General features: G+C 36.4%; 7 protein-coding genes across 8 annotated transcripts in view; 6 read left to right on the top strand and 1 right to left on the bottom strand.

Moving 5' to 3' along the window:
• Positions 1-4,079: 4,079 nt before the first annotated feature.
• On the bottom strand, positions 4,080-6,532 carry dynlt2b (dynein light chain Tctex-type 2B). Its single transcript, XM_052590327.1, has 5 exons — positions 6,367-6,532; positions 6,069-6,202; positions 4,904-4,973; positions 4,397-4,460; positions 4,080-4,320 (listed from the first exon to the last, which is right to left on the bottom strand). Exons 1-5 carry the CDS (start codon positions 6,414-6,416, stop codon positions 4,273-4,275), a joined length of 366 nt encoding a protein of 121 aa, XP_052446287.1. The 5' UTR covers positions 6,417-6,532; the 3' UTR covers positions 4,080-4,272.
• On the top strand, positions 6,079-12,654 carry LOC127987893 (uncharacterized). Its single transcript, XM_052590326.1, has 6 exons — positions 6,079-6,227; positions 7,161-7,421; positions 8,120-8,446; positions 8,645-8,812; positions 9,986-10,029; positions 10,122-12,654. Exons 2-6 carry the CDS (start codon positions 7,358-7,360, stop codon positions 10,341-10,343), a joined length of 825 nt encoding a protein of 274 aa, XP_052446286.1. The 5' UTR covers positions 6,079-6,227; positions 7,161-7,357; the 3' UTR covers positions 10,344-12,654.
• A 13,254-nt stretch (positions 12,655-25,908) lies between these two features.
• si:ch211-276k2.1 (uncharacterized protein LOC565147 homolog) lies at positions 25,909-27,473 on the top strand. Its single transcript, XM_052590328.1, has 2 exons — positions 25,909-26,526; positions 27,131-27,473. The coding sequence occupies exons 1-2, from the start codon at positions 26,384-26,386 to the stop codon at positions 27,471-27,473; spliced, it is 486 nt and encodes a 161-aa protein (XP_052446288.1). The 5' UTR covers positions 25,909-26,383.
• Positions 27,474-27,983: 510 nt separating this feature from the next.
• LOC127987889 (5-hydroxytryptamine receptor 3C) lies at positions 27,984-33,512 on the top strand. The gene is made up of 9 exons (XM_052590323.1): positions 27,984-28,121; positions 28,489-28,661; positions 29,118-29,162; positions 31,197-31,303; positions 31,427-31,596; positions 31,690-31,856; positions 32,122-32,332; positions 32,588-32,779; positions 32,878-33,512. The coding sequence occupies exons 1-9, from the start codon at positions 28,115-28,117 to the stop codon at positions 33,180-33,182; spliced, it is 1,377 nt and encodes a 458-aa protein (XP_052446283.1). The 5' UTR covers positions 27,984-28,114; the 3' UTR covers positions 33,183-33,512.
• Positions 33,513-36,366: 2,854 nt separating this feature from the next.
• LOC127986881 (5-hydroxytryptamine receptor 3C-like) lies at positions 36,367-41,111 on the top strand. The gene is made up of 9 exons (XM_052589139.1): positions 36,367-36,531; positions 36,983-37,027; positions 37,125-37,231; positions 37,437-37,606; positions 37,697-37,863; positions 37,962-38,176; positions 38,356-38,579; positions 38,837-39,043; positions 40,978-41,111. The coding sequence occupies exons 1-9, from the start codon at positions 36,367-36,369 to the stop codon at positions 41,109-41,111; spliced, it is 1,434 nt and encodes a 477-aa protein (XP_052445099.1).
• Positions 41,112-61,996: 20,885 nt separating this feature from the next.
• Positions 61,997-65,265, top strand: LOC127987021 (5-hydroxytryptamine receptor 3A-like). 2 transcript variants are annotated; one of them, XM_052589295.1, is made up of 4 exons: positions 61,997-62,684; positions 62,811-63,021; positions 64,312-64,494; positions 64,630-65,265. In XM_052589295.1, the coding sequence occupies exons 2-4, from the start codon at positions 62,937-62,939 to the stop codon at positions 64,956-64,958; spliced, it is 597 nt and encodes a 198-aa protein (XP_052445255.1). In that variant the 5' UTR covers positions 61,997-62,684; positions 62,811-62,936; the 3' UTR covers positions 64,959-65,265. The 2 variants fall into 2 exon arrangements, with proteins under 2 accessions (XP_052445255.1, XP_052445256.1); XM_052589296.1 differs by lacking the exon at positions 61,997-62,684 and having other exon boundaries at positions 62,755-63,021.
• A 1,300-nt stretch (positions 65,266-66,565) lies between these two features.
• LOC127987023 (5-hydroxytryptamine receptor 3A) overlaps positions 66,566-70,767 on the top strand; it is a 6,127-nt gene continuing 1,925 nt past the window's right edge. The window contains exons 1-6 of the mRNA XM_052589297.1: positions 66,566-66,847; positions 66,934-66,978; positions 67,066-67,175; positions 67,855-68,024; positions 69,427-69,587; positions 70,558-70,767. The exon at positions 70,558-70,767 is cut by the window's right edge and continues 1 nt beyond it. Of these exons, the coding sequence (XP_052445257.1) occupies positions 66,701-66,847; positions 66,934-66,978; positions 67,066-67,175; positions 67,855-68,024; positions 69,427-69,587; positions 70,558-70,767 (843 nt within the window). The 5' untranslated portion in view covers positions 66,566-66,700. The remainder of the gene's footprint in view (positions 66,848-66,933; positions 66,979-67,065; positions 67,176-67,854; positions 68,025-69,426; positions 69,588-70,557) is intronic.

Below are 70,767 nucleotides of genomic sequence, written 5' to 3' on the forward strand. Positions count from 1 at the left end.
AGCATGCTTCAGAAAACCTCCTCATCCCCAGCTCCACCTGTATTGATCTGCTACGGGGTGATTTCCTGTATTATACATGGGTTTATTTCATATATGTTAAATGTGCAGCAGCAGTATTTCTTACATGCTCACAGCAGCATGTTGTAGATGTATTGGCAGTAGCAAGTCTCATAACTTGATCTGCAGAAGTGGAGCAGATCTATTCCGCCCAGACAAAACATGTTAACACTGCCATGTGCATTACTATGCGAAACTCTCCAAGAGTTTTCAAGACAGAAATACACTTATTTTGGTCCTAGAATGAAAGAAGCCTGTGAAAATTTCGTTTTTCTCTCTAATACTTATTGGCCACAATTAATGGCACCCTTTTATTCAATACTTTTTGCAAACTCCGTTTGCCAATTATCAGCAGTGAGTCTGTCCTATAATTCCTCATGAGTTTGGAGAACACCTGACAAGAGATCAGAGACCATTCCTTTATCCAGAATCTCTCCAGACCCTTCAGATTCCCAACTCTATGTTGGTACTGTCTCCTCTTCAGTTTTATAAAGGGTTCAGGTCAGGGGACTGGGAGGGTCATGACAGAACCTTCATTTTGTGCGATGTGACCCAATTTGTTTAGTTGATTTTGATGGTCCATTTAGATCATTGTTCTTTTTAAAGATCCAGCCACGGCCCATTATAAGGCTTTCTGATCCCGAGACTCAACTATTTTCTGCAATTCTTCAGCTGTGATCCTTGGAGAGTTTTTGGCCACTAAAGCTATCCTCCTCACATTGCATGAAGACAATATAGATACAGCCAATAAACTGTTGGCAGATTTGTAACATTTCTTGTTGATTGGCACTCCTTAATTATTGTCCTAGTGATGGAAATGGAAATAGCTCTTTTGTTGACAATTTTGTTGTTGTAGTTGTTATTTTCTTGACTTCATATTTTATAAAGCTCAACAATCTGCCAATTGCAGGCTTTTTTCAGCTGCTATTGTTTTCATTTGATTTGCTTGTCAGTTCCACACAGCAGCATTCAAGCTTTTTTAAGCTTTAATTTTAAGGGAGCTTTAAATTGTAAGCTTTTCATGATTTTCATCCTCTGTCATGCTTATTCAGATCAGCACAGTTGGTTTTAAATGAATCAGGTTTGTTTTAGTTTCAGGGTTCAGTCATTTTTTGAACAATGATTAACTATTCTAGTTAACTATTCTCAGAATTAAATAATTATTTGCTGTGAAGCTGCATGACCTAAAATATGACATTTGGAATTAGACAACAATTTACATTTTCATTAGATAGAAGGCTAATTCATGCTAAAGGCTAATGACATATACTTTACACACCTGACATAAAGAAAATGTGGACCCAAAGCACAGTTTCCTTCTATATGGAAACATTTGCTGTTTTAATATGTTTTGTGAGTCAAAAGTGGCCCTGTTTATTTTCTTGAAGCACATTCCTGATCTTATTGTCAGTGATTTATGAATGCACATTATTGCCAAGAATGAAAATGTTTCCTTTGCAATCACAACCAGCCATAGACCATTTACATGATCCAGTTCAAGTTAGAGTATAAAAAAGAATGACTATTCAGCAATTGTCGGTTTACATGAAAAGTTAATACAGACAATATACCAGAAAAGCTTTATTTTGTGTTGAAATGTTTTATTTTAAATGTCTAATGTCCAATATTGTATGATTTTCTGCCTGTGAAACTGAACTCAAAGTACATACAGCTATCTCTTCTTGTGACAAGCTTTGTAAATAAAATACATTGCTCTGCCAACCACAGTTTGCTGATATCTACAGTAACACAAACAGCTTCCTTCTTTATGAAATGCATAAAAGTGGCCTTGGTGAAAGTCAGGATCTAAAGGGAAGATAGATGGATGATGACATGGTTTACTAAGAAGAGTCTGGACATATATATGGGTATTTTTATCCCTGAGAATTTTACTGAAGAGATGTTAAAAGCCACAAAGAAATATCCGGTACTCCTACATGAATAATAACTGTGCTTCAGAAGATTTATTCACAATCCTGGGTCCCTTTAATCTAAGCATGATCTCTGATCAAAGCTTTTGATGCAATTCTTTTTTTAAATGTACCGTTTCCCATCATAGATACAATCTTTATTTATGGAAGCTATGAGGAGCAAACAAATCACGGTCACCATGCTAAGATATCATAAATCATCTCAGCAAGAGAAATAATTTAGTTTTTCCACACACTAATAAATTGGTAGCCGTGATTTGTGTTAACTGAATGTATGACCCTCTCTTACTACTGTATCTTAATAGCTCTAGATTTCAAAAGTTAACAGCAAACTTATTTCTTTATTTTTATATATATATATTGGTTAGGCTCTCTTTCTTTTTCTTTTTTTGTCTGCTTCTCTTTTCTAATTTTAATTCTAGTTATGTTTTACTGGCTTTGACAGGCTAAAATAATTATACATTTTATAAAACTTTAATTTTATATAATTAAAATTATTTTATTTATGGATGTGTCTCTTTTTATTTTATTTCTAGTGATGGCTTACTGACTTTGACAATTACCTGCATCTTTAAAAAAATTACATAATAATAAAAGGCTCAACACTACCTAATTCTGGGTTACTGAATTCAAAAATATCAATGAAAACAATGTAGTTATTATTCTTTTTTTATTTTTTTATAAATGCACTTAATTAATGCACTTGTAAAAATAAAAATAAAAATCATCAAATCTCAAAGTTTTGGTTTTATGGACAAAAATAAGTTATAGGCAAATATGCAAAGGAAGCTGAAATCAGGATTTGTCATAATATGAATTTCTGCAAAATCATTAATTGATGTGAAAATGGGCTGAGATTTAACAACAAGTAGTAATTTGGCTCAGAGGGAGACAGAAATCATTTATGTGGCATTTTTTCTGTAGATTAAATGATAATACAAGGCTTCTTCACCCTAAAGCTAGTTCTCAAAAGCGAAAATGCTAAGCACAAATCACATATTGTGAGAAAGCTTGAGCAAAATCAGCGCCTCAACATGAATAAGAAGCAAGTACTGGCTTCCATCCAGTGTCCTCTCTTGGTGTTTCTGGTTAGTTTGTGAGAGTATGATCTGTTTTCATCTCTGGTTGATATCTGGCAGCAAAACAAAAGGCCAGTGACCGATGGGCAGGCAAAAGATCACAAGTCTCATCACACAATAAAACTCATCAACAGCGGCCGAAATTCAGAAATGACAGCACGATTTTAGAGAGCGCTGAGGAAAAGATGCTAATCCCCACTGAAAAGAGATGCCTGAAAGTGTAACCGCTGATTTCAATAATAATGAAACACAATAATTATCCTTATAGGTCATTTAGAAATCTTCAGCAGTTTGGTGAGTAAGTCAAATGTTTATAAAGTAGGGTGAAAGGTGATAAATTGGCTCTTGTGAGTCACACAATCAATCAGTAGGGGGCTCTCTTACACATTTAACCTTTATAATATAGATATTTTAATTAATGAGGAATGTCTATCCATGCAAGTGCATGCTAGAGCTATTATAATATGCTGTTAGATGATAATATGTGACCGTGGAGCACAAAAGCAGTCATAAGTAGCACAGGTATATTTGTAGCAATAGCCATTGTATGGGTCAAAATTGTCCGTTTTTATCTTATGCCAAAAATCATTAGGACATTAAGTAAAGATTGTGTTCCTTGAATATATTTAGTAAATTTCGTACCGTAAATATATCAAATCTTCTACGTAATATGCATTGTTAAGAGCTAAATTTGGACATATTTTTAAAAGCGATTTTCTCAGTATTTAAATTTTGTTTGCTCTCTCAGATTCCAGATTTTCCAATATTTAGATCTCGGCCAAATATCGTCCTGTCATCACAAACCACTCATCAATGGAAAGCGTATTTATTTAAGCTTGTTTATATTAAAATAGGCACATATGACTGGTTTTGTGGGTCATATATAATTGATATTAAATAATATGATTTAAAAAAATGTGACTAGAAAATATAAAACAATACCATGGTCAAAAGTGAAATTTTTTTATTTAAAATTCTTGACCAACTAATACAAAAAGATAGTGACAAAAAATGATTTTATATAAATATTTATTAAGGGGAAAATAACAACTTTGACAATATACTGCACTGTAGGAACAATCATACAGCGAGGTATTCAGACGATCAAACATGGATGCGAGCGATACTAAATAATTGTGATGGTGTTAAATATCACATCTGTGTATGTCTGGTCCTCAGCACATCTCCTGTGTGTGTGTGTGTCTTCAGTAATAATACACACCAAACACAGCGGCCACACAGAACAAGCTGTCCTGTTAGAAAGAGAGCATGAAACCACAAAGTAAACATTGAAAATCACATTCATGTAAAAAATAACTCCTGACTTACATTCATAAATATTTCTTGAGCATAGCTGTCTGTATCTGCATCCCAGAAGCAGCGCGCAGCCATCCTGCGAATAACATATTCAGCGATTATTTTATTACCCAAATACGTGAAAAACTAAATAATTCATATGTAATTCAGTTTAATATGTAATGTGCAATTAAAAACAGTGTCTAAAAGTGAGTCTTACATAACTAACCACACTTTTTTTTTTGCACTGCATCTGTTTTTGTGTGTGGTGGTGATGGCTCAATATTTTGACAAGTCAGATCTGCAAGTACAAACAGCGCTGGGTATCAGATGCCCTGCAATAGTGCTTTCACATCCCGAGTCAGACTGTATCTTACTAGATGTGGGTGTCGAGACCGATCAGTAAAAAACAACCCAGAGGTCACGTCTGAGGACATGTCTTGCACGTGAACATGGCTCTACAGCACGAGCGCTAGGGGTCTGTTTGAAACCGTCCTGATTACACAATTCATTGGTTTTCCTGAGAAGTATTGCGCTTACTTGACTCCTTCTCCACGCTGCTCTCCGACCACCACCTGCACGATGAGCTTGTATCGGTCAAAGCCCATGTCTGAAAATACAACAACCTGCTGTCACCCGAGCATCAAACAGAACCAAAACCATGGTTTTACAAGTGAGGATAGCAAAATTAAGTGAACGGTGACATATCATGCCCAAAAATTCTTCATACAGTGGACTACCAGTAAAAATTTTTTTTTTTTTAAATGGTACCAATAATTTTTCAGACACTTTAACCTTTTTTCTTTCTTTTTTTAATTGCTAATGCAACCTTTTTGCACCACAGACTGAGCAAAATTGAGCATCGCTTTGTAATTGGCTTATCCCATTTGGTATCTAATTGTGTGCTTATATTTAACATCTAACAGCTATTCCACCAAAATCATTTGTGAGACAGTCTAACAGAAGGATGGCCCAAACCAGTCAAATATCAACTGATTTGAGAAGAAAGGTCTTCAAATACTTCACTGGAGGGCATTTCAATAATATAGAAATTGTTTTTGTGCTTGGTGTGAACGGGCCTGAAGGGTGGCCAAACACAGTATTGGCAGTTGTCTAAATAGTTGTCTTAATCATTTTGGGATGATTGATGATGATTTCCATTGCATACCTTCATACATACGTATTACAGTTATCTGACATCATGACGATGAATTTGTTCTGACACAGTTTATCACCTATTTCTATGTGCCTTATGCCACTTTTTCTATTTCTTTTTTTTTTCTTTATTTGTATATGGTATAGGTTGTATTTTACTTGTTTTTAAACTGTATTTATCTGTATTATGTCTACTGCTAGTGTTTAGTGTTATCCGCATTCATCAAGGGTCTGAGAGTAACACAATCTTGATTCTCTGTATGTATGTGCTGTACATGTGAAAGAGCTGACAATAAAGCAGACTTCGACTGTAGCCCATAAACTTAATAATAATAATGTTGAATAATAATGAGAAATGTTGAAGGTGCCTGAATAAATTTTAGTTTGACTGTATACACTTGTAGTGTTTTTGTATGTATTTTCACTTATCAAGTATTCATAAAGTCTACACTATTTTCTTTTTTTACTAGACAGACAGACAGACAGACAGACAGACAGATAGATAGATAGATAGACAGACAGACAGACAGATCGATCGATCGCCTCTCACCTCGCAGCTTGTTTTTAATGGAGTCCGCTAAAGATGTGGTTAATGTGGGAACCTCGTCGGGATTGTACTGCACTCCATACAGCTGCTCCCTCAGGATCTCTCTGACGCACTCTCTCACCGCTCCTGCCTTGAACCTACAGCGGAAGATGAACGCACACGGTACTCACACGAAGTTCTCCTAAACACTTCTCCATAAACGCAGTTAAGAAGCACTAGTCCAGCCTTAAGCTTAGCTAGCTGCTATTTCAGCAGGCTAAGTTAATCGTTAAACGCTTGAACAAGGAGAAGGTCGTCTTACTTGTCTTTATAATTCGGTCTAATGAGGTACGTGTTGGCTCCCGCGTCCATGAGTGAAACGCTTCAAACGTTTAAAGCACGCAACGGTACTTTCGCTTTACTGCTGTACCGTGGTTGTCATAACAACTCGGTTTCATCCGGGGAACGGTCTGACGTCATGGCGTCATGAGCAACGGCTGCGTCCGCTTCAGATCACGAGGAGCGGATTTAAACCTCCTCAGCGCGTTCTCAAGAGCAGATGTAAATTAACACTTTGGTTATCACTTGAATCAGATGTAAAAACACGTTTATACAAAGTAGAAATAGCCTAAATAAATTAATATCGAGTCTGGAGGACATACATTATTTAAACATTAGGGAAATATAGGCCCATTTTATCTAAAGAGTTCAAGGTGATATCTTGGAGCGAGGGAATTTACCATAAATGTTGGGTTTGTGTAGTTTTTATTTTGTTTGAAGATGTGTTAAACGTTATAATTTCATGCCATGGGTTTCCACATGCACACGTCTGCTATAAAGCCACCCAAACACTTCCTCTTGTGGGATTGTGAAACTCGAGGTGGTCTGTCGGTGGTCTTGTGGTGAGATTGTGTGAGCATATGATGAGAGATTAAACGAGTTTTGACAAATATAATGTAGGATCCACAGTCAAATCACAAATATGCTTCAGATCACCTTTTATAAAACCGTTACAGTTTATTAGACTATAAAAATACATCTTTTTAGATTCTGTTATTTTATCATTTGCGTTTATTTATTTGGAATGGCTACTAATATCTACTTTTTGGTTTCTAGGGATATGAAAGTGAACAAATGGAGAAAAAAAACTGCTTCAAGTGTATTGAGGTTCAGTTCCTGTCTGTACCTCCCCCTGAAAGACGTAGGTTTTCTTCTAAACAGCATGTAAGTGCAAAGCATAAATCAGCAGAAACGGGAAGACGTTTGCATCTCCGGTGGCTGCCAGCGTTCACTCGCTCCGTTCCTTCTGCAGCATGAAGCGTGACCTCAAGAACAAACTCTTACTTTTCTCATTCATGTTGTACTCGATTCTGAAGGGTGAGTAAAAGAGGTCATGATTGTTTTGGGGTTTTGTCTTTACTCTCTGTTGAGTTTTCGTTCCTGGTTGTTGATTTGTACGGTATTTTCACTTCAACCTTACCAAATGTTTCTCACACTAAGGGACGAAATAACAAATCTGAACGCTTTTGTGCACTCAAGTTGGAGCAGAGGCTTAAAAATGAATGCATTTTATTGCATCGCATTTCAAATATGTCTTCATTTTGAACCATTAATCTGATGATTAATTATGACTTTACACTTGTGTTTTTAAGCTTTTTTAAAGTGCTCAAAACTCTTTTGAACCACTTTTATTGAAAGGATTTGTAATATTGTACAATTAAAGTACCAAGAAATTTCCTTTGACTCACGGAAAATGTGAGCGAGATCTGCAAAACAACAGCCCTTTCTTCCTTTGAAGACTTTGTACTTGTATCATACCATCAATGAGATGACAGCGAGATTTATTTAACGTTAAAAAGAAACATCATGACACAGACTGTTTGAGATTGCAGTGTTCATGATGTAAGGTGAATTTTTATGCTCTTTATAGACACAAAGGTTGAAATCTTGGCTACCAAAAAAAGCTGTCGATTCATTTGCCAAAAATTAAAAAGATGAGTTCATTGATGAACCTGCCATTTAACTGTCTCTTACAAGCTTTCTGGTGAAGTGACCAAGTGTTGTTTTTATTTCAGTGGAGTCAGCGCATGAAGTCAATGGTACATTGGAAGAAAACATCACTGTTAAATTCACTTTACAAGTCCCTGTTATCAACAAAATCAATGATAATCTTGCTCTGTACAAAGACGGGAAAAAGATAGTAAATTTGAAACATAACATCCCTTGTAAAGAAAAGTTTGCACTCCATCGTGTGGAAAACAGTACTGTTACACTACACATCACAAATCTCACGCTGGAAGATGAAGGAAAATATCATGTTGCAGTGTATTCTCATGGTGCTAACCCTCTTATTGAGAGCAATACCATTAATATTAAAGTCATATTAGGCTACACAACAACAGGTATGTTTTCTCATTAAACCTCAGTGTTATACGGAAAACATATATATATATAATATGTATTTATTTTGTGCTGTTGCTACTGTAATTGTTGGTTTTGCATTTTTACATGAGTAAAATGGATGTTTTGTTTATAGTAATATTAATGCAATTTAAAAAGCGTTGCGTACCATTTTAAAAACGAATTGATTTTTCTTTCAGAAACTACAACCACTGCTGTGTATGAAAATGTAGTGAATAGTTCACCAACACTGGAGCTATCAGAACAAAAAACTTTCTTAATTTTCTTCAGTGCAGCAGTCATAATATTTATAGGTCTTTTTGTCGGCATATTGTGCTGGCTTTTTAGGACCCATCCAAGAAAAGCAGGTAGGTAATGCTGTATTTTAGCATTGTTTTGAGTCAAATTTCTTATATTTTATTCTGTTATTATTATTATTATTTTTTAATTTTGTACATTAAACATATAATGTTTAAGGGGTATTGAATTATACAGTACGGTGTCATCTTGTATGCTAAATTCAGAACTTTTATCATTATACACCACTGTTCAAAAGTTTGGGATCACCGAGATGTTTTTAGAAAGTAATCAATACTTTTATTCAGAAAGGATGCATTCAGTTGATCATAATTGACAGTAAAGACATCAATAATGTTACACGAGATTTCTGTTCCAAATAATTTCTGCTCTTTTAAACCAATTTTAAAGCATAGTCTGGAAAATAAAAATTATAATAGTTGGCACAAAAATACGAAGCAGCAAAAACGAATAATTAAAATGTTTCACGAGCTGCATATTAGAGTCATTTCTGAATGATCATGCGACACTGGAGATTATAAATTCAGCTTTGGTCACAGGAATAAATTACATCTTAAAATATAGTCACAGAGAAAGCATTTATTTTTAATTGCAATAATATTTCACAACATTACTGTTTTTACTGTATTTTTTATCAAATAAATGCAGCCTTGATGAGCAAAAGAGACCTTTCAAAAACACTTAAAAATCTTATGAGCTCTAAACTTTTGAATGGTAGAATATAATTATGCTTTCAGAAAAGTAACAGGGTTGAATATCTACAAATTAATATTTACAAGCCTTGTGCTGAAAATCGTTCAAATATATGCTTTTTAGATATATTAAACGTTGACAAACGTCCACTTCTTTATTTCCAGTAGCTTTCAAAAACCACAGTAACAGGGTTGACATTTAACAGTCGTTCGATACTGTAAAACATAAGATAAAATGATTTTCGGAGTAGTTGATTGCTTTTAAAAGGTAAAATAAATATGGTATAAGACACATTTAATACACAGTATTTTAAAAAACACATTGTTACAAATAAAAATCTAATATAGGGGGGAAAATATAGTCAAAATGTCTGAAAATGAAAAAACAAAAATTAAAATAAGTTAATGTGCAGATCACTAAAATTGCAAGAAGTCCCCCACACATCTTCACGACAAAGATGAAAAGATTTTTTATTTTATTTTTTTATGAGTTTGATAAAGTATGCTGATTGTAACTGTACGGCTTCTCAGATGCAGAAAACCCACCGGTTCACAGCAACAGATCAACACAACCGGTATGTGATTGCCTCTTTATTACATTAATTAACCTTATTACAGTTCAGCTCTGTTTTCTTCATGTTTTGTATGTATCATCCTGGGCTGTTAGCAGGGGCAGTGTGGGACATCCGGTGCCGTGTTTGTCAGCTGTGTGGAGTATGGAGAGTTAGACTTTCAAAATAGACCTGAAAGAAATGACAAAGTAAAACCTGCCGAGGCGACATCAAAGGCCCAGGACGGAGTGGAATATGCTGCCATCATTTTCCCTCAGCAAAAACAGCCACCGAGTGGGCGGATGAGAAATAAACAGCAAGTACCTGCTATTAAGTGATAGTCATAAAACCATATCATGTATTGTCCACTAAAGTTAGTCTGTTTTAATATTTGCTCATGTAAACCTAATATATATATATATATATACTATTTGGGAGTTTTATAGAGAGTGTGTAGAAACCTTTTATGATTTTTGATAATAATCACATGATCACAATCTGCCACATACTGTAAATAATCTTCTCACTGTTAACGAGTTCATACTGATACTGTAAATGTGCCACTGAGTTTAACACTGAGTCATAGTGAGGTGCTAACCACAGAAGCCCCCATAATGCAACCCCGAGGCAATATATTTGTACAGTATTACACAACCCGTGCTCATTGGAAAAAACGTGTCTTGTCTGCAAAATTATAACACGTTGCTCTGTTTCACATTTTGCATTACTTTCCAATTGAAATGGTGGTGCTAAAAGGACATTCAGTTCAACCTAAAACAGATTAAGGTGAATTTGGCAATGATTTATTGAGTAGGTTATTCTATGTGTATCGCGGCAATCTGGTGGGTGGCTCTAAAAGGTTAAAGCTCTACAGCATTTGCAGTGCTGGGTAGATTGTTAACTGATTATAAATTGCATGAAAACATTTTTTTGTTATAACTATAGTGACATAATCCATTACGTTACACGTTTTCCGTAATAAAGGGCCAGATTTACTAAACTGGGCAAATTTGCATGAGAGCGTAATCCCATAAAAGCGAAGATTGGAGTGGAAAGTTCTGCAGGTGATTTATGGGCAATGCATGTATTAAAGTACACAGAATGTGAATAATTATGCAAATACTTAGTAAATCATATTGCGTGATTCATTTAAATACTCTCATCTCCTGAAAGGTAAACTCCTATAAATGCATATTCAATAAGGTCAGTCGCAAAAATGACTGTGTTCATGCCTTTTCAGTGCAAAGTTTTTCCGCTACTCATAACAATAACGTTAATAAACGCAAACACGAGGTAAAAATGCAAGCCTGCTATTTTATGTTGCTACTACCAATCTTCTAGGTCTTTTATCGTGATTTGTGGGCCTCCCGAGCAAGTGCAATGCTGTACCGGGTGCGCTACTGAGCAAATTTACTATGAGACATACCCCATACCCATGGAGCGATTACAGTTTTTGATTTTAATTCATCACAGATTGCAATTAATGCACTATAGTCAAAGTATTTTGAGGTATCGCATAGTATCACTAGTAAAACTGTGTGAAAAATATAATCTAAGCCTTCAATCTTAATTTGTGTGGAAAGCAATGAAAGTTGTTGGTGTTTTACTGACACTAGTGTTCATTGTGACTGGAAACTGCATTGAGGTGTATGCATAGGTACGTTTGCAAAAATATAGAGGCACGTTTTTTCCAGTAAGCCCATGTTGCAACCACACGCATATTATTTCTCATATTTGCTCCATCTGTGGTATACACAGGAATAATACCTCCAACTGTGAGGCTTATGAGGAGTTTATGTGCCATTACATTTATTAAAAATAAGACTTATGATTTGGTAAAACTGGCCAAAAATCCCCAGGACTTGCATTCATGGAGGGACCTGAGTCATTTCCAGACCAGAGACTTGAGAGTGTGGCAGCGAGTTTTGCATTCACAGACACCACTCACGTTTTCTTCACAAAATGTTGAGATAAGTTTTGGATTTTGTCGTTCTCTTGTTATCATTTACTTATGCATGCGCTACTAAAATGCTTCTGTGTATCCTAACACTATATATCTTGAAATGTAAGTCAGCTATGTAAATTGTGTATGCTGATTATTGCACTGTGTGTGTAAATATTGTAATTGAATGAGTTCTGTACTACATATGAATGTATAGCCAAGAAGGAGTCTCATTAAATTTGTACAGATATTAACAGAGTAAAAAAAAAAATAAATAAATATGACGCAGCTATTCATTTTTTAAACACAAGCATCCTGATTTAACACTAAAAGCAGCAGATGCACTTTACACACACTCCTAAACGCCAGAGTGTTTTATTTTGTTTACTTATGTGTGAAGGTTCATATGAGCACAACCACAAAGATAACATTAGATGTGGCTGCTTGTGTTGGCAGTTGTGAGTAGGAGTGTTGATGGAGTTATGTATACTGTCGTAAACCGAGAATTGGAGAAAATGAAAACGTCTTTCTCTCAGAAATTTCTGCGAGCATCAAAACCTAACATTTATAACCGCAAAATATGCAGACACTGAGAAGCATGACTCTTAGTTGCATGGTGAAGAGTTTCCAGCACCCACACAGGCTTGTCCTGAATATCTAATGAGAAACGCGATATGGCCTATTAAAAAAAAAAAAAAAAAAAAAAACTGTGGGCCGACCTATATTTACACATGTAAGTTTCACTTATTTTCAGTTTATAGAGAAATGTTTCCTTTTAGTCAACAGAACCGTAGTGCTGGTTAAGCATTTATCATAGATGATACCATGCGTCTCATTTTCCATTGATGGCCCTCAAGACTGCATCCTGCTGCTAACGTTAAGGTAGGTCTTTATTACAGAAATGAAGCAATTAAATATGACAAAAGTGATTTATCAAACATTTGAAAAATAAGAAACATTCTAAATATAAGTGAATATTAGATTTTAGTGGAATTCTAAGAGCAAAAGATAGACCTTCTGATAGAATTCTGATAAAGACTCTTTAAAGCTGCGGTACAATAGTGTCAATATCCGGCTAAGTTCAGTTCAGGTTCAGGTTTTTCTCATCCGACAATATAATTTCTGTCAAATCGATAACACAGACCTTCACAAAGTGTCACTTTATAAGTAAAATAACACTGAATAATTAAGAGGCCAGTGTAGATCCAATATCTGATCTGGTTTTGGACTGACCAATCAGCATCCAGGACAGGATATATTTGGTGGGTTATAACATTAACAAAAGTCAAATATGTTATAGTCATGCTAAACTTTATTTTTTGGGGAGTTTTCATAAATTCTGGATTACAAAATCAGATTACAAAAATTGTCAAAACTTTATTTTAAGGTGTCCTTGTTAAACATGTTACATGTAGTAACACTAAATTATGCATAATTACATGCAGGTAACCCTAATCCTAACCATATAGTCAGTACATGTAGTTAATTAATCTTACTCAGTACTTAAATTCATAATTACACTGTAATAAATAAGGACACTTTATAATAATGTGTAACAAGAAAATGAAGTACTTGTAATTGGATTACATTTTAAAATGTGTATAATCAGATTACAGTTACTTTTTATGGATTACATCAGTTATTCGTACAGTTGATTCTTCCTATTTTTCCTTTAAAAAAATTTATTTCAAAAATATATACTGTCATATCTTTAACTTTGAATATTCACTGTATAGAATGCTATGTAAATATAATGTATAATTATACCACAAATGAGACAAATGGTTACACAATTTACTAAATGCTACTGATGTATAAACAGGGTTCCCATACCTTGATTCATTTCAAATTCAAGGACCTTTCAAGGCATCGCCAGGTCCAAAACCCTCAAATTCAAGGACTTAATGTGGGGACACATTTCAAGTGAGACCGAGGTTACATCGTGTTATATTCTAAGATACATTGTTACAGTTTTCACACACCTATGCAAAAAAAGTATTATTATTAGAATAATTTTTTTCATGTAACCAGAAGTTTAAAGATATATGAATATGCATTTACATTTTTCTTGCCTCATGGGTTTACATTACCTTAACATGCAATTCAATTCATTACTTTCCGGGTGTTTCTGTGAAACATAGAAGAACAGTACCATCTTAGTAGTTTTCACGAGTTCACCCTTACATCTAATCTGAAGGCGAATAGTAGGCATATTTTGGCGTGCTGTCCTGGCGGAGGGGTCCGGTCCCGGAGCACAGCCCGAACACAAATAACTCCCCCTATCCCCAATTTGGGATAAATAGATTAGAAATGAGGAGTTGGGGTGGAGGAGGGATGCCGAAAAAACTGTCGTGGGACAGGAGGTAGGAAGACTGGATATATATACGCTTGTGTGCTATTTAGGATGATTAGCTAAACGAGATGCACCTGTGCCAAATTGGATGATTATCTGATCATGCTTCTCCCGAACTTTGTTAATAAAACCACATTTCACGAGTTCACCCTTACATCTAATCTGAAGGCGAATAGTAGGCATATTTTAGCGTGCTGTCCTGGGGGAGGGGTCCGGGCCCGGAGCACAGCCCGAACCCAAATAACTCCCCAAAAGAAGCTTAAAGCCATAGGACAGCAGCCAGAGAGCTAAATTTAGTTGCTCCCCAAAAGATGCGTGTTGGGAAGAAAATGCAGAGCGACCGGGAGGGCCCGAGCAGTGTTCGACGAGAGCTGCGGCTCACAACGTCTTACCAGCGAGCCCTCCGTGCCGCTTATGAGAGGAGCACGATGCCGGATATTGAGAAATGAGGGACTCTTGCTGCCTCCGAAGGGAGCCGTGAGTCTGCTGCACTGGTAGGGGAGCCCCATCTGATGCGGAGTTGGCAAGAAAACGCGACTGATGTAGGGACTCTCGCTTCGTCCAAAGGGAGCTGCGGCTCTGCTGCACCAGAAGGGAGAGTCCCCCTTGCGACTGTATACGAGGCGTAATTTGATGCATCGGATGGAGGGCCGTCACAACGACCAAAGGGGGCCTGTGGCACTGCTGCACCGGGAGGGATAACCCCGTCTGCCACTGAGCGCGCAGCGCAACTCAATGACAGATGAAAGGCTCACCATGCGACCGAAGGGAGCCACTGCCTGGCTGCACCAGAAGGGAGAGCCCTGTCCGATGCTGAAATAGGCAAGGAGATTGTAACGATGGCTGGAGGGCCCTTACTTTGGCAGAAGAAACGATAACTGAGAGGCTTCTATTATTCAAGTAAACAACATGACCTAAGGACGAATATTTATTTATCATATAATATATATATATATATATATATATATATATATATATATATATTTTTTTTATGTCTGATGAACAACAACCGAGGGTAATGAGTGTAAACTGAGAACGATTCGTTCGCCTAAAAGATTCATTCGAAAAAACGATTCTTTCACAAACGACATATCACTACAACGCGCGGTCTTCACCGCTAGTGGAGGCAGCATCAAACTGCGCCACGGCCGAAAAAGTGAGAGAGGCTTACTGTGGTGATAACTGGAGCACGGCTGCGATCCAGCATTATAAGAGAGCCCGGTCATGGCGGGACAATCGTGTTGTCGAGTGAGGCGAGCTCAGGGATTTGCACGAGCTTTTGGCCACAACGTGTGGCTTGGCGAGAAGAGCAGCTGACGCGATGATGCTTGTTGGTGTTTGGCAGATAGATATCTTCGTCGGAAGGAAGATTGGACACGTGATAAGATGACGGACAGAGCAAAAATATAAAAAATATTTACTTGAAGAGATTTAAAGTTAATATTTCATTAATTTAACACCACATTTACATTCATGATTGTCCCTGATGAAAATTTATGTAAAAGTACCGGTAATCAAAAAGTAGTCAATACATTTCTTGAAATGAGTAATCTAGATTACACTTCTAACTACAATTTTCATAATGTAATTTGTAATTAGAAACAGACTGCAATTTGTAAGTAATCTACCCAGAATTGACTGTTGTGAGCCATGTTATATTAAGTATTTATCTAGTATATACTTTTAAATTAACAGAGTGTACTTATTGTGTGCATACACATTTTTACATAGTAAAAAAGCCTCCTGTAGTTACGTATCCTACTGCTCCCCTTCAGTCTGTCACTCTTGATGTCATGTCGTTGACCGACCAATTAGGATATCGCTTCGATAGACCAATCCTTGAGTGTAAACTAAATGAGCCAAAGCACATTTTCATGCAATTATTTCATCCAGCTGCAGCTGATCACAGCGTGAGTATAAGAAAGCAGCAGGTGCAATGCATACCAGCTTTTTGCTTCGGAGCCGAGCGACAGCATCATTCTGCTTCATCCCGTGTCTTCAAGTGAGCTATGAGTTCAACGCGGTCTTGGTAGCTTCTGGTGTTGGCAGTACGGTGCTTCAGTGGCAGTTATTCTGTGCGCCTCAGTAGAGCATTTCCCTGAAAGAGCATGTGAGGGAAGGCAGGAACAAGGAACACAAGCTTTCCATAGATCATCGCCACATGTCACTGGTAAACTTAAACTCAAATTAGAAACAAATGTAAGTAACAGATGCAAAGTAACTAATTCATGTGCACTCCAAATCAGTAACAATGTATATAAAGATGAGTTGTACGTGTAAACGTATGCAAACCTAACAATAAATTGTTATAAACTGAAACCAAGTGAATACAAATGACTAAACTGGTAAATTTAAATAAAGATTAACCTTAAATGAATAAACGTACTTCATATAGACCTATGTGTGTGCATGGCTGTGTCTTTATAAAGATGATGGATTGTCCTTGTAAGGGTGCCGTTTCACCTGTGCATTTCTGGATGTGGTCGTTACCTGGCGCTGGGTGATTGTCATGATTGCTGCCTCATGTGTCTGTGTATTAAACATGTCTAGTCTACTGGCAGTGCCTTTACAGCTTAAAGGGAAGCTGCCTCCGCCTTACACACTATGGAGTTAGTGCAAGCACACCAGGCCTAGGCACTGAAGGACCTGCGCGAGGGTGGTCACGATCCAGCAGTTCTGACCTCGCGCTCCGAGAGATGAAGGTCACCGCAAGTTCCTTGGGCGGTGCAACGTCCATGCTTGTGGTCCAGGAATGCCATCTCTGGCTGTGTCTGGCTGACATGAGGCACTCCAGCAAGGTGCGGTTCCTCACCGCCCCTGTGTCCCAGACTGGCCACTTCTGCGACATGGTCAAGAGCTTTGTCCAGCAGTTCTCGGTTGCACAGAAGCAGACAGAGGTGATCTGACACATCCTGCCCCAACAGGAAGTAGCTGCCTCCACCTGTTCGCCAGGTGCAGCGTCTCAGTCTGTCCGTCGCAAAGGGTGGATGCACCGCGTAGTATCCATATCAGCCTCCAGCCAAGCAGTGTTGTGGAGCTGAGCATAGGCAGGCCACCCTGCCTCCCATGCCCCCATCAAACCTACTGTCAAACGGAAGAGTAAGAAGTGGCCCTGAGACAGGCTACCCAGAGAGGGAGCGATCTGCCCTTCAGGAGATGGTGAGAGTGCCACTCCATCCCCAGGAGGGCTAGGGGTGAGAATCTTTTGTTTTGTTGTAGCAAATCAGCTCAAATGGGGAATATGAATAATTAATCATAACTAGTTATAATTAATTATAAATATTTAAAAGATCCACTGTAACTCAGTGTTAACCTCTCTGTCATTTCTAAGAACAATTTCCTGGTTAAGGATAATAATTTTCTTACTGTATAATATTACTCAGAGCTTGTAGCAAATGGAATGGCACAAATGACATTTTTCAAGATTACATAAAGTGCAATTGTGTGTACCTGAGAAGAAAAACGGTAACAGTACGGGAGGAATAGGGTACATTAGTGGGTCACCTCGTTCCTGTAGTTAGTGGACCAGTTTGTGAATGAGCTGTTGAGGGATGATTGTGTCGAATGCTGAACTAAAGTCTATGAACAGCATTCTGATGTAAAAAGTCTTTTTTTGTCTAGATATGTGAGTGCTGAGTGGAGGGCAGTGGCGATGATGTCATTGGTCAAGCGGTTGGACCGATATGCAAACTAGAAGGGGCCCGGTTAAGGAGTGAGGTCAGACTTTATATGGTGCATGAGTAGCCATTCATAGCACTTCATGAGAATAGGCGTAAGGAGTAACTGGATGGTAGTCACTGAAGCAAGATGGAGATGGCTTCTTCGGGACTGGAATGATGGTGGTAGCTTTGAAGCATATGGGACAACAGCCTGACAGCCTGAAAGACTTCAGTGAGTTCCACTGCACAGTCTCTCAGGACACACCCAAGAATGTTGTCAGGACCCGGAGCTTTGCGTGTGTTGATCCAGCTTAGGTCCTCATCACCTGGTCGCCGGAATCTTCTGTTCAGTGGTGCTGTTTTGAGCTTCAAAGCGAGTGAAGAAGGCGTAAACAAAGTCCAGAGTGTTGTTACCCCATGTTAGAAAGTCTATGTGTTGGTGTAATTTTGGGAACACACTCTTTAAATCTGCATGGTTGAGATCCCAGCTAAGATGAGAAAAGTATCAGGGTGGGCTGTCTGCTGCTCACTGATGTGCTGGTACAGTTCATTTAGTGCCACACTCCTGTTGCTGTTGTTGGAGCTGGGAGGGATGTATACGTAACCGTATGGCTGTTTATTCCCTCGGTAGATAGAAAGGCTGGCGCTTAATAATCATAAACTCCACCGGGGTTGAGCAGTGTTTGCAGACCACAACAGCATAGCAGCACCAGACCTCATTGATCTAAACACAAAGCGGGTCTCACCTACCTTGACGAAAACTCTGTCCGCTCGATAGCATGTCAGCTGATCGATAAATATTGCAGTCCGGTATGCTGCTGCTGAACCATGTTTTCGTGAACACAAAAATACAACAGTCTATTACAGTCCTCTGAGTTGAGCATAGTAGTTAGATGTAGTCCATTTTATTGTCAGAAGAGTGTACGTTAGCCAGTATGATCATGCACAGAGTTTAAATAAAAATGTGGTTCTGCCGACATCTAGCAGAAACTCCTGACTGTATGCGCGCTTAAAGACAGGTAGACATGATGAAGATGTACAAAAACACTGCAACTCACAAAGTCAAAAAACACGGGAGAGAGAGAAGTGCATGCACCGCCATCTTGGATCAACGCCAGCTTATGTCAGCTTATCACATCAATGCAGTGTTTCATAATTATAGCTATTTTAAACAATTTATCATACAAAGTGCTGTAAATTAAGATAAAAGGCAATAAAAGAAGAATAAAAAAGATAATTAAATTAAAAAAAGATAAACACGGATGTAATAATTAAATATGCACATATTGATTACTCATTGCACACAAAGAACACTGTTCATTCCTTTTGAATTCACCATATTGTACAATAGGTGGATATAAAGCATCATAGACCATATCATAGTACTGAGACTGCTCTCCTTAGAGTTACAAATGATCTGCTCTTATCATCTGATCGTGGGTGTATCTCTCTATTAGTTTTATTGGATCTTAGTGCTGCGTTTGACACAATTGACCGCAGCATTCTTTTGCATAGACTTGAACACTAATTAATAGAAGTGCATTAGCATGGTTTAAATCGTACTTATATGACCGGCATCAGTTTGTAGCAGTGAATGAAGATGTATCATATCGATCACAAGTGCAGTATGGAGTACCTCAAGGCTCAGTACTAGGGCCGCTACTCTTCACGCTTTATATGTTACCCTTGGGAGATATCATCAGGAAACATGGTGTTAGCTTTCACTGTTATGCTGATGATACTCAGCTCTATATTTCTTCGAGGCCCGATGAAACACACCAATTTGAAAAACGAATGGAATGCATAGTCGATATAAAAAATTGGATGACGAGTAATTTCTTACTGCTAAATTCAGAAAAAAAAGAGGTGTTAATTATAGGACCTAAAAACTCTGCTTGTAATAACCTAGAACACTGTCTAAGACTTGATGGTTGCTCTGTCAATTCTTCGTCATCAGTTAGGAACATTATGCTTGTTGGTGTTTGGCAGATAGATATCTTCGTCGGAAGGAAGATTGGACACGTGATAAGATGACGGACAGAGCAAAAATATAAAAAATATTTACTTGAAGAGATTTAAAGTTAATATTTCATTAATTTAACACCACATTTACATTCATGATTGTCCCTGATGAAAATTTATGTAAAAGTACCGGTAATCAAAAAGTAGTCAATACATTTCTTGAAATGAGTAATCTAGATTACACTTCTAACTACAATTTTCATAATGTAATTTGTAATTAGAAACAGACTGCAATTTGTAAGTAATCTACCCAGAATTGACTGTTGTGAGCCATGTTATATTAAGTATTTATCTAGTATATACTTTTAAATTAACAGAGTGTACTTATTGTGTGCATACACATTTTTACATAGTAAAAAAGCCTCCTGTAGTTACGTATCCTACTGCTCCCCTTCAGTCTGTCACTCTTGATGTCATGTCGTTGACCGACCAATTAGGATATCGCTTCGATAGACCAATCCTTGAGTGTAAACTAAATGAGCCAAAGCACATTTTCATGCAATTATTTCATCCAGCTGCAGCTGATCACAGCGTGAGTATAAGAAAGCAGCAGGTGCAATGCATACCAGCTTTTTGCTTCGGAGCCGAGCGACAGCATCATTCTGCTTCATCCCGTGTCTTCAAGTGAGCTATGAGTTCAACGCGGTCTTGGTAGCTTCTGGTGTTGGCAGTACGGTGCTTCAGTGGCAGTTATTCTGTGCGCCTCAGTAGAGCATTTCCCTGAAAGAGCATGTGAGGGAAGTCAGGAACAAGGAACACAAGCTTTCCATAGATCATCGCCACATGTCACTGGTAAACTTAAACTCAAATTAGAAACAAATGTAAGTAACAGATGCAAAGTAACTAATTCATGTGCACTCCAAATCAGTAACAATGTATATAAAGATGAGTTGTACGTGTAAACGTATGCAAACCTAACAATAAATTGTTATAAACTGAAACCAAGTGAATACAAATGACTAAACTGGTAAATTTAAATAAAGATTAACCTTAAATGAATAAACGTACTTCATATAGACCTATGTGTGTGCATGGCTGTGTCTTTATAAAGATGATGGATTGTCCTTGTAAGGGTGCCGTTTCACCTGTGCATTTCTGGATGTGGTCGTTACCTGGCGCTGGGTGATTGTCATGATTGCTGCCTCATGTGTCTGTGTATTAAACATGTCTAGTCTACTGGCAGTGCCTTTACAGCTTAAAGGGAAGCTGCCTCCGCCTTACACACTATGGAGTTAGTGCAAGCACACCAGGCCTAGGCACTGAAGGACCTGCGCGAGGGTGGTCACGATCCAGCAGTTCTGACCTCGCGCTCCGAGAGATGAAGGTCACCGCAAGTTCCTTGGGCGGTGCAACGTCCATGCTTGTGGTCCAGGAATGCCATCTCTGGCTGTGTCTGGCTGACATGAGGCACTCCAGCAAGGTGCGGTTCCTCACCGCCCCTGTGTCCCAGACTGGCCACTTCTGCGACATGGTCAAGAGCTTTGTCCAGCAGTTCTCGGTTGCACAGAAGCAGACAGAGGTGATCTGACACATCCTGCCCCAACAGGAAGTAGCTGCCTCCACCTGTTCGCCAGGTGCAGCGTCTCAGTCTGTTCGTCGCAAAGGGTGGATGCACCGCGTAGTATCCATATCAGCCTCCAGCCAAGCAGTGTTGTGGAGCTGAGCATAGGCAGGCCACCCTGCCTCCCATGCCCCCATCAAACCTACTGTCAAACGGAAGAGTAAGAAGTGGCCCTGAGACAGGCTACCCAGAGAGGGAGCGATCTGCCCTTCAGGAGATGGTGAGAGTGCCACTCCATCCCCAGGAGGGCTAGGGGTGAGAATCTTTTGTTTTGTTGTAGCAAATCAGCTCAAATGGGGAATATGAATAATTAATCATAACTAGTTATAATTAATTATAAATATTTAAAAGATCCACTGTAACTCAGTGTTAACCTCTCTGTCATTTCTAAGAACAATTTCCTGGTTAAGGATAATAATTTTCTTACTGTATAATATTACTCAGAGCTTGTAGCAAATGGAATGGCACAAATGACATTTTTCAAGATTACATAAAGTGCAATTGTGTGTACCTGAGAAGAAAAACGGTAACAGTACGGGAGGAATAGGGTACATTAGTGGGTCACCTCGTTCCTGTAGTTAGTGGACCAGTTTGTGAATGAGCTGTTGAGGGATGATTGTGTCGAATGCTGAACTAAAGTCTATGAACAGCATTCTGATGTAAAAAGTCTTTTTTTGTCTAGATATGTGAGTGCTGAGTGGAGGGCAGTGGCGATGATGTCATTGGTCAAGCGGTTGGACCGATATGCAAACTAGAAGGGGCCCGGTTAAGGAGTGAGGTCAGACTTTATATGGTGCATGAGTAGCCATTCATAGCACTTCATGAGAATAGGCGTAAGGAGTAACTGGATGGTAGTCACTGAAGCAAGATGGAGATGGCTTCTTCGGGACTGGAATGATGGTGGTAGCTTTGAAGCATATGGGACAACAGCCTGACAGCCTGAAAGACTTCAGTGAGTTCCACTGCACAGTCTCTCAGGACACACCCAAGAATGTTGTCAGGACCCGGAGCTTTGCGTGTGTTGATCCAGCTTAGGTCCTCATCACCTGGTCGCCGGAATCTTCTGTTCAGTGGTGCTGTTTTGAGCTTCAAAGCGAGTGAAGAAGGCGTAAACAAAGTCCAGAGTGTTGTTACCCCATGTTAGAAAGTCTATGTGTTGGTGTAATTTTGGGAACACACTCTTTAAATCTGCATGGTTGAGATCCCAGCTAAGATGAGAAAAGTATCAGGGTGGGCTGTCTGCTGCTCACTGATGTGCTGGTACAGTTCATTTAGTGCCACACTCCTGTTGCTGTTGTTGGAGCTGGGAGGGATGTATACGTAACCGTATGGCTGTTTATTCCCTCGGTAGATAGAAAGGCTGGCGCTTAATAATCATAAACTCCACCGGGGTTGAGCAGTGTTTGCAGACCACAACAGCATAGCAGCACCAGACCTCATTGATCTAAACACAAAGCGGGTCTCACCTACCTTGACGAAAACTCTGTCCGCTCGATAGCATGTCAGCTGATCGATAAATATTGCAGTCCGGTATGCTGCTGCTGAACCATGTTTTCGTGAACACAAAAATACAACAGTCTATTACAGTCCTCTGAGTTGAGCATAGTAGTTAGATGTAGTCCATTTTATTGTCAGAAGAGTGTACGTTAGCCAGTATGATCATGCACAGAGTTTAAATAAAAATGTGGTTCTGCCGACATCTAGCAGAAACTCCTGACTGTATGCGCGCTTAAAGACAGGTAGACATGATGAAGATGTACAAAAACACTGCAACTCACAAAGTCAAAAAACACGGGAGAGAGAGAAGTGCATGCACCGCCATCTTGGATCAACGCCAGCTTATGTCAGCTTATCACATCAATGCAGTGTTTCATAATTATAGCTATTTTAAACAATTTATCATACAAAGTGCTGTAAATTAAGATAAAAGGCAATAAAAGAAGAATAAAAAAGATAATTAAATTAAAAAAAGATAAACACGGATGTAATAATTAAATATGCACATATTGATTACTCATTGCACACAAAGAACACTGTTCATTCCTTTTGAATTCACCATATTGTACAATAGGTGGATATAAAGCATCATAGACCATATCATAGTACTGAGACTGCTCTCCTTAGAGTTACAAATGATCTGCTCTTATCATCTGATCGTGGGTGTATCTCTCTATTAGTTTTATTGGATCTTAGTGCTGCGTTTGACACAATTGACCGCAGCATTCTTTTGCATAGACTTGAACACTAATTAATAGAAGTGCATTAGCATGGTTTAAATCGTACTTATATGACCGGCATCAGTTTGTAGCAGTGAATGAAGATGTATCATATCGATCACAAGTGCAGTATGGAGTACCTCAAGGCTCAGTACTAGGGCCGCTACTCTTCACGCTTTATATGTTACCCTTGGGAGATATCATCAGGAAACATGGTGTTAGCTTTCACTGTTATGCTGATGATACTCAGCTCTATATTTCTTCGAGGCCCGATGAAACACACCAATTTGAAAAACGAATGGAATGCATAGTCGATATAAAAAATTGGATGACGAGTAATTTCTTACTGCTAAATTCAGAAAAAAAAGAGGTGTTAATTATAGGACCTAAAAACTCTGCTTGTAATAACCTAGAACACTGTCTAAGACTTGATGGTTGCTCTGTCAATTCTTCGTCATCAGTTAGGAACCTAGGTGTGCTATTTAATAGCAATCTTTCCTTAAAAAGCCACGTTTCTAGCATTTGTAAAACTGCATTTTTTCATCTCAAAAATATATCTAAATTACGGCCTATGCTCTCAATGTCAAACACAGGAATGTTAATCCATGCATTCATGACCTCAAGGTTAGATTATTGTAATGCTTTATTGGGTGGTTGTTCTGCACGCTTAGTAAACAAACTACAGCTAGTCCAAAATGCAGCAGCAAGAGTTCTTACTAGAACCAGGAAGTATGACCATATTAGCCCGGTCCTGTCAACACTACACTGGCACCCTATCAAACATCGTATAGATTTTAAAATATTGCTTATTACTTATAAAGCCCTGAAGGGTTTAGCACCTCAGTATTTGAATGAGCTCCTGTTACATTATACTCCTCTACGTCCGCTACATTCTCAAAACTCAAAGGCAATTTGATATGACCTAGAATATCAAAATCAACTGCAGGCGGCAGATCCTTTTCCTATTTGGCGCCTAAACTCTGGATTAACCTACCTAACATTGTTCGGGAGGCAGACACACTCTTGCAGTTTAAATCTAGATTAAAGACCCATCTCTTTAGCCTGGCTTACACATAACATACTAATATATGCTTTTAATATCCAAATCCGTTAAAGGATTTTTAGGCTGCATTAATTAGGTAAACCAGAACCGGAAACACTTCCCATAACACCCGATGTACTTTCTACATCATTAGAAGAATGGCATCTACGCTAATATTTGTCTGTTTCTCTCTTATTCCGAGGTCACCGTGGCCACCAGATCCAGTCTGTGTCCAGATCAGAGGGTCACTGCAGTCACCCGGATCCAGTACGTATCCAGACCAGATGGTGGATCAGCACCTAGAAAGGACCTCTACTGCCCTGAAAGACAGCGGAGACCAGGACAACTAGAGCCCCAGATACAGATCCCCTGTAAAGACCTTGTCTCAGAGGAGCACCAGGACAAGACCACAGGAAACAGATGATTCTTCTGCACAATCTGACTTTGCTGCAGCCTGGAATTGAACTACTGGTTTCGTCTGGTCAGAGGAGAACTGGCCCCCCAACTGAGCCTGGTTTCTCCCAAGGTTTTTTTCTCCATTCTGTCACCGATGGAGTTTCGGTTCCTTGCCGCTGTCGCCTCTGTCTTGCTTAGTTGGGGTCACTTCTACATCTGTCTTGCTTAGTTGGGGTCATCTACAGCGATATCGTTGCCTTGATTGCAAATAAATGCACAGACACTATTTAAACTGAACAGAGATGACATAACTGAATTCAATGATGAACTGCCTTTAACTATCATTTTGCATTATTGAGACACTGTTTTCCAAATGAATGTTGTTCAGTGCTTTGACGCAATGTAGTTTGTTTAAAACGCTATATAAATAAAGGTGACTTGACTTGACTTAAAGCAACAACAGCTGCATTGATTTATTTATCAATAACTCATTAACTCAATAACTCATTCAATTAATCCTGGAGGGCCAGTGATCTACATAGTTTACTTCCAACCCTTATCCAGAAAACCTGTTCATCATTTTTAAATGGTCCTGAATACACTGATTAACTTGGTCATGTGGGTTTAGTTAGAGTTGGAACTGAACTCTCCAGGACACTGGCCCTACAGGTGGCGAGTTAAAAGCCCTGCTATAGTTATATAGTAATATAGATTCTGAGGGTTTAGAGATATTTTGTTTACTGCAGAGGGAGTGCCCTTTCCTGGATACCTTCATTGAACCAATTGGGTGGAAATTACACAGTGTGTATGTCTTATGACCTGTCTTTAAAATAAAAAAAATAATCAGATGACTAACTTGTAAGACTAGTCTAAGCAGTTTATGTAACCAAACATAGACAAGGAAGTTATTAAATTAGATCTCTATATATACAATAAAACAATAAAAACCATTCATGTATAAATTGATATGATGATTTTTGGGCATAAGTCTTTATTCTGCCATATTTCTTTTTCAGCATCTCTGTTACTTTAAAAAGCAGTGTTTACATTTGTATTGTAGACAACAGTTACATACTTGTAGTTTCATTTTTGTTTCTGTGGTTTGAGAGATAGCTACAGTATACATTTTCAGTGGGTAAAAACAAGGCACAGCATCATTCCTTGGAGATCTCTGTGAGAAAACAGACATGATATCGCTGTGGAACAGATCTTTACAGAAGAAAGCAAGTGATCTTCATGGCGACACCTGGAAGATTGAAACTGATCAGACTATTCTGGAAAACAGTCACGCTCCTAATTGGCACCAGTATATTTCTGGCTCCTTTGCAGAGTAAGAGCACACCTTTACCAAACTACAAGATTTTAAACAGTTTTTATACTGTATTAAGATTTATGATGAATGCATTCATGTTAATGTTAGTTAATACAAATACAATACAAATAATTCATTATTAATTCATGTTAGCTCAGGTTTGTTAATTAGTATTACCAGATAAAATGATTAGTACAGTAAATGTAGACCATGTTAACTAATGTAGTTATCTAGTGTTACACGGTAACAATGTAAATGGTACATTATTGTAAAGTGTAACTAAACTTTTTAAACAGATAATTTAGCTAAGCCATTAAGCAAAATAGTCTTCTTATAGTTTTTTTTTTTATTATTAGATATTTTGATGAAATGAAAATTAAATTTAAGGAAATACAGTATCAACAAAATAATATACACATAAACCTCACAACTATTTTATTATGAAACTTACAATTACATAAATGAAATGGTACTTTTGAAATACTGCATAAAGGTGCCAAATACCACCAACCAATATAAATGATAACAATAATTAAATCCTTAAATCATCATACAGAGTAATGACTGGACCTGGAGGTATCAGTAGATGCATAAACTGATCTATTTTCCATTTCTATTGTAGCTTCAGGTGTTCTCTGTGCAGAAGGACCTGGGGGTCTAGTAGAGTGCAGGTGATGTTTCATTTCCACCTGAATGGAGCAAGCAGACAGGGAACCATTAAAATACGATGCTACAAACAGGAGTGTAGGACGTGCAAAGAAGCTGAGTGGGAGGATCCGAACTTTCCAGTAGAAAACATTGATGTGCTGGTTGAGAGACTAGTTAAAAATATCCGCAAGAAATGCTATAAGGAAAACCTGGGTGAAGGAAACAGGTCTTCAGTGTTCGATGGAAGATCTGATGGGCCACATGAAAGTGCTCACTGTGAAGCCTGTCGGCGTGGAATCTGCAATCAAGCCAAATGAGACTGATTTAATTACTCAAATCTTCTAAATCACTATATTATTGAAAATATTTGTAATATTCGCTAAAATTAACAACTTGTTACTGCTGCAAGATTAAGTTTATCTAAGCTTATCGTTTGACTTCTACTCTTTGTTAATTGATTATTGTAAGTTGTAATCTTTCACTGAATTCCCTGCAGCCCTGCTTAATGTAAAACCCACCCAACCCACAGAAACCACCATAATTTTATTGTGGGTTTTACATCGCATATATTGTGCTTTGCATGTTGTCGCTTCTGTATTCTGGTATTATGAAATAAATGGAAATGTTGCGGTTTTAGTTGTTTTTAGTTTGTCTAAGCAAATCAGTTTTTGTATATAGTTTGCCTGAGGGTCCATATCAGTCCTCACAGATATCGTGATACTGTGAGGTAAAAGCTGAATGTATATTTTTTAGCACTTTTACTGTTATCTGCCTTCTCGTTTTTCAGCTGATGGCTTTAGTTTTGTTCTCAAGACCACAGGTAAGACATAGTCATGAAGTAGTAATGCAATAGTTAAAGTTTATAGTGCTTTATTAGTGTCTTTTAACTCCATTATAACAGGCTGCTGGATACACAGCTATTCTTCTACATTTCCGGTTCATTATCTGCTGTCTCATCATGCAGTGTAAGAAAACATTTATTTCAAATTTAATTCATAGACTATGTAAAAACCAACAATCAAAAGCAGTTTGTATATAATTTGATTCATGGCTCTTAATGTTTTTATTTATATTAATATAGTAAATATTCGTGATTTGCATTATTACAATTTGCAACTTTACAAATAATGTAAATTATAATTAAATTTGTATTGATTGTGTTGTAACCATTGACGGTTTACATTAATATGTTTGCAACATTAATAATTTACATAAAATTTATATGTTTTAATTGTTAGTGTTAAGTGTTAGCTAAGGTGTCCTTTAACCCAGAATTTGGCAATACAACAGGAATTTTTTTTTTATATTTAATTTGCAATTTTATTCTTCCAGCTCTAATGGTGAAACCCGCAGGGACCATCAACTGCTCTGAACCCACTACAGATGGTCTCATAAAAGCCCTGAAGGAAAATATCTTTGGCAAAACTGAAATAAGGCCAGTTATTAACCTGAAAACTCCCACCAACATCAGTGTGAACTTCATTCTGTATGGGATTCTAGATGTGGTAAGTTCTAATATTAAAGTAGTTAAGCTACATTCAAGCTACCCTTCTGAAAAAATACTAGAGTGCAGTAAAGAAGAAAAAAATAATCAGTTTTTTAAAAAGATTATTATTCACCTCCTGTATGTGCTTTAAGTCTTCGAAGTAGACCACATTTGAATCTTTGTTATTTGTAAATTAGAAGAAGATGCTGAGTGTGCTGCTTTAATGCATTACATGTAGCGTTTGGTCGAGCTACACAGCTACTTGCTAGAAAAAGTAGTTAGCTACAGGAAAAGCTACACTGCTTTAAAAGTAGCTTCGCAATTGTAATGGTACTGAAAAAATGTGTTACGTTAGTAGCGTCGTTACTTGCAGCTAGCTACTCTCCAGCACTGCCTGCCATACTTCTAACCTGTTTATGAATAGTAATTGCTTATTGATAATAGTGACAAAATCAAGTCAGTTTTTCTCTTTTAGGATGAAAAAGCACAGAAACTTAACACATTCCTTTGGGTGAATCTGGTAAGTCAACTGCATTAGTGTCTCTTAATTTATTAACTGATTAATGAATGAAACTAATTCATTTTAATTTTAAAATGAGAACAGTACACAAAAGCAAATAGATGTAATTTGCAGGAAACAAAGAGATAACATAAGATCAGTATCTAATTGCAGATAGAGATTTAATAACAAAAATAAAAAAAGTACAGTCGTACAGACATCCAATAACACCAAGAAAACTGAATGACTGAACACATAACTTCCATTGAAAAGGACAAGACCTAGCGAATAACACAAGAACAGTGGGGCTTATATGGGCTAATAAGATAATATAAAAAGGCACACCTGTGGAGAATATCAAGTGTCACCAAACACAACAAAGACTACAAAATGACTACAGAACAAGGCACAGGAAACAGGAACATAACAGGGCAAACTACAAACTAAAAGACTATAAAACAAGAGCGCAGAGAACAGACAGAACTTTACATGGTCCCCAATTAAGGACAACAATAAAAAAGTTCACGAGGGTGGAGAAGCAGAGGTGGATCAGGGAGAGGATTGGGAATACTGGTGGAGCAGGAAGACAGGGCAGATCTGGCAGAGGAGGTATCTAACATGGCAAGGAAGACAGATCTATGAAGCACCACAGTGGGGCAGTAGAGATGAAAAACACCAAAGTGGAACAGGTGACCACTGGGGAGCCAGCAGAGCAAGAGACTACAGTGGAGCCGGAGGAGCAGGAGACCACCAAGGTGAAGCAGAGGAACACCACAGAAGAGATGGAGACCATGGCAAGGCCAGCAGAGTGGAGAGTCAGGGTGAAGCTGGAGACTACTGGGGATCTGGAGGCCATGACAGTGGCAGAGACAGGGAGCACAGGGGACATAGAGTTCAGGGCCTGCATCCATGGCTGTAACAGGGAGTTCAGTGAGTTCAGAAACAGTTTAGTTTATTATTACCAAGCCAGGAAGAACAGAGTTCATCAGATTTGGGATCATTGAGCTAGGGACCCGAGAAACCAATGGAGTTGGGGGCACCAGAAACCAATGGACTTGTGACCACCAGGCCAAGGAGCAGAGAGACTAATGGACTTGAGCCACAAATCACATTTTAACAAATTCACATAAAGTGATATAAAACAATATTATACACAAAATGTGACACATTTAAAGATTAATTATCTTGTGCGCCTTCTTAGACCATGCAGATTAAGGAACTCTTTTGCAGGCTCTATACCATCAGCGTTTCTCTACATCCATGTTAGTTTGATTTGTAATGCAACGGTTCCGCACTGAACTCAACCTGGACATACTCTATGACCTATAACGTTTCAATAGTATCTTTCTTAAAGTACCCCAAACTTTTTAAGGGAGCACATTCGCTACTCATTACCTTGTAAATCACATTCATACATTGAAATCCAATACATTTAAACAATGAATGCACTCACATTTATATAAATGTATAACAGAGACATATAAATGCACATCTATTTGAAAACATGTCTTTGACAGTTACAAATGGACTTGGGACCACCAGGTCATGGAGCACAGAGACCAACAGACTTGGGACCACAGAAACCAATTGACTTGGGACTTCCAGGCCAATGAGTACAGAGACCATCAGACTTAGTAATGATGGGTTAGGTAGCATAGAGACCAGTGGACTTAAGACCACAGAAACCAATTGACTTGGGACTGCCAGGCCAATGAGTGCATAGGCCAATTGACTTGGGACTACCAGGCCAGGGAACACAAAGACCAGTGGTCTAGGGAGTGCTAAGAGGGAAACACTGGGATTCATGGGGGGAAGTGAGCCATAGCCCATAGTGTAAGGAGAAAGATGAAGTCTTAAGTCCAGGTTAACATATTGTTCAAGGTTGAAGTCACATTTGCTTCTTGGCAGACATGGCTTGACTGCTCATCTGCACACAGAAGAAATATGTGTAGGCCTCGATGGTATAGTAGTGGCTTTAGCGGATACCCACTAGTAGATCTGTTGGATCCATGTTTACTGATAAATTTACTGATAAAGACATTTTGTGTTCTGTAGGTTTGGAATATTGAAGGTTTGAGCTGGGATCCTGTTAAATGTGGAACAGACCAAATTTCAATACCACGAAAACAACTGTGGAGGCCTGATATTATCATCAATGAATTGTTAGTTTAAACATATCTGTATTTCTAAATCTTTATTCCTCTATTTTGGAGACTTTTTAACTTCAAAGCTATGCATGGATACCGGACAGAACATAACACCCGTACCTCTCTTTTACTTTGAAGCATTGATGAAAATAAAGTCCCAGACACATATTACCTCTACGTTGACTATACTGGCAAGATAATGGATGATCTTCCATTTCATGTCATCAGTTCTTGTAACCTGGACATCTATACCTTTCCATTTGACATTCAAAACTGCACATTCACCTTTAATTCATACCAGCACACTGGTAAGTTATCTTGACTGAAGAGTAAAATTTCTCTTATAACAACTACCATGTGGTATGACCCTAATAACTCAGTTTTTTTGGTCTTCTCTGTAGTGCTGGATGTTCAGTTGTCCTTTGATAAACCGGTGGAGCAAGCATTCAAAGATTCTCTTGAAGCGATGACAACTAAAGGAGAGTGGGAGCTGGTCGACATGCTTGCTGAAAAACCTACAATATCTCCCCAGGAAATGAATATCTCACGGGACACACTTACTTATTATGTATTATCATTTTAACACAATTCGAAAACTTATATTTAAACAAGAAAATAATGTTTGTCAAGTCCATCATCCTCTCATTCATGATTTAAAATGTTGGTTAATTGGCAACAAATTCGTATGACTCTTATTCGTGTTTTTTATAGAATCTCCACTGAGTTTAGGTTTAGGGATGGACCCTCTTGATTACTTTTTATTATTATTATTATTAAATGCATTGCAATTAAATCTAATTAAAGTTGGTAAAATTACTTTTGTCCTTTATTAGATCGTCCTCAAGCGTCGAGCGACCATGTATGTGGTGAACCTCCTGATTCCCAGCTGCTTCCTCATTACTGTAGATCTGTTCAGTTTTCTTCTTCCACCCCAAGACGTGGATCGTTCTGCCTTCAAAATGACCCTCATTTTGGGTTACACTGTCTTCCTGCTGCTAATGAATGACCTGCTGCCTGTTACTGGAAACACCTTACCTCTCATAAGTTTGTATAGAAGCATCATTGTAACTTCAAAGTATTCGTGTCTTCTCCACTCCATACATCAACATTGTTAAATGTGTTATTTTTTTAGGTATTAAAATACTTATTGGTGTTGAAGTTTAAGTCAACTATAAGGCACTATTTATACATATTACTTATATAAATGTTATAGATTAAGAAAAAATACATTACCTTAAAATATATTCAATACAATAAATGAATTAAGCAGTATCCATGTTTTGTTTTGTCTTTTTTCAGATGCTTTTTTCTCCCTCTGTTTGCTTCTGATGGTGGCAAGTCTTCTGGAGACAATCTTCATCACCAACATTCAGTGTGGCTCTACTCACTATGGACCTTTACCTCCATGGGCCAAGGCTCTTTTCCTCAACTATATCGCCAAACTTGTTCATTTAAGCAAGAAACCCAGTGACCAAAACTCTGACCCTAAAGGTGATGAGCAGTCAGTCAGTGTTTCCATGAATTAAGTATTCAGAGTGCTATGTAATACCAAAATACATGTATTTCAACATCTTCTCTTGTACCTGTAGAGCACAGAACCGATACCAAACGCTGTGATCCTGCAGTTGAAACCTCTAAGGGGGAAGCAGTCCGTAAAACACCTGCTCTTGTGGAACTGAAGAAGATAAGCCACGAGTTACTATCGATCAATCAGCAGATTGATAAACATTTTAAAACTGATGAGAGCGCAGAGGAGTGGATGCATTTGGGTCAAGTCATTGACCGCTTGCTTTTCTGCCTGTATATTGTGTTTCTTTCAGTTAGTTTTATCACTATTTTAATCTTCTGGTTGTACTGGTACAAGAACGATTCATCTTTAATAAATAAATCATAACCAAATAAAACTAATGAGTGCTGTTGAGTACAGTATATAATCGTTGAACCTCTAACATAGTACTACTTATTAATGGAAGGTAATACAGCTCTATTGCTAATAGCTCATATTTCCTGTTAAATATATTACCTTTTAATTTGAATTTGTATCTACTTGTATTTTTTCCCACATCTAATTGATTATCATAAATTTGTAGTCCTGTCAGAGCTGTGGCCTAGCAGTTCACAAACAATACTGAGCTGTTGAAAATACAAATGTCACAAATGCAATTATGTAATGTTCAAACACTTTTTTTAATTAAATAAGTGATATATAGAATAAAATTGTTTTTGAAATAAAAAATAATTTTACTATCACTGTCTATTTGTCACTATGTAGTTTAATTTTTTTCCTTCCTGAAGAAAAAAACATGGAAATGATTTATTTCAGTCAGAAAGGAACAGATGTAGGGCAGGTTAGGAAAGTGGTAGCTGCATATCATGTGAACAAGGAGGGATTTTTGATATCTGGAAAGGAAAAAGAGAAGTTGTTTCAAAGGAGAAAAATATATTAAATAGAAATTTTAAATTTTGTATTTAATATTTTTTAGTTCATTATTTAATCGTTCATACATTATAAGGCTAAGAGCAATACATATAAAAGTAAATAGCATCAGTTTTAATTTTATGTTTATATCATCTATATGTGTTGTCCAGTAGGTTGAGGTGAAAATTAACTTTCATATTAATTTCTGTGATTTGTGCTATCAAGTTGCACTGACTAATTTTCAACAGCTGCAGTGATATGATCTTGTGACAGATTTCATGCTATTTCAGGCAACCAATACTGGATGAGACAATACTGTAGATTAAAAAATCAAAAGCTTATCATACTAATTATGTTTACATGTACAGTAAAAATCATTCATTAGTCTTTATTCTGCTATAGTCCACTATCTCTGTTAGTCTTGCCTTTGGAAATCAAAAAGATTCTGTATGCACATTGTTCAGTTTAGTTTCTTATGACTTGAAAGTTAAAAACTCATTGAGTCATTCCACGAGATTTGAGTCATTTATGAAAGCAGAATCAAATGAGGTTCAAACTCATTTCATTTGTATTTCTTTCCAGACATTTAGTTTAGTTACCACATTTACCTTCAATTTGCTGAAACACAATTTCTCTTAAAAATAAGCAGCATTATAACTGGAATTTCATATTTGATTTGTGTCTTCATCACAGTAATACATCATATTTTTTAGTAATGTTATCAATACTACATGTGAAAATGAACATTTCAGATGCTTCAGCAACTAAAATAAAAAAAAATCAGCGTTAATTATGTTTGTGAAATCCTAACCGTGTCACAGTGTACTACACAATGTAACAAAAATGTGTTTCGCTTACATTTTTATGATTCTTCTGTGGTGCTAATTATTATTATTAAGCTGCATCCGTATTTTGGTAAATATTTAGGTCAGGGCAATTTTAAAACTAAATTATGAACAATCATTCAAGTATTATGATTAATTATGAAACACTGGTTTAATTCAATTCAATTCAATTTGAATAAGTTTTTGTACTGATTTTGCATGTTTTTAAAATATATTTTGTTTTATGGAAACATTCTAGAAGTTTCTGTTGAACTCTGGAATATTCTGTGATATTTTAATGCTTTCTGGAACATTTCAGAACATTGTGGGACTAGCCCTAAAAGACAAAAATCATCCGACATACACTACTGAAGTTTTGGACAACTCACTTTTGGTCCTTGAAATATTAATGCATGAGTAATAACAGATCAGCTTGTACAAGTCACCAAAAAAAAAATTCTTTGATACTGTTTATGATACACAAAATGTAATGTATTCAGCATGACAGTCTTCATTAAATAAATAAATAAATAACATTAAAAATAAAAGCAAATCAAAACTTGGTGATATCAAATTATGAAGCATGTAAAATATGATTACCACAAAAGGCCTCGAATATGTACTAGTGCTTCTTAAAATAATTTCTATCCTATTTTCTTTATCGTTTCATTAATATTTGTAAAAAAAAAACTTACCAACTACTTACCAAAACCTTACCAAATATTCATTTTTCCCTTTGAATGGAAAAGAGCAACAGAGAAACAAACCATGATATTTGTAATGTGGGACTTACACCACAATTTTTTTTTTTTTTTTTTTTTTTGCATGTTGTTGGCTTCTCGGAGTATGGAACAGACAAATATCTAGGCAAATCAGTTTTGGTATATAGTTTGACACGCTATTTGAATCCTCACATACTTCATGAAACTGTAGGTTTAATAATAATTTTAAAAAGACAATTCATACTCACTGCCAACTTATTTGTCCATTCTAAAGAGGGTGATGGCTGTAGCTTTCCTCTCAAGATCACAGGTAAGACATACTGTTAATATAGTACATGTCTGATATTATTCTGAATGTTTATTTTCAAATCTGTCCATTGCATGTAAATTGTTGAATTAGCAGGTTCATCAGATTAAATATGAATACACCAGTAATTAATAATATACTCTTGCATGTCTTTTGTGCATTGTGCTGTTATTTCAGTAAATGTGTATTAAATTGTTTTAATGTTTTTAAATTTGTAGTAATTTTCAGATGCAGTTTAGCTATTTGTTGCATTACCAAATTTCATAGTACTGTATATGTAATACGGAGAATGTTGCATAAAACTATGAAAATAAATAACTGCCATTTCACTGGTTCTTGGTCTGTGGAGAGTCATTGTCACATGTTGCCATTTATGTTTTTTCTTATATGTGGAAAAAACATTCAACAAATAAATGTCTTTTTGAATGTGTATATCATCATTACAGATGGTTGGATTTACAGCTCTTCAATTACATTTCCAGCTCATTATCTGCTGTCTCCTCATGCAATGTAAGATCAAATACAATTTTCATTAAAAATAAAAGTGTAATCACATAAAATAATTTAATCACTTCATGAAAGCTTTAATTACAATATAATTAACAGTTATGTAATGTTTAACTGTTCTATATCTGCTCGGTTGGATTGGGATACTGTATAAATTATATAAAAGTAAATTGTTTGTAAAATGCATGTTTTAAATGTGTAGCCTCTTTTTGTTCATCAGTTGATATTTCACATAATGCACTCAACAAGGTAATTTGTGTTTTAATTTTGTGCATTAATTTGTTCTTGTAGCTCTGGTAATGAAACCTGCATGGACTATTAACTGCTCTGAACCCACTACGGATGCTCTTTATAGTGCCTTAAAAGACAGCATCTTGGATAAATCAGATGTGAGACCAGTTTTGTACCCAAAAACTCCCACCAACATTAGTGTGAGCTTCACTCTGTATGGAATTTTAGGTGTGGTAAGTTTATTTAATATCAGTGGCAATCAAATGTATGGGATATAGGACAAAAGAGTGAGTCATGTATACTGGTGATGTAGAATTAGGGCAAAGTTAAAGAAAAAGAAGAGCAGAGACAATAAGAGTCTGAAAATAATTTGAGGTTGTAGCTGTAATGATAAATAGAGCTGCATATAATCTGCATATGAGCTCAATAAGTCTGTGTATTTCAAGAAGTTAAGAGGCCAAGTACAGAGCCCTGAGGAACCCCTAAAAGTTTAGGAATTACTGTTTATATAAATGCAAAAACTTTAACGTTTAAGAACACTGGATTTGCCTATTTTCTACTTCACTGTCATTTTGATTTAGTTTATGAAGGATACTTCAGAATTCAATAAATTAAAAAATGCACAGTGAGCAGGTCTTTAGGCAACTATGGGATACATTTACACTTTTAAGTTTTCTCTTTCAGGATGAAAAAGCACAAATATTCGATTCATTTATTTGGGTGTATCTGGTAAGTGTTTCTTCAGCTGTCATTAGGCCTCTCTGTGTTTTCCTCACTTTTTGATGCAATTTTTATAATTAATAAAATTGACTTTGTGTGTTTGTAGTTTTGGAATATTGAAGGTTTGAGCTGGGATCCTGTTGAATGTGGAACAGACAGAATCTCACTGCCAAGAAAAAAGCTGTGGATGCCTGATCTTGTGATTAATGAATTGTGAGTTTAAAAGTATCAAGCTATTATATTTATGTCAATGCTGAACACTGCATACAAATCTGTATCTCATAAATGCCACCTAATTAGCACTTCAGTACATTTGAGACTCACTCAAAAGCTAAACAAGCATGATGGATAATAGAATATATACTTTTTCAAATTTAAACACTACCTGTTCCTAAAGTTGTTTTCTTTTACTTTGAAGCATGGATGAAAATAGATCTCCAGACACATATTACCTCTATGTCAAACATACTGGTGAGGTAATGGATGATCTTCCCATTCATGTGATCAGTTCCTGCAACATGGACATCTACACCTTTCCATTTGATATTCAGAACTGCACATTTACTTTTAACTCATACAAGCTCACTGGTAAGTTGGCTTGACTGAGGGGGAAATTTACAGTTATAACTATAATCTTTGTGACCTTGTCACCTCTTTATGGTTTCCTGTTTTCTACAGCGCGGGATATTCGATTGCTCTTTGTTGAACCCGTGGAGGTAACACTTCAGAATTCCCTATCTGTGATGAAAACGAAAGGAGAGTGGGAGCTAGTCGACATGCTTGCTGAGAAACCCGAGATACTTTCAGGAGATCTGAATAATACTTTTGATACACTTATTTACCATGTATGAACTCTTTTTTAATTTACTACACCTTTTATATGAAATCACTTGTAAATCACTTGAATTACTCTGTTATATACTAATATATTTTTACCAATCAGGTCGTTCTCAAGCGTCGAGCGACCATGTATGTGGTGAACCTGCTGATTCCCAGCTGCTTCCTCATTGCTTTAGATCTGTTCAGTTTTCTTCTTCCACCCCAGAACGTGGATCGTTCTGCCTTCAAAATGACCCTCATTTTGGGTTACACTGTCTTCCTGCTGCTAATGAATGACCTGCTGCCTGTTACTGGAAACACCTTACCTCTCATAAGTTTGTATAAGAGTTTTTTTTGTTGCCTTAGACTCTGTCCTAACCAGTCATCTGACAAGCTGCCAATATTGTAGGTTTTGTGTCTTCAATGAAAGGAAAATGCTCCAAAGAAGTAACACAATTTCTTGTCACTTGTCATCTTACTGCTAGTTATGATAGTGTTACAGCAAACTGATTTGTAAGACACTTAACCTCTCTTCTGGATTTCTTTTCAGACGTGTTTTTCTCTCTTTGCTTGGCACTGATGGTGGCCAGTCTTCTTGAGACAATCTTCATCATTAACATTCAGTGTGGCTCCACTCACTATGGACCTTTACCTCCATGGGCCAAGGTGCTTTTCCTCAACTATCTTGCTAAGCTTGTTTTTTTAAGCAAGAAACCCAGTGACCAAAACTGTAACCCTGAAGGTGAGTCTTACCATGCAAAATTGAATAAGTCTGTCTAGTTTTGTTTATTAAGTTAACCTGATAATAAACCTTATCCGGATAGATGTATGGATGATCCATTGTGACAAACTTTATCAAGAACAGAGAGTTTTAAGTTCTTCCTAAGAAATCATTTCCAAATGTAATTTAAGAGTACTCTATTTATGTAAAAATGCATGAATATCTTAATTAGGTTATTGAGTATACATTTATTTCAACATCTTCTCTTGTACCTGTAGAGCTCAGACTAGAGACCAAACAATGTGATCCTGCAGTTGAAACCCCTCCAAGCGAAGCAGCATATAAGACAGTTCCTCTCCTGGAACTGAAGAAGATAAGCCATGAGTTACTATCCATCCGTCAGCACATCGATAAACATTTTAAAACTGATGAGAGCGCAGAGGAGTGGATGCATTTGGGTCAAGTCATTGACCGCTGGCTTTTCTGTCTGTATACTATATTCCTCTCAGTTAGTTTCATCACTATTTTTGTATATTGGATATACCGGTACAACCAAACTGCATCTTTAATATAAAGAAATCTACTAAAAGTATGTGAGTGCTGTGTACACTGATCAGCCACAACATTGAAACCAATAAAAGGTGACGTGAACAAAGGTACCTGTCAAAGGGTGGGATACATTAGACAGCAAGGGATTGGTCAGTTCTTAATTTCATGTATTGGGAGTAGGAAAAATGAGCAAACAAAAAGATCATTGTGAAAGATCATTGAATGACATTGAGAATTAGTGATAGTTAGATAACCAGCATCAGGTTAGCCCAATAAGGCTAGGCCAATAATTATCGATCACACAGAAGAGCTTAAAGACCTAATGCTAGCCATGAGGGTTCAGGGTGTTGCCTTGCCATCCAAATTCCCCAGATATCAATTTAATTGAGCATCTATGGGTTGTGCTGGGCCAACAAAACTTTTATGCGGTTATGAAGGTGCCGGGCACTACAGGACACGTTCAGAGGTCTTATGGAGTCAATAGGTCAACACATCAGGGAGATCCTCACAATATTAGGCAGTTGTTTCAATGTTGTAGCTAATCAGTGTTTATGATTACTAAACCTGTAAATACAAGTTGCAATTTATTAAATCAAATTGTTTAAAACTGAAGATTTTATGCAAATGTTTTGTTCTGTACTTTCCTTTTGTTTGTTGTGTTGTCAAAGGGTGCCCAAGGGTGTTATAAGATGTGTTACATTATATATGGTTATGCAGTGTTAGATAAATGTACATTAATGGATGGTTATATATAGATAAAGTTCATGATTTCATCTTCAGTTCATCATTTTACTTTATCTTTTAGGTCTTTTGAGAAAGTACTGATTACAGATTCCTGCACTTAGCTGGGGAATGGTTGAATTATAACATGCTGTTGTTTGAAAAGAGTGAAAAAGATGAATAAATAAATCAACAAATGTATCATTTCTGAACTGTGTCATTCATCTTTAATGAAATGCCTTTTGGGGAGAAAGGCAGAAAATACCAACTACGAACCAACCTTGATCATGACATTTTATATGAGATTCGAGGATGCCAAGTGGGTTTACACAAAACATTGAATCGTTACACCAACTACCTTCTCTAAATAGACCATCCTTCACATATTTACATTTATGATTAGAACTTCATAAAAACATTATGATACTACTACATATGATCACTCCCAAAATAGAATGTGACTTGCACTTAATATGGAGTATCATCTGTGGTTTTGGTTCATTAAATTAACGCATTTGTAAGAATAAGAGTTGAACATTAATACTAACAAGTAGTAATAGTAGTATCTACATTTGGTATAGTCTAAAATTCTCATTAAAGTTCTTGATTTAAATGTGGTGTGTCTCATGTACCAGGGTTGCATACAATTACATTTAATAGGTAAATAAACAGCTTAATTTAAAAAACTGTTTGTAAATCATTTCAGTTTTTAATAATACTGAAACAGCAAGATAAGAAGTATTGTCACCGAAGATGGTTGTGTAGTGTTGATCAGTTTTTCAGATCACAGGCTCTCAATCTAAGACACAGGAAGCTTTTATTTTACATCCAGACTTGGATGTAAGTTGTCTATGTAAATTGCATTAACCTGGATTAGTTGAAAATATATTTTTTGAACTTCAAAAATAGTTTTTCTGCATTTTGATTTTAGATATTCAGTTTCCAGAACAATTTCCATCCATTACATTTTCTCAAAATTGCTGTATTGTTTTTTCTGCAGTAAACATGAAAAAACGTTTAAAGACATAAACATGACATTTTTATGTGAGTCAAACTTTAATAAATGACACTTAAGCATGCCAAAAAGGGGCAGGGCCGACCGCTATATAAACCGGCCTGTAGTGCCATTCATCAGATTATTCTCCTTCAGCGACGAAGATCATCTCTTCGCTGACTCTTCTGCAAGAAAAAGTCATGGAAGAAGCTCCAGCGCTGCTCATTGTCGTGGAAGAAGCCGAAGCAGCAAATGTAAGCATCATTGTAGGCATCCGGCATCTGGAGTGAAATAGCATATTTCAGAGATATTTAAGAAATATTTCATATCTCTAAGAGCAATTTCAGCACGCATTGTTACAAATGTCGCGCCTCCTGCCTCAGCCGTGTCCATGCAGAGGACAGTGTCCTGAGTCGCTAGAAAAGAAAACGAGGGGCCTCGTTCTCACCTCAGACAGAACGCCCCCAAAAACAGCTCGCCAAAAACCTCTTCGAACATCTCTGAGAGACTGAGTTTCATTTTCAGCTGTTCATGTCCTGCAGGTGCAGTGCGTACACAAATATTTTACCCCTGTGATAGCGGACCAACATACATTAAAAAGAAAAATTACTCATTCTTTCTCAATCACTTTTTCAAGGCGAGCTCTCGTTCGAGGAAATAGAACCTCTCGCCTCCCATTATGAGGCCAGAAGAGCCATTCTGGGAATCTCGAAATGGGTTTTGGAAACAATTGGACGAGGCTTCTCGCTACAGTTCACTTACAGTCTGCCCCACTTCAGAGATGTTATTCAGACTTCTATCCCGGACAACAAAGCTATTGTTACATACTTGTACCGGGGGCTTAGAAACGTGAAATTGTCTAAAACTGTGTTGTAAAAATGACATTACAGTTTTTTTTAATTGCTAACAAACGTTTACCAATATTACTTTTTCTAAAGTTTTAACACAGAACTGTGTGGCTGTGGGAATAGTTTACCCAATGTACAGCGAGTCAGGCTTTTTCAGCCACTATTTCCTCTTCCCAAAGAGAGACAGCAGGCCCAGACTAGTGTTGTACGGTGCACCGATAATTCAAAAGTATCGCGATTCTCGGAAATTAAAAACGTCACGATCCCCAAATGTATTAGTATCGATACTTCAAAGAATGACTGCATTCCAGATTTGTAAGAGACGTATTTCATGTTGGTGTTTGCAACGCACGCAGTGCCTCCCTATGGATGTCTGTGTTTTTTCTCCTCATGCAAGCAGCAAAAAAGCACTACAGCGAGATGCTGCATTAGTGGCTTTACTAAACTGATTTGGCTTTACTAAATTGTGTGCATAATTGCATTAAATAGTTTAAATAAGTTGTTCAGATGAACAAAGCACAAGGTTTTCTTGCAGAATTAACATTTTAATTGTTTGGTCAGACAGTTCATATATAATATTCACATTAATCGGGGGTTAAACGTGGAGTTATGTTCTGCATGCTAAATATGAAAATTAGCGTATCTGCACAGCACCTATAACTGGGCTTTGTGTCTGCTGATTGCTGATCGAGATTTACATGCTTGGCTCACTGACCCTGTATACTCTTCATTTCATTCATGAATGAGATGTATCAGTTCATTCAATTCATTCACGAATGAGAAGATCTCTCGATCTTGTTCAGTGAAGGGCATATGGGTTCACTACATTCAACAAATCACATGCTCCGTCACATCTCCAGTAACTCTTTGACAGGATGAAACCATAGACAGTAAAAGAAATGGACACAGCGACCCCACTGGATTCAACAGAGACAAATGTAGTCAATTAGAAGCACGCACTTCCTGGGGGTCGGGAGTACTGCGCAGACTCAAACTGAACTTGATGACGTAGATCATCAAGAGCACAAATGATACTGTAGCCGCCGGACCTTGGCTGGTAGAAAAAGATGACGCTCAATAAAGATGACGCTCATTAAAGCTCACTGGCTGAGTTTTCTCCTCTGAAAGAAAAGGTTGCACAACTGACATAGTAAGTTTCAATATCTGAGATATTGCTGCTAAATTTTCTTTTCTTTTTTTTTACTTAAATGCCATTGTTTAAATCGATATTATTTATCTTTTGACATTTAATCTTCTGAGTTCAGAAACATTGTTTAACATAATCGCTGTTTATATTTTTATTCAAAGTTCAGAATCAAGATAAATTTATTTCTCATGTTTCTTATGATAACTGAGATAATGCTGCTAAATTTATTATTTCTTTACCTTTAATGTCAATGCTCTATTTTATTCTTTATATTTTGATATTTCATATTTTGTTCAAATGTTTAATATATCTGCTGTTCATATGTTCATTTATAAGTGCGTTATATGATTCGAATGTTGTCCCGGTTTGAAAATAAAGCACATCAATGATATTTGAGAGTGTATTTTCCCTTTTCAGGAAAAGTATCGAAAAAGTATCGAAGTATCGCAATTCTTGACTAGGTATCGGTATCGAAACAATAATTCTGGTATCGTGACAACACTAGCCCAGACCCATTCTAGATCTGACATTTGAACAGCTTGAAGATGATGATGATCAAAATGATTCTCGAGCATATTTGCCCTGAGGATTTCTTTTTGACCGTGGATTGAAAGATGCTTACTTTCACATCTACATAGCTCACCATCACAGACCGTTCTTGAAATTTGCATTCGAGGGAGTGGCCTATCAGTATGCAGTCCTTCCATTTGGGCTGTCCCTGTACGAAGTGCATAGACACGGCTCTGTCTACTCTCAGGCATCTGACTTGTGGCCCTAGTGGCCCTTAAAACAGACCTTCCGCTTGCTTTGGCATTGGTTAAGCATGTGGGTGACTTACAAGCACTGTCAGTCAGCGGTCGTGTCTTGAGTTTGGTTCTCAATGACTGCAAGGTCATTTTGAAACCGAGACATGGCTATGTTCCTAAAGCGCTCTCTACTCCCTTTAGGGTGCAAGTAATATCCCTATTAGCGATCACCGCTACAAATGGCGAGCAGGGACCGAACACTCTCTGCCCTGTTAGGTCTCTGAGAGTCTATGTGGAACGTTCTAAACTGTTTGTTTGCTTTGGAGGTCGCCAGAAGGGTTTGCCGATTATCAAGCAAAGACTGTCTTGCTGGATTGTTGATGCAATAGCTCTTGCTTATGCATCAGAAGGACTGGAATGCGCTTTTGGTATTAGAGCCCACTCTACAAGGGGAATGGCCTTCTCATGGGCGTGGGCTAGCATTAGGTCTTTGTCCAATCTGTAGTCAAATTTTTAAAACTCTAAACACAATTAGCACAACATGAACAGAAATGAAGACCTGATGTTCCAAACTTTAAATAGAGTGTAAAGCCTCTTTACTTCTGCAACAACAGCAGGTTAAAAGAGCTGATAAGAATTATTTTAAAGAAATAGCTGATTCCAATCTTAATGAATATTTCCAAGTCTTTCTATTACATGGGCATGCACAATTAAAAACGGCACTCTTTGGATTTGTTTATTCATTTATTTATTCAAAACAATGCAGAAAACCAAAGAGAAGCAGACAAAGAAAATGTGGTTTTGGTCAGAAAAATTAACTATTTGGCTATTTATGTGATGTAGGTGTGTTTCTGTGTTAAAACTTTAGAAATGTAGTATTGGTAAACGCTTGTTAGCAACTGAAAAAAACTGTAATGTCATATTTACACCACAGTTTTAGACAATGCCACGTTTCTAAGCCCCAGGTACAAGTATGCAAAAGTATGCTTAACCACAGAGGTCACAGTTACCGCCAACTTTTATTTTGATACACACTTTTGCATATTGGGCTCGTGTCACCAATGTCTGATATTTCCAAAATGTGAGGAAGTAAAATATTGAGTTTTTCAAAATTGTTCAGTGTTGCACGCCAGCACTAGCTGGATGAATAATTCATTTGCCTAAACAAATCAGTTATTTGTATTTAGGATACATTCACTCCATTACCTGTCAAACTGAGAAATGATTCTGAAATGAAAATCTGTGGGACCCACCCAGTTAGTCACAACACTGACCAAGAACTTAATGGATATAGAACTTTTGTCAACATTTAAGGTAAGATTCAGTAATTAACAAGAAGATTTGGTTTCAGCTAAAAAATTATTATGATAGCTAATGGTTTTGCACTATATCTTTTCTACATTTATACTGAAGCAGAGAATAAATAGTAGCATTGAAGTGCAGACTGTTGTGTTTAACCATTTTGATGCAGGAATTTTTAATTTAGGCTGTCACAAATAAAAACACCTTACAAAGACTACAGTCATATATAATAACAGAGAAGTGTTCAAAGATATTTAAAAGACCTGTACAAAATATTGTGGAATCCTATGTATAAGATAGTTATAACATTCAAAGTTCACATAATTACAGCGGTCTTCACTAAATATATATATTGAAAATATTTTAATAATTATTATAATATATAATAATTAAATTCATAATTTGCTTTGTATTATTCCAGTAAAGGTTATTCAGTAACACTTTAGTAAAGGGACCAATTATCACTATTAAATAGTTTCTTATTAGCATTTCTTTTATTTACATATTGACTGTTTATTAGTACTTATAAAGTACATATTCTGCATGATCATATTCTACATCCTTAATCCTACCCAATACCTGAAAGCAAATTAGGACATTATTGAGGCAAAAGAGATTTGCTAATTGCAAGATTTGGAAATAAAGTGTAACTGGTCTAAAAATAATAATAATAATTTCAAGCTGGGTTTTTTTTTTTTTTTTTTTTACTTTCTACTTAAAAATTGTATGTTTAATTCATTGTTAATTTCTTTGTTCATTATGCTGTTTCTATTTCAATCTTAAAACTTCATTTGGACCCTTTTGTTCTTCAAACATACAGTATGTTGCCTATCATTAATAAACTGATCGAATTCTAGGTCGAAATCTTAAAGGCATTTTGTATAACTCTGAAGGAAATATTCATGTAGGTCTATTCTGATCAAACTGTTGATGGATCAAGACAACAGTGCTCAAGAAACATGTTTGTTGATTTATTTGAGATGTGGTTGGGTTATTAATCTCAGAAACAAATGTTTACATTTGTCATTGCAGGCAAGACAATGAACTGCCAATCTTCAACTCAAATCTTCTTCATCTGGTTCACTGTGCAATGTAAGATAATCGGTTTACTAAGACTTAAAAAATGAGCAAATGATAAAAAGAACCTTGTGCTGTGGTCTCTAGGATTGTCATCCATCTTTTTGGTTTAATAAGTGTAATGAGTGTATTCCTTTAAGAAAACGTGATTGGTTATCGAATTAATTCCACATGTTAGGTTCTTTGAGTGTATTCACCACTTTTAAAGAGAATAAAGTGATTCTGTTGCTCTGTTAAGACAAGTGTGTTAATTTTTTAATTATTATATGGTGTCAGAAGTGCTTGATGACCACACAGCCTCGCAAGGATGGCAAAATTCAATTACAAAGAGTATTTCTTCCCTAAACGAAATGTGATTCATGACGAGCCTGCTTTTATCAAAGAGCACAGCACCCTGGTGAAAAGGCTGACAGCTTTATTAGAGTTCTCTATGATTTATCCCAACACTGTGACTTTGGGGAACATAGAGATGAACACATCTGGGATCGGATAGTCGTGTCCATACTTTATAAAGAACTGTCGCACAGACTACACTTAATGTCCGATCTCACATTAGCTCAAACTAAAGGAAAATTTGCAACAAAGATCTTTTTCTGGCTCTGTTGAGCTACATGGCAACTACCTTGCATCTCTAGAGGTGTAAGCCCGGCTGAACCACTTGGCACTGCCAATACATGAGACAAACCTTCAGCCTCAGTGGTCAAATTTGAAAGATGTAAGGAGAAAAGATTCTATGGAAAAGCAACAGCAAGCTTTCTACTTTAATCGCCACCACAGAGCTAGACCCTTGCCATTGTTGAGGTCTAGTGATGCTGTGCTGAAGAAGTCCTGGGGAACAGCTGCTGTGGTCAAAGGCAAGAGTACAATTCCTCAATCTTTTACTATTGAGACACATCAAGGGGAATGCTGCGATGTAACCATCATCACTTGAAACTCATCCCTACCTCAGCTGGAGGAAATCAAACTCTGTTCCAAGAGGAGCAATCATATGAACAGCAGCCTGAGTCTACATTGAACAGTGGGACAATTTTGTCTCGGTCCCCAAAGACACAAACATGACTGTTGATGGCTAGATCTGGCAGAATAAGCAAACCAGTGGACAGATTGTATATGTGGGGGGAAAGAGAAAGAATAAGGAAAATATGTTAGACATACAGTACAGACCAAAAGTTTGGACACACCTTCTCATTCAAAGAGTTTTCTTTATTTTCATGACTATGAAAATTGTAGAGTCACACTGAAGGCATCAAGGGCTATTTGACCAAGAAGGAGAGTGATGGGGTGCTGCTCCAGATGACCTGCCCTCCACAGTCACCGGACCTGAACCCAATCGAGATGGTTTAGGGGTGAGCTGGACCGCAGACAGAAGGCAAAAGGGCCAACAAGTGCTAAGCATCTCTCGGGAACTCCTTCAAGACTGTTGGAAGACCATTTCAGGTGACTAGCTCTTGAAGCTCATCAAGAGAATGCCAAGAGTGTGCAAAGCAGTAATCAAAGCAAAAGAAGAACCTAGAATATGACATATTTTCAGTTGTTTCACACTTTTTTGTTATGTATATAATACCATATACAATTCCACATGTGTTAATTCATAGTTTTGATGCCTTCAGTGTGAATCTACTATTTTGATAGTCATGAAAATAAAGAAAACTCTTTGAACGAGAAGGTGTGTCAAAACTTTTGGTCTGTACTGTATATGTTTAATAGAGATTAGAAACAATGTCCTTCAATGTGTTTGGTGTAAGAAGTGAGAAAATTTGGATGATGTTTAATGATGTTGAAAATTTCCTAATACAAACGATAAATGTTTAAGGAATATTTAATGCTGTTCAGAGACTGAAAAGAACAGATGTAATGGTTGTATTCCTTTAAGAAAACTTGATATTGTAGTGGTTACAGAGTTAATTCCACGTTAGTTTCTGTTTCTGTAAGTGTATTCACCACTTTTTGAGAGAATTTGTTTGTTCATGTCTAGCTTTGCACTCCTTTCTCTTTGTGTCTGAAACACAGCTGCTCTCATGAGATCTGCAGACACAATAAACTGCTCCCAGCCGACTGCAGAGTCTCTCCTACAAGCGCTCAGAGAGAGTGTCTTGGACAAAACCGAAGTGCGGCCAGTTATTCATCCAAGGACACCTACAAAAATCAACTTGAGTTTTATTTTGTATGCAATTTTAGATGTGGTGAGTAAATATCCAAATATACCAATCATGTTATGCAATCACATTACATGAATAGTTCAAATGGCTAAACAGAAATTGTGAATGTTTTCCCTTTAGGATGAAAAGGCTCAAACGTTGAATGCGTTTATCTGGCTGCGGTTTGTAAGAGCTCTAAGTATCTGTTACCTTACACTTTATTCTTGTTGTATTTTAATATATGTCAATATTTTGTGTTTACACTAAGTAAAAAATAATAATAATCAGTATGACATTGGTATTTCGAAGGACTGGACTATTGAGGGTTTGAGCTGGGATCCTGTTGAATGTGGAACAGACCGAATCACACTGCCAAGAAAAAAACTCTGGAGGCCTGATCTTGTCATCAATGAATTGTGAGTTCCAAAATAAAGCATTCAAATTCAAACCATTGCATAAGGTTATCATAGAAACTTGAACTATTCTACAACTTAACTTAAAAAAATAGCTGCAAGGGACAGGGTTGGATGCATTGGATGCGAAGTCAACATGGGAAAATTGGTTATCATTTGATTTGGTATGCCATTCCAAATCGAACAAGGCCAAACTGTTCAGAAGTTCTAAACAAAAATGCAAAACTGCTCATGTGGAACTAGATTATTTGAGTTAGAGATTCATGTCGTGACTTCCTCTATCTTTGAACCAACTTTTCATCTTTCCCACAAGCAGTTCTATCGGCTGCTATCGACTATATATACTATAGTAGAAAAAGAATAGCCCCTAATAATAATTTGTAATAGCTTAGGAATAGCTCAAACAGAAAGGATGTGAAGTGCAATCTGTGAACATCACTGGAAAGACAAAGCAGGTAAATTACTGTGAATTATAAAACATATAGTTGTAGATACTGCTTGGTCAGTGTATGTTGATTTGAATATACATAGTTTATGCTGCAAATCAACATATTTTCAATGGGTTACCACAATGGCAAGTCGACTAATCAGATTTAAGTTTACTCATGTAAGCAAAGAATTGTTTGGTTTTTTTACCTGCTGCGATAACAGGCACAACTGCTGTGGCTGTCTGTGACATACTCTCCAATTTAATTGCAGCATAAGTGACAACCAAGCCCCAAGCACATATTATCTGTATCTTTACAACAACGGCAAAGCAGAAGATCGGCTGCCAGTCCATGTGATCAGCTCCTGCAACCTAGACATCTACACCTTTCCATTTGACATTCAAAACTGCACGTACACATTTGGATCTTACAAGCTTACAAGTAAGTAACGTTTTTTTAGGCTGTCCATTAAAGTTCCAATTTCAGTTCAGTTCCAATTAAAGGAAGGAAAACATATTATGTGCAGATTGTTTGGATTTGGCAATGTGTGTATCTCATATAAACCTAGTTATACATGTTAAACATTCAATTGATAAGGTGTTAAATTTGACAGCCATTTGGGACTGATGCAAATCCATTTCTCCCTCTACAGTTCGAGATGTTGAGATATTCTTCTCGGAGCCAGGGGAGGCCACACTCAAAAAATCTCTACAGTACATGGAGACTAAAGGAGAGTGGCAGCTGATCGACATAACCGCCAGAAAATCTGTCAACTCATCATACTTTAACATGGACGGATTGGACAGTTGGGATGAAATCATTTACCAAGTTTGTGTCACCTTCAGAAGTTTTAATTTCAATGGACCATTTCTTTATTGTTTGTCCTGTTTATTGTTCTAATGGTTGTCACATATTAGATCGTCCTGAAGCGCAGACCAACTCTGTATGTGGTGAACCTGCTGATCCCCAGCTACTGCCTGATTACCGTAGATCTGTTCAGCTTCCTCCTGCCTCCTCAGAAAATGGATCGCTCTGCCTTTAAAATGACCTTGATCTTAGGCTACACCGTCTTCCTCCTCCTCATGAACGATCTGCTTCCGGTTACAGGAGACACCATCCCTCTTATAAGTCTGTTATCACTCTATATAAAGAGTTAGGTCCAAAAGTCTGATTCTGCAAATAAAATGCTTCTATTTTGCAAATATTTCTGATTGAATTGATTGATTGTTTTTTTTTTTATTAGAAATCACATTTAAAGGAGTAAAAAGATAAAATAAATGTTTCTAGTGACCTAGGAATAGCGTTATCCATATTAGACTTCATGTAACATTTATTTGTTTTGCATTTTTCAAAATAACCAATTAAACTGTGTCTCGACCAATTAAACTCGAATTTCAGACTTTTGGGCCTCATTATAACTTATATAAAAATAATTTAAAGGAACTCAAATAATATCAAATCTATTGTTCTCAAACATTTCAGGCACCTTTAATCAAATCAGAAAATTCAAGTGCCAACTTCTATTAATATTATTTATTAGGTTATTTATCGTATTTTTGTAGTCACTTTTGTATCATCTGCTGCACCAGAGTTTAAAGGGATAGTTCACTCAAAAAATTTCAATTTGGTATTAATTTACTCATTCAAGATATAGGTGACTTTATTTCCTCAGGAGAATGTAAAGTTCATTTTTAGCTGAAAATATGGTCCTTGGTGATTCATAAAAAGCAAGTCAATGGCTACCAGCACTTGAGAGTCAAAAAAACATTTACAGGCAACACAATTAAACTCTGTGGCTCCTAACGATATATTGAGGTCTAATGAAGCGAATGAATCGGTCTGTGCAAGAAACTGAACATTATTTGCAACATTATTACCTGTGATACAGAGGTCAGATAAAATGGAAAAGTAGTGTGAACCATGGCCGTTTTACATGTTTACAGCATATAGTGTGAATAAAAATCTTCATCAGCTTTTTTACATAAACCATGAAAAACCATAAAAACGTGCATTTCATTCAAGATTTCAGTTCATGCATGCACATATCAGTGGCTCCTCGTTCTTGGTCCGAGTCGAACTGTTTGAGGTACTGGAGCGCTGAATCAGTTCATTCATCACAAGATCAAACCAAACTCAAGACAGAATTCAGTCCGATTTGGTGAACAGTCAAAATTTTGTTTATTAACAAAAACCTGTTTACCAGAATTATTTGTTTGCAAACCGGACATCTGCCACTCTGAATTACAGTTGATAATGGTTGAAATACTGTTCAGTTTCTTGCACAGACTAAATGTTTCACTTCATAATATATTGTCTGCAGCCATGGGTATTCATTTTCTTCATAAATCTAATAAAGGAAAAAAATCACCTACATTTTTAATTAACAGCAAAGTTTTATTTTTGGATGAACTATCCCTTTAAAGCCCACTGATACATACATAAGTCACAAATTTTAAGGTAAGAAACTTACGTTATTCTCTCTCTCCCTACAGATGTGTTTTTCTCTCTGTGTTTAGCACTGATGGTGGCCAGTCTATTGGAGACAATTGCCGTTACTAATATTCTCTGTGGCTCGAGTGATTATCCCCCTCTACCAAACTGGGTTAAAGTATTGTTCCTGCATTACCTGGCTCGACTGGTTTGCTTGCGCAAGAAAGTCTCTGACCAGAATTCAGACCCTCAAAGTGAGTCTCGTAACAGCTAAAAAGTTTTCTGCATATAAAATTAACCCTCTTGGACAACTAACAGTATATAACCTATTCTTCTCTGTGTAAAAATATAAAATAAATGATGCTGCATGTTGTGCTTACTTACCTTTAGATCACATTAATACATTTAATAATTTCTGCCAGCAGAAAACACCAAAGGCACGATTTCCTGTTCACTTGAGAAAGAAATAAACCAAATGAGATACGCAGAAAAAGACATTAAATCACCATTAAATCATGAGCAAGAGCTGAATGAACTGAGGAATATACACAAAGACATACTCACCATTCGCCAGAAAGTGGACGAGCATTTCTCCACTGATCAGAACTCAGAGGAGTGGATTCAACTGGGGGAGGTCATTGACCGATTACTGTTCGCTTTGTATGTTGTTTTCCTCACCGTCAGCTTCTGCACCATCTTAATATTATGGTTGTACTGGTACAGTTTTGACAAAAACTCATAATGGCCAGCCAAAAATGTTTATGTGTAAATGTAGCTGCTCAAATCCAGTGGTCTATTTCTCATTGGTCGAGACAAGACTGCTTAGCTGCATACGTGAACTTCTCACTCTGTACTGTATTTTGTTTTACAGTAACTAATGTCAGAAAGTAGCAGAAGTTTTCTTTTAAATACACATGGCAGTCTGTAGTTGCGGAAGGACATGCAATATAACAGTGTATGCTTTTAATGGTTAGACCAAGGTTTAACAAATAAGAAATTCATAAATTGAATCACTATAGTCTTGAAATAGAAATTAAAGCATCTTTTTTGTGCAAATTATGAGAAGAATCTTTTAATGTAATTGTTTTGTTTTATATGGCAGAAAATGAGTTTGTGGTAAAATATTATATTTTGCATCAATAAAGCCATGCTGTGTAAACAATGGTGGTTGTTTTCAAAGTAGCCAGCGAGATGGTCACTAGAGGGCACCCTCACTTCCCAATTATTGCTCTGTTGTTCTGTTATTCTCTCATTAAATTTCCATTGCAAATGTATTTCTGTAAAATGTGATCTATTTTTACAAACTGAGAAATGGACAAAATTCATGACTATACCAATTATAAACATGACCAAGAGCTTGATAGGCATGCACTTTCCAAATAATCTAAATGAGTAATGCATGTAAGATATGTAAGGCATCCAATGATCCAATAGTCTGAGTCCTTTATATACATGGTGACCATAGACTGTATAAAAATAGATGGTGACACAATATATTGTATAGTTCCCCGGAGGAAAGGTCTATAAATCATTCTGAGTATAAGTGGTGTTTTTTCCAGTAAGGGTTAGGTGTGTAGGTGATAAATAATAAACACAGTTTGGACAGTATAAAATCATTATGTCTGTGGATAATCTTCATAAAACCCAAAAATCCAACCTGTGTGTAAAATATGTAGGTTACATAATAATGCCAGTAGGTGGTGACAAGTCTTTTTTAGTAAGCCATATTCAGTGATTTATTCAACTGAATCGTTCAAAAACACTGATCCATTAGGAACTGAACGCCACTACTGTTTTTCAGACAAATACAATGGCTACCACTGTTGCCTTGTTTGAAAAAAAAATTCTGGGAAAAATTTAGAAAATGTTACTTTTCGTTGAAATATGATCTAATATAATCTTACAGTTCATTGAACTTTTGAGGTGAACCATATGTTGTGAGGAACAGATGTCACTCCAAGGACAGTTAATCCTGAAATGTTTTACTTTGTGGGCACATTTTTGGTTTACAACTCATCAAAAATAAAGAAGTTTGTCTTTTTTTGTTTGTTTGTATTGTATTTGTATTTAAAATGTAATAATGTAGACAGTTTTCTGAAGGTTTAGGTTAAGGGGTAGTGTTAGGGGGTGGAATATATAGTACAGTATAAAAATCATTACATCCATGGAAAGAGTGCATGTGTGTAAAATAAGTAAGTTACATAATAACTCCAATAGGTGGCGATAAGTAACTGTTCTGAGCCATTTAACAAGTAATTCATACAAATAATCAAAAACCAGTTTGTCAGACACACACGATTTGTACTGCTCTGTCTAAGTTTGGAAACAATTTTCGGAGGAAAAATTAACAAAATGTTTCTCCATATAATCTTATTGTTTACTTAAGTGTTAAAATGTCTATAATTGAATCTAAACGTCAAGTTTGTGTTGTGTAATGTATGATTAAAAAGTGTTATGAAACGTATACTTCTGGCTAATTTAAATGGAAACATGTATTTGTGAATTTCTCGCGAATACTTTCCTCAGCTGCTTCATGAAGAACAGCTAACATTATATTGAGAAATTAAAGAAAAGCTCACACTGTCACACAGCAATAATAATAATTTATGGATGGCACAACATACCTGTGTAAATGTTTTGTTGCTTTCTCTCATTGCACCTGTTGAGTTGTCGTTTGACCTCCGAAACAATGATGAACTTACATGCGCACTACATATAAAAGCATGCTGAAACAACATTAAAAAGCATAATATTACATAGTATCTTCATAAATATCCAAGCTGAGGAGAAGTTGTTGTAGTATGCCTTTGCCACAGGCAATACTACAACAACTTCTCCTCAGCTCCGTTTCCCGCGAACTGAGAGAAAGCGCGCGCGTTCGCGCTTCGAGTTCCTTAAAGCGACAGTACTATTTGTTAGGGTTGATTAAATAAATCATTTATTCTCTAAAACCATAAATTGTATAATCGACCAATAAATACATGCCAAGCATTTAAAATAATCTATACATTCATAATAAAATAAAATATATAATTAAAATGATAAAAACCACAAAGGATTTAAAGTGTAGGACAAATTCGATTTTAAAATCATATTTTATTTTGTCTTGTTTTCAGAAACATACAGTTCTTGGTTGCTTTTACAATTTTAGATTTATTAGATTTTTAACTTATAAGGTTATTCATAGTACATTAGTAAATTAGGAAACGTCTACATTATATTATATAGCACTTGACTATTAAATTCTGCACTACATTAGTGTACATTAACTGACAGTCACCACTGATAAGCTACTACTAAACGTAATTTTCTGTAAAGTTGTTTTGCAACGATTTGTATCGTAAAAAGCACTATATAAATAAACTTGAACTGAACTGAATTAGTATTGCATGAGTTTTGGACTGGATGAGTTATTGACTGAATCTCTTATTGCGCTTAATTAGCTTAATATGTTGTTTACATTTAAAACAATAAATCACAAAAAAAGAAAGAAATGCCTGCTCTGTACTGTACAATGCATGGTGTGTACAGTATATTGTACATTATACTGTTAATATACTGTATTGCACATTGTGTACATGATATTGTACAGTATGTAGTACAGTACATGGCACACAGTAGTGGATACTTGTACATTCACACACACTCTTCCAGTCTATTTGTTATGAAGTCTCCCTAGACCCTTCATATTCTAAATTCCACATGTAAAAATAAATAAATAAAAATAAAACATACAGATTTTATACAATGTAAAACTTTGTGCATTTAGTTAATATTTTAATTGCCATCAAAGCTTGCTAAATATAAAATAAATATGGAGCGAATCATTCATCACTGTGCAACACAGTTCAGATATACCACATCGGGTATACATTTTATTTAACCGCTTTGAGCACATCGTAATTGCTCTGAATGTTGGATAAGGCACAGGTGTGAACTCGGGCGTGACATGTGGTTGAATGCCTGTCATGGAAATGTCAGGTCACAGAAGACTATCTTGTCCTTTTGAATGTAAATCTGGATTAATACTGACACACTGTCCCAAATAAACCACTGCATCAACATGCTTTCCCAATTAAAGAGTGCGCTGAATTTACATTTTATTTAATCCGTCCCAATGAATACACCCACACTATAGAAGTACACTCATAAGTTCCTTCAGAAACCTAAAATGACAGCACCCTGAAGTTCATTGACTTATGCACACAAACACCATGAGACCACAAGTGCACCAATTAGCAGCCATGGCTTCATTTCCCAAAAGAATTACCAAGCACCAATTTTTTTTTACAATCTGCTTAGTTTTATGATGCTTCTTTTTCTACTGCCATATTATATCACCCAGTTCATGGTAGTGAATCTTATACATCTGCAGATACCATGGTAAACTAATATAAGAATACATGTCCATAGTAAACCAGCAGTGTTTTGGGTCAAGAATCAATCTCTTTTTTGCTTGAACAAAAGTTTTGAAAAGGTAATGTCGGATTTGGAATTTTGATTTTAATCAAATGTTCAGGTTTAGAAATGTCAATATTTTACATAGTGTAAGTGCTCTAATCCAACTTTCAACCTTGGTTTGTAATTATGAATCCTCATATGTAACCCTTGTGGTCACCACCTGAAAAGTAGAATTTTCTTTGCCATTGTTTTTTGGCAGTGCTAGGTTGTAACTGTTTACATGTACAGTATCTGGATAACATAATACGATTCCAAAAATGTGGTAGTCGTAACTGGATTATATTGCATTATATAATGCTCATAATCAGATTACAGTTACTTTTTATTACTTGATAATATTATTCATACAGTGTCAGTAAACTATTCATAATATTCTTTAACTTAAATATGCCGCATTTAATGGTATGTTTAAAACAAGTTGGGTAAAATGTAATATCTAAAAAATAATCTAAAAAGTAGTCAGAATACAATTCTTAAAATGAGTAACCTAGATTCAGTTACTAACTATTTTCATCATTTGTACAGTAAGTAATCTACTGCCGTCCATTTTGCTTGTTTTAGGAAGATACAGATATCTGTGATTGTATTTACCTGTTTTACAAAAAACTTATCTCAGTGTGGAAGAGAAAGGCCAAAACGTTGAGAAAAGATGCGTTTTCAAATGTATCCAGATTAATGTGGACGTAGATTTGGGTTTTAAATATCTCACGCCATTGGCAGCACTGATGCCATCATTTATTATTTCTTTTTTTTTTTTTTTTTAGATGTTGGAGAATTTTCTGAAGTTTACAGCTTTCCTGCACAACCTAGCTAAGATTTATTAACATCTTTACACAAGAACAAAACTTTAAAGAAGCTGGTAAAGAGATCAAAGACAATGCTGTATTTGTTTGTTTGATTTTAATCAAATATTCAGGTTGTACAAATGCCCACTATTTACATAGTGTAAGTGTGCCCTAACCCAACTCTCAACCTTGGTTTGCTTGGTTTGTATGATCCATTAAGCCCTTGTGGTCACTGCCTGAGCAGGAGAACATTTGAGGTTTTATTGCTCATTTTGAAGATTTGTTTGCCATTATTTTTGGTGTAAATGTTAAAGCCATATGTCACTATAAACCCACCAGAGTGTTTGTTTTAGGAAGCTAAGCTAATATGCATTGTCCATCAATTGTTAAGCATTATATTTTCTGGAGATGTTCTCATATTTTTTCTAAGTGGTTACAAAAGTCTTTCAAAATCAAATCATTTAATAATAACATAGAAATTTTAATACACTACAAAAAACAATTGCTACTACATCTACAGTAAATGCATATATAGGAGCATGGTTGTTTCTAAATATGTGATTTCATAAAACCTAAGCTGTACAGAACAAACATGACTTAGTGTTTACACTGACTTTGCAACAAATGAAACTACGTACAACCTGCATACTGCAATGAAAGTATTTCATCTACAGGTTGTTTTTTTTTTTTTTTTTTTTTTTTTTGCAAATTCCAGCCAAGAACCACCCTTGCCAACTCAACCATCTCACCCACAGAAAGACAAGAACCTGGGTATAATGTTAGACAACTGTCATATGTGACCCTGAAGCACAAAACCAGTTTTAAGTCTCTAGGGTTTATTTGTAGCAATAGCCAAAAATACATTGTATAGGTCAGAATTATAATTTTTTTTATGCCAAAAAATCATTAGGATGTTAAGTAAAGATTGTGTTCCATGAAGATATTTTGTAAATTTCCTACTGTAAATGTATCAAAACTTCATTTTTTAATAAGTAATATGCATTGCTAAGAACTTCATTCATCAAGGCGATTTTCTCAGTATTTTTTTTTTTTTTGCACCCTTAGATTCCAGATTTTCAAATAGTTGTATCTCAGCTAAATATTGTCCGATCCTAATAAACCATACATCAATCGAAACATTATTTATTTAGATTTCAGATGATGTATAAATCTCCATATCGAAAAATTTACACTTAAGGTTTTGTGGTCCAGGGTCCCATTTGGTCTGATTAAAAACATTTGCAATACCTTTTCTTACCTGCTCAGATTCTGCTTCAAGCCTCAGTCTGAACCCATCTTCACTTACTTCAATTGGAAACTTGCTGTTGGTTCTTTTGATTTGGGGAGAGGGGTACAAATGCATGAATATTTACATACTGAATATGAATGAATATTGAGATTGAATTGTTTTAACTAGATCACATTTAGAAAAAAACGCTTTGAATTATGAGAGAGAACCCCTTGTGGTTATCCTAATTTGTGTAAACAAATGAGCAAGTATTTATGTTATGTTCACTCTCCATTCTGCTATTCAAAGATCCACACATAAGCCAAAAAATCTGCTAAATATTTACTTGCACTCCAGGTTATTGATGACCTGATGGCTTTTATCCCTCTTCCAAGAATGCAGGTGAGACTATTGGTGTTATAATATTTAACTTTAATTTAATGTGTTTTCGGCACAAAAAAATAACTTTTTTAATGCACATTGTTCTAGTTTTAAAAGATAAACAGCTATAAGTATTTTTTCTGTTTTGATTTCCTCGCTCATAATTTTTTTTTTACATTTGAAATTTAAATTTGTAATTTAATTTAGTTTAATATATTAAAGAATCTTGGTAATTAGAATTTATAGTTGTTGCTGTATTTAACTGGTTGTATTGTATTGTAAAAGTTGTATTTTGTGATTATTTTCTATATATTGCAAATCGATGGAACATTTTATTTTAAGGTGTCCTTGTTACATGATACATTAACTTACTATTATAATAACAATTAATTTTACATAATTACATGCAAGTAACCATAAGACAAACCATAAGTCTTAACCTAACTATCTAGAAATTAAATGTAGTTCATTAATATTACTCAATACTTAAGTGTATTACATTGTAACAATGACACCTTAAAATAAAGTGTAACCCAGTTGGATATTCAACAGGTTATCACATGGTACCCCGATCTCACTCGGCTCCAGCTGATCACCAGCTGCTTCTTTATACACTGTAAGATTCATCTCCAAACTATTCTTTTTTTATTTTTCTTAATCTGTTTCAAATGACTGTGATTTTACAGCAAGAACTTTTGAAGTGATTTGATAGTAGAAGAAGAAAAAAAAAAACACTAATTAACAAACAAACTCTACTGTCCACTATTATTACATGAAATGCAAAATGTTTTATTCAGGTTTTCCTCTTTCAGCTCTCTTGCTAGGATCTGTCAATCCATTAAACTGTTCAGAACCAACAACTAAATCACTTCTTACTGCCATGAAAGAGGAAGTCATCCTCTACAGCGATGCAAGGCCAGTTATAAGTCTGAGCACTCCCACCAACGTCACCGTGGACCTGACTCTCTATGGGATCTTAGGAGTGGTAAGCAAATTTGACTTAAAATTTACAAAACCATGACATTTTTATAGTACTAACCCACTTAATATTATAGAAATGGTTACAAGTTACCATACTGTATCTTCCCTTTCAGAATGAAAAATCACAGGTGTTGGAAACATATCTGTGGGTGAGGATGGTAAGACTCAACAAAAACACTGTTTAGACAAGGGGAGTGTAATATTGACAAAAAAAATAATAAATTCATGAACGAATCATTCGATGTAACTGGATCTTCTTGAACCAGTTCACCAAATCGAACTGAATCGTTTGAAACAGTTCGCGTCTCCAATACGCATTAATCCACAAATTTTTAATGTGGCTGACACTCCCTCTGAGTTCAAACAAACCAATATAAAGTCATTGACATACCCCCCCCCAGTCTTTGAAGCATTTCCTTCATTACTTCTTTTATTCTTTTTTTAGTTATTTTTGTTGTTGTTGTTGTTATTTCAGTCATTTAATTTAATTGTGTATTTCTATTTTTTCCGGCCCTTTTTAATAAATTAAATGAAAACGAGTTATAAAGTGTCAAATCCTTATATTATAATCACATTGCACTTGAATCAAGTTAAAGGTGTAATCTGCTGATTGTCCTCCAGGTGACCACATAAATCTGTCTTCTTACGATGCACTTAGGGCTTTACGATTACTCCAGAGCACCCGTAGATCTACGATGATTTTCAAGTGCTACTTAAGTTACGATGCTTTTGGGAAACAGACCGTAGTAATACGATCAGTCGTACGATCGTTTTTACGAACTTTTGGGAAATTCAGCCCAGAAGGTGATTCACTTAGAACTTATTTAAAGTAATCAACAAATTATGGTCCATTACAGATTACAAATTACATGAAAAAACTGTAGTTAGTAAAATATTCTACATTACACATTTCAGGTTATGTAGTCTGACTACTTTTTGAGTAATTTTAGATTACTTTTGACCGAACTTGCTTATCACGTCGACTTGATTGGAATTATTAGCCGTATTTCCACAGCTGCGACTGTCAGGTCAAAAGCGGGCGTGCTAGTGCGTGCCAGGACCAGGAGTTTAAAGTATAAGTGTGGTCGCTCAGTTTTTCTAGATTTGTTTCAATCGTGTAATAGATTTAAACAAAGAAATCAAGTGCTACGCACATGTATTCGCCATGACTTGAATGCAGCGTGATTTTGGGCTTTGTGGCACTGGCCCGTCAGTGGAAAATCAGCTATTGTGTACCATATTGATTCAATTGTGAATAAAATTGAAATATGTAATCCATAAAAAGTATCTTTAATCTGATTTAGTATCTTTAAAACTTATGGAATATTAACATCTTGTTTGTTGAATTGTTGTGTAAAATCAATATAGCATTCGTGATTGCGCTCCAGTGCTAATAGTTAGGAAGACAGCACTTATGTTTCGTGAGATTGTTCCATTCAGCCATGTTTTCATACCTGCATTATAATAGGCATAGTCACACAGTAAATGCTTTTGGATTGTCAAGACGAGTTTGTCTTTATTTTTTGCAAAGTGAAGTACATACTCTACAATGTCAGTTCGTATAAACCACAATTTCGCTATTATCGCAGATGCAGGGACAGATTTACCTCATCGAGACACAGGCAAAATAAATGTATGCTAATGCTATTTATTAATGAATGTTTATGTCTGTTTGTGAGAGAGAGTAGAAGGAGGAAAACGTGATTACTGTAAATAAAAAGATGGAAAACATGCAAATAGTTTGTCACTTTTTCCCTAAGCGATTGTTGTATTTATTTGGTCATTGTTTTGGAGGGGAGGTATGGCTCTTTTTCCTTACTTGGGCCCTCCCTGCCTAGAAACCTATGCATAAATCCGGCCCTGCGCAAATGATAAATATCAAACACCAATAGTTTAGTAGGCATTAATAGTCATCTTTCATGATTTTACCGAGCTACATATGTACAGGTACTAATAGCAATAGCACTAGTTGAATAATAATTTTTTGTAGAGGTGGCAGATTGAAGGTTTGAGCTGGGATGCTGCTGAGTGTGGAACGAAAAAGATCTCACTACCAAGAGAGAAGATATGGATTCCAGACATTGTCATTAATGAATTGTGAGTTGGAATGTAACAGCTATGACTACTGGATAGGGAACAAAATTGTGTTTACACACATGCAATGAACATCCATAACCTTTAACCTGCTACCCACCATTGTTTTACAGCATGGATGAAAACCGAGCACCAGAAACATATTACGTCTATGTGACCAACACTGGTCTGGTGCTTGACGGACGGCCGTTTCACGTGATCAGCTCCTGCAGACTGGACATCTACACCTTTCCATTTGATTTTCAAAACTGTACATACACGTTCAACTCTTATAAACACTCTCGTGAGTAAGCAAAACTGAGAAAAGTATGTTACTGTTTGGCTACTTGTGATTATACTGTACCTATTGGTCTCTTTTTCTAGGTGATGATGTTCAGTTGTTCTTCTTTCTGCCAGTGGAGCAGATATTCAAAAACTCTCTTGAAGCGATGACAACTAAAGGAGAGTGGGAGCTGATAGACATGAGGGCAGAAAAACCTTTACTAAACTATCTGGAAGGAGGATGGGATAACCTCATTGTTTATGTTGGTGCCATTTTAGATTTGGGGGAGAATTCACTAAGAATCCCAACTGATACTGTTACGATTGGTGAATGTGATTTTAACAAGTACAACTTGTTCCTGGATCAACTTCCTTGTTGATCCTGGAGCAATATTCCCAATTAACCATGCAGTATTGAGGGATAACTTTTCAGAAAATATCTGTTTTAGGCTTACGATCAGGGCTAGGAGATTCTACATCCTTGTTAATCAGCTGTCATTTTCCACTGATTTTAGGAATAAAATATGGGTAGGGTTAGGTTAAGGGGTAGGGATTGGACTAAGTCTATATTTTTGGACATTAATGTTGATCCATTTCATTCATTCCTTCAACTGGACTTCATTAGTGAACTAATGTAGGGAATAGTTAATGAGAGTATAATAGCGATTTGAACACAGTTCTTGATTAGCTTGTTTCAGGTGCGTTTAATTAGGGTTGGCTCTATAGTCTGCTGGGACAGCTGCCCTCCAGGAACAGGTTTGGACACCCCTGGACTACATTATGTGCCTGGATATGACCAGTTATTAGGCTTTTTCTCATCACTTGACCACAATTTTGGTTCTGTGTGTAGTTGTAGTGCAACATTATTACCTCTAGGAATAAGAACTGAATTTTCTAAATAGGTGACTTAAATCTTATGATTTGGTGAAATCATTTTGAGGTTTCTTGGCTGTATCTAGTTGGTACAATCTGTAAAGAGCACAGATCTACCTAATGGATTACAGCTCAGTGGAGTGTTGAAGAATTGACATGTTTTTGTAGACCAACCTGGTTTCAACACTCAAAGTTTAGTCTTTACTTTTAAAGAATTAGCTAAAGAAGAGGATGGAAAACATAAATAAACCAGCACAAAGATGAAAACAAGTAGGAAATACCACACACAAACATTGTGCAACTTCTTAGTGAATTCAAACCTTTGTGGTATTTTTATTTTTTTACTGTGACATTTATACTTGATTAACAAAAGTGTCCTGACTCGTTGTGGGCTAGATTGTCCTGAGACGTCGAGCTACGCTGTATGTGGTGAACCTCCTGATTCCCAGCAGCTTCCTGCTTTCTGTGGATCTCTTCAGCTTCCTACTGCCTCCTCATAGTGTGGACCGTGCTTCCTTCAAAATGACCCTCATCTTGGGTTACACCGTCTTCTTGCTGCTAATGAACGACCTGCTGCCTGTCACAGGAAACAACTTACCACTCATAAGTATGTTGTCATACCTTCTCTTTCACCTTTTTTGCATATTTTGAATACTTTACTCTACCAAAATGTGGCCCCAGATGGTCCCTACACAGCAATACTTTCTTGGCAAACCAAAGTTAATATGACCCAGTTAGGGCTGGTATATGTCAAAACTCAGGGGTGTGCAATAATGCTCCAAGAGAGCCTAAACCCTGCAGAGTTTAGCTCCAGTATACCTCAAAAAGAGGTTTTTCTAGTGAGTCAGAGGGACTCAATTACTTTGCCTCAAGCGTGCTTAATTAGGGTTGGAGCAAGTGTGCCGCACACATCCTGAAGCGTGAAGCCAAACATTTCAATTGCCATCTGATGGCTGGATGCTGTCATAAACCCAACACTCTATGTAAACAAATGGGACATGAGCCAATCATCATCCTAGCTTTCTCAAGAGCCCCTTTCACACTGCACGTTGGACCCAGAAAATTGGCAGAACAATCCCGGGATTGATTTCGGGATCGATCCTGGGTTGGGGACCTAGTAACATTGCCGGGTTCAGTCCCAGAACATGGTCTTGTTCGAACAAAAGAGAACCAATGCCATAAAGGGGTGAGTCGTAGTGATGATGCATGTTATCGTGCAACTCTTTTACCAAGTGTTTTGAAGGCAGATAACATTTGCAACGGGAAAAAATTTTGCAAATTCAGAGAAATCACTGGCAGTGTGAATGAACCAACATCAAATGATCCGGGAACAATTGCCAGGACACATTCTCACACTCTCAGTGTGAAAAGGGCTAAGGTATTACAAACCTCTTTGGGTTGACCAGTTGTATTATTTAGATCATCCTGGTCAATCAGCTTAAGTCCAGGGTGCCCAATCCTATCCCTGGAGATCTACCTTCTTGTAGTTCAGCTCCAACCCTGATCAAACACTTGGTGATTACAGACGGGTGGTTGAAATTGAACTCTGCAGGGTAGGTACTGTAGATTGGGCTCCCCAGCTTAAGTATTTCTGATCTACATTCAGCCATAAACCAGCCTGGGGAGCATTTCCCCAAAGAAACTATGGCTGCAAGTTCTGTTGTTATCAAGAGAGTTCAATGGAACTAATGACCATAGTTAGCTTACAATGGTTTTTGGAAATGCACCCCTAGTCTGCATTTCTCAAAACCATTGTAGACCATCAAAGGTATCAATGGTCTCTACTGTGGTTTACAATACTTTTGGGAAATGAAGGCCATGACTTTAACCTAATCTTTTCAGCAGGGAAGGTAATCCTTCTTTACCTCCTAACTTATCTTTCTCTCTCTCAATCTAGATGTGTTTTTCTCACTCTGTTTGGCCTTGATGGTAGCAAGTCTCCTTGAGACCATCATCATCACCAATATCATGTATGGTTCCCGTGACTTACCTCCCTTACCCAAGTGGCTCAGGATTCTGGTCCTGAAATATCTTGCTCGACTTGCTTGTATGAAGAAATCTTGTGATAAACACCTTGAAGGTAAGACTCTTTTTGGAAGCCAATATATTTTTGTCTTCCAGTACGCTTACACATTATTGTTGTGCGCCTGACTTCAGAATTCATATCATTGGTGTAAAAGATGTTTTTCAATGATGGTCTTGTTTCTTGCCACAGCGAACACATCTGAGAGCACTTTCTACAAAAACACCATGACTGATAACGCCATGACTGATATTCCAAAGGAAGAAAGAGTTATTGCAAGTCCAGGGAGAGGCTGGGAGCATTGCCTTGATGAAATGAAGAAGATGAGTAGGGATTTATTGACCATCCGTCACCAAGTTGAAGAGCACTTCATTAACGGCAACAGAACAGATGATTGGTTCATGCTTGGTCAGGTCATTGACCGTGTGCTCTTTATAATGTATAGTCTCTTTATTGTTGTGAGTTTGAGCACAATTATGGTTCTGTGGCTATACTCATACAGTCTAGACAAAAGGTCGTGATTTATTTTTGCCTGCTCTGTAAACTCATGACACCAAAATATCAGTCACTCTGATGATGTCATGGTTTATTGCTGATGTAATTAAATGGATCTTCAACAAAATAGTTTAGGTTTATACTCTTTATTGGACCTTTAAAGGGATAGTTCACCAAAAAAAAGTACACAATGACAGAATTTTTGGGTGAACTAACCCTCTAAGTGTCCCAATACTTAAAATTCCATAGACGAGCTCTGGAACATAAAAATAAATAAATAAATAAATATAAAAAAATAAGTTAATATGTAGAATCTGACATTCTGTTGTATCTGTTTCACCAAAACATGTTTTGTTAGCTAAGGTAACACAAATATATAGACTTTTTTTCCACTGTCATTTCAAATATTATATTATTAAATAATTATATTTAAATATCAAACAGAATTTTACTCCTGGTTTTGTGTTTGTTTATCTGTTTTTTAAAGGATTTATTGATTTCAGTTATTGTGCTTTAATGTTAAATATATGTATTGAAATAAGCATAGGTAAATTAATTTCTAAATTAATAATTATAGTTAGTCATAGTTATTAATTGGATGCATGACTATAAAAGAAACCTCAAGAAAATGCTCTTAAAAATGCAAGATGTTCAGTAACATAAAAACAAGGCCAGTTTCTGGATTTCTAGGTGGTATCACAAAAAAATAAAACCACCCATGGTATATAAAACAACTGGAAATATATTCAAGATGATTTAATATGTTAAAATAGATTTAATAATGTCTCGAGGAGCCATAATAGCTCAAGTGTGAAATGTATTCTTTCCTCTAATTAAATGTGTGGAACTGAACATGTTTTTTTATCATCTAATGGAAAACATGTACGTACATCACTAATGAGTTCAACCAAACAGCTCCAAAGCTATTAAAACAAGTCAGTGGTTACCGAAGGTGTTAAACAACATGTAAGCGCACACCGAAGTGCCAGTGAGGTCATCACATTTCACCTGTGGAAGTAAACGCTGAGCAGTTTTAAACAAAGGGATATCTCATCCACACGGAGCATTATGGGACATCTTTGGCATTTTCTTTTGCCATTTTTCATTCTACTGAAAGGTAACGAATTTAATTTACTTAAAGTTTTGGTCGGTTGTAATTTTGTGTTTGTTAAAAACAACTATTCAATATCTTCAATGATTCAGAATTACCCTTTATACCAAATCAATTACAATTACAATGCCATGTATTTTATTTTATTACGGCTTCTGTAATTGTAAAGTGATTTCATCAAGAGTTGCTAATATCTAAAATGGATAAACTGATCCCAGCCCAGCTGATATGTGTACAGTTTCTGTAATATATAGGATACTTTTATTTCTGCTTTACGTACACATTATGTTTTATGTGCATTCATAAGATTAGATAATGTGCACGACTTTTAATTCACTGTCAAAGTTAAATATGCTAGAAATACCCATTAAACAATATACATTTACTCTTAAAATGTTGGAATACTTTTTGTGTTTATAATATTAAACACTTCTATATTTTTATCATTTATTAAAGACGCCATAGACAAATGACTTTTTTTGTGTAATATCTACATTTCTAAGTGTGTTTTAAGTGTCCAAATACATTTTGGGGTGACTGTATACAAAAGTACTGTGCAGCACAACATTTATCCGCTAACTGCATGCTAATAAATGGATATCAAATGAATTTCTAAGCAAGATTGTCTGGTCATGTTAAGTGTCGTGCCTAGCGAAAATGCTTCGCTGTGAAGAAGGACAAAGTGGCCCCTCGTATGAATCTCTACAGGAAGTCATTGACAAGAAGTCCTTCAGACCTTCAGTCAACCTCAGCACCCCCACCATAACCAACATCTCCTTCACGCTCTACGCTATCTTGGGAGTGGTGAGTCAGTGCAGGACCAGCTATACGTCTCTAGTTGGGTAAACTGTACTCGTGTTTGAACATTTGATGCTTGTGCTGTTTTGCAGAATGAAAAAGCACAAATTCTTACCACGTTTCTCTGGCTCAGGCTGGTAGGTTTGGTGCATGAACACTAAGAGATGTTTAAATAATCACCCGAACATGTCACAATCCTGTTCTGCGATCATATTTTGTTATAGTACTGGTTCCATGAGTTCCTCATCTGGGATCCAGAAGCCTGTGACGGCATTACAAAGATCTCACTTCCTGTCAACGACCTCTGGACTCCGGACATTATCGTTTATGAGTTGTGAGTGCCCTCTACTGGGGATGTTTGGGACATTTTTGGAGATAATCAATGGTATGGTTCACCAACTGGGACAGAGGATGAACCATAATAACACTGACAGCCAATCAGCATCCACCTGAGTTTAAAGCGGCAGCTAGCAATAACCAACGTTATCGTTATCGTTCATTATCGTGGACGCTAACAGAGTGTTTCCGGTCATAGATGTACAAACACAGATGCCTTGTTTCTTATCTTCAATAATATATTTTCTATATCTCTTTTGTATTTTTATATCAATATGGTACAAGATTATCCTTTTTAAATCAATGTGATAAACATGCTAGCTCTAAAAAGCAATCAGAAAGTAGTCTGAAAGTAATCGTAAATCGTGTAATGTAATACATTGTTACTACAATTTCTGCTAAATTGAAATCAGTAATGGACTACAATTTGTAAGTAATCTACCCAAAAAACACATAATTTCTGCAGCACTCTATATAGCTATCATCATGGTTACCTAATTAACTATAAACAATACTTAAGCAATGTAATATTATTTCAGTGTTCGTCTTGTTTCTATAAATAAATAAAAAAATTAAAAAAAAAATGTCTTAGCAGAAGGTTTACAATATTACAGTCTACAAGTAATCAAAGAATCTCATAAATATAATGATTTAACTCTCTCTTTTCTCCTGTGTAGCGTGGATGACGATGTATCTCAGGCCTGTCCTTACGTGTATGTGAACCACACGGGCCACATCCGCTATGACAGGATGCTGAGGCTGGTTAGCGCCTGTAACCTACAGATATTCAGTTTCCCTTTCGACATACAGAACTGCTCTTTCACCTTCGGCTCCTACATGCATACCAGTAACGTCTCCTCTTTCACTGCTTTCTTCATTTCCTGCCATCTCAGCACATTCTTGCCATGAAAGCATTTCCCTTATTGTGTGTCTGCGGTTTGAAGACCCACTTATTCTGCCTTGTTAGTTTCTGTGGACCTTCTCGTGCAGTAATTTAAAGTCAACATACTGTAGTAACCGAAAGCCAATTCGGAAAAGCTTCAATTTAATGCCTTGAATAATGTCAAGTGGTGTAACCATCAATTAAAATATCATAAATACATACCTTGCCTATTGAATTCATGTGAATGTACGCACCTTAATAGTATTAAAAATGTATTAGGGCTGTCAGTTTAACACTTTAACTTAATTATTTAGTTATTGAAGTATAATGCGATTAAAATATTTTAATGCAGTTAACACACTGGCCCCGCCCCCAGACCTGTACGTTATCTTAAATTTCATAGAGTTGATGGGGCAACAACTTCATAAATGCAGTTATGCACTAGAATTCAAGATACTGGGGCAAAAATGCTCCTGTATGAGTTTTTTTCTTATATTTATTTCATATGATAAGCGATATGACACGAGCAGTGAGAGCAATCACACAAGCTTTTATACAGTAATTAAGATGTTAACATCATGTTAATATTACCTAAGCCACAGCAGAACTGTTGTGCATCCCAAGCAACACAGTAGTGTTTAGTTTATGAATTAATCTGCATTTTGAACGAATCGGGTAAATCAATGATTCAAAAGCCCATTACCTTTTACTGAATCACTGAATGAATCAGCTGTTTGAACGAATCAAATGAGTGAATGACTGATTAAGACATTTACCACCACCTGCTGGCACCTTAGTTTCTTATTTACAGTATTATTGTATTATTTCATTTAAAAAAAAAACAAAACTAAAATTATGCCATGATTTACTCAAAACTGAATGACTTGCTTTCTTTTATGGAACATAAAAGGGTTTCTGAAGACTGTTGGGAACAAAGCTGTTTCGTTTTCCTGCGACTTTCAAAACAAAAAGATGTTTCTCAAATTACCTTCTTATGTTCCATTAATTTAATGTGTAATTAAATTAATGTTGTATTAAAATATTTATTTCTAAATCTACTATTTTTAATGTTTACTTAATACTTTATCATTTAACACAAAAATAGCTTTAATTAATCTTTTGGGGGTATTTTCCCAGCCAAACATAATTTACGATTAATTTGATTAATTAATCGACACATCTTGTAATTAATCAAACATTTTAATCGACTTACAGCCACAAGATATACTCTTTTTAAATATAATAAAACTTTCTTTTTAAAAATAAGACTTACTGACCTTGACATGCAGTTATGAGGGTCTGACATAATTTGCGGTTTTATGAAGTGTAACAATTCTAACACCTGTAAAACCTGTAACCCCTTTAGTAAAGGATGTCCGTGTCAGTCCTGCCCTGTCCTTTAAGGAGATGACGGGAAACTCGAAGCGTTACCTGCAGGCCAGTGGAGAGTGGGAGCTGGTAGTTATCTTGGGCAACACAGACATTTTGAAGTTCGGAATAGATGAATGCGACATCATCACTTTCTGGGTAAGAAAGAGACAAAAGCAGGGAGTATAATAGGCTATGTTTAGGACAGCATATGTCTCTGTTTCTCTAGTATCTAGTTTTATACTTTTATACCCAAATTACCTACTACATTTGACAAATTATGACATGCCATTATAACATGGAATATAACACAGAAGCTTATTTCTGGCAAAAATAAATAAGTAGAAAAATAAATATAAAAAAAAAATTCTGAGTGTACATAAAGCTTCTTTTTTCTCTCAGAATTCATAATTTACATAACAAAAAAAATTATCTCTTTCAAAGTTACAGTCTAGAACTCATAATTCTGAACTTTTTTCTCTCTGAATACTGAGTTTATGGAATTTTCTCAGATTTTATTATCTCATAGAAATCCGATTTTACATACTGCAATTAAATTGACTTTTTCTTATCAGAATTCTGAATTTACATCTCGCAATTTTGAACATTTTTCTCTAAATTCTGAGTTTGCATATTTTGAGTTTTGAATTTCTTGGAAGCCTGTATCAGAATTTCAAGTTTAAACTCGCAAATATAAAAAATTCTGAGATTCTCAGAAATATTCTCAGAACTGCAAGTTTGCCTCTTGTACATCAGACTTTTTTTCTTGGAATTATGAGTTTACACCTTGCAACTTTTAACTTTTTTTGTTCTAAAAATTCAGTGGGGTTTTCACAGAATAAAAAATGGTTATTGCGACTTTTCATCTCATAATGAACTCTTCCCAGAATTATGAGATAATCATTAATTTGTGGCCAAATTTTACTAATTTGTTTCCTTAAAATCTGTCCGCAGTTTAACCAAATTAAAGATTAAACAAATTAGTCTTAGAAATTAATTCTTTATTTAAAAGCCATGAATAACGATATATTTTTACTACCGCATGTCATGTTCAGAGCTCCGTAAATTTAGTTTTAGCACTTCAAACTGAATATATGTTGGTCCAAGTCTTACTCTTTCCATCCTGCAGGTGGTGATAAAGCGACGGCCGATACTGTACGTGGTGAACCTGATCATCCCCAGCTCCTTCCTCATGATCATTGACATCCTGTCCTTCTACTTGCCGCCACACAGCGTGGATCGTTCCTCCTTCAAAATGACCCTTATTCTGGGATATACAGTCTTTCTTCTCATTATGAACGACCTGCTTCCCAGCACTGCTAATGGAACACCTTTAATA

Source organism: Carassius gibelio, chromosome B22 (assembly GCF_023724105.1).
Source record: "Carassius gibelio isolate Cgi1373 ecotype wild population from Czech Republic chromosome B22, carGib1.2-hapl.c, whole genome shotgun sequence".
Classification (NCBI taxonomy): Eukaryota; Metazoa; Chordata; class Actinopteri; order Cypriniformes; family Cyprinidae; genus Carassius; species Carassius gibelio.

What these genes read in the sequence shown, in the direction of transcription:
- dynlt2b (XM_052590327.1), bottom strand. Translation starts at nt 6,416, where the DNA reads ATGGACGCGGGAGCCAACACGTACCTCATTAGACCGAATTATAAAGAC. An exon ending in AGACCGAATTATAAAGACAA is followed by an intron (nt 6,203 to 6,366) that starts GTAAGACGACCT and finishes CTTCCGCTGTAG; the next exon opens with GTTCAAGGCAGGAGCGGTGA. An exon ending in CTCAAGAAATATTTATGAAT is followed by an intron (nt 4,321 to 4,396) that starts GTAAGTCAGGAG and finishes TCTTTCTAACAG; the next exon opens with GACAGCTTGTTCTGTGTGGC.
- LOC127987893 (XM_052590326.1), top strand. Translation starts at nt 7,358, where the DNA reads ATGAAGCGTGACCTCAAGAACAAACTCTTACTTTTCTCATTCATGTTG. An exon ending in GTTGTACTCGATTCTGAAGG is followed by an intron (nt 7,422 to 8,119) that starts GTGAGTAAAAGA and finishes TTTTTATTTCAG; the next exon opens with TGGAGTCAGCGCATGAAGTC. An exon ending in ATTAGGCTACACAACAACAG is followed by an intron (nt 8,447 to 8,644) that starts GTATGTTTTCTC and finishes TTTTTCTTTCAG; the next exon opens with AAACTACAACCACTGCTGTG.
- si:ch211-276k2.1 (XM_052590328.1), top strand. Translation starts at nt 26,384, where the DNA reads ATGATATCGCTGTGGAACAGATCTTTACAGAAGAAAGCAAGTGATCTT. An exon ending in ATTTCTGGCTCCTTTGCAGA is followed by an intron (nt 26,527 to 27,130) that starts GTAAGAGCACAC and finishes TTTCTATTGTAG; the next exon opens with CTTCAGGTGTTCTCTGTGCA.
- LOC127987889 (XM_052590323.1), top strand. An exon ending in GGGACACACTTACTTATTAT is followed by an intron (nt 31,857 to 32,121) that starts GTATTATCATTT and finishes GTCCTTTATTAG; the next exon opens with ATCGTCCTCAAGCGTCGAGC. An exon ending in AAACACCTTACCTCTCATAA is followed by an intron (nt 32,333 to 32,587) that starts GTTTGTATAGAA and finishes GTCTTTTTTCAG; the next exon opens with ATGCTTTTTTCTCCCTCTGT.
- LOC127986881 (XM_052589139.1), top strand. Translation starts at nt 36,367, where the DNA reads ATGAAACCTGCATGGACTATTAACTGCTCTGAACCCACTACGGATGCT. An exon ending in TAACTCATACAAGCTCACTG is followed by an intron (nt 37,607 to 37,696) that starts GTAAGTTGGCTT and finishes TGTTTTCTACAG; the next exon opens with CGCGGGATATTCGATTGCTC. An exon ending in ACCTTACCTCTCATAAGTTT is followed by an intron (nt 38,177 to 38,355) that starts GTATAAGAGTTT and finishes CTGATTTGTAAG; the next exon opens with ACACTTAACCTCTCTTCTGG.
- LOC127987021 (XM_052589295.1), top strand. Translation starts at nt 62,937, where the DNA reads ATGACCCTCATCTTGGGTTACACCGTCTTCTTGCTGCTAATGAACGAC. An exon ending in AAACAACTTACCACTCATAA is followed by an intron (nt 63,022 to 64,311) that starts GTATGTTGTCAT and finishes CTCTCAATCTAG; the next exon opens with ATGTGTTTTTCTCACTCTGT. An exon ending in TTGTGATAAACACCTTGAAG is followed by an intron (nt 64,495 to 64,629) that starts GTAAGACTCTTT and finishes TTCTTGCCACAG; the next exon opens with CGAACACATCTGAGAGCACT.